The sequence below is a fragment of the Glycine max genome, chromosome 11 (genome assembly GCF_000004515.6).
Source record: "Glycine max cultivar Williams 82 chromosome 11, Glycine_max_v4.0, whole genome shotgun sequence".
Lineage (NCBI taxonomy): Eukaryota > Viridiplantae > Streptophyta > Magnoliopsida > Fabales > Fabaceae > Glycine > Glycine max.
In genome coordinates this window covers 25,065,997-25,138,085 of record NC_038247.2, presented here as the reverse complement: position 1 = coordinate 25,138,085, position 72,089 = coordinate 25,065,997, and the positions used below count along the sequence as shown (strand labels likewise).

Genomic DNA, 72,089 nt, shown 5'->3' with positions numbered 1-72,089 from the left:
GAAAGGCAACGATTGGTACCTCAAAGCCCTACACTGGGGCAATGAAAGACATCGTGCATAAACCTCAAGTGAACCTAGGGGAAGATTAGAAGATCACACCCAATAGGTTCCCTACTACAAGGTCATGACAAAATACAACGATTAGTACCTCAAAGCCTTACACAGGGGCAATGAGGGGCATCATGCATGAGCCTCAAGTGAACATAGGGGCAGATCAAAAGTTTTCACCCGTCAATGTTTTTAAACAAAAAAAGGGGGGGACAAACCATGGAATTTCAGTGGATTGATTAAACATCAAACGACTCAATTACCGTCACTCCAAAATGGTCAAGTGTTTACATCAAACAGAACATACACTCTGAGGGAGTTCCCGGAGAGATTTGCAAAAGATAGGATAAGGTTGCATGAATTATCACCTCTTTCAAAAGGACAACCAATCAATGTTTTCCAAAAAAAATCAAATCAAATTAAATCAAAATCACAAAATAGGGCAAGAATGTCATGAACATTGTACAACTTTCCACTACATTGCATTGTTGTATATGAAGTCCACATTTACCGCATTTCAAGACAAAGGTTGCATGCATTTGCATCCCTAAAAATCATGTTAACTACATAGATTTCCTACATCTACTGTACAATCTTTTTGAATTTGGGATGATCGGCTCTCTCAATGACTCAATCTCTTGCTTTCTCATAAGGGTTGACCCTTGGGTACTAATACCCTAGCCTTGAGAACTACACGTCCTCACCTTCAGAGGACTACACGTCCTCAGCCTCAGAGGGCTACACGTCCTCAGCCTCAGAGGGCTACACGCCCTCTCCTTCAGAGGACTAAACGTCCTTGCCTTGAGGACAACACGTCTTCATCTTTAGAGGGTTGCATGCCCTCACCTTCAGAGGGCTCCATGCCCTCGCCTTCAGAGGACTACACGTCCTTGCCTTTAGAGGACTGCACATCCTCCACTTAAGAAGACTACACGTCCTCGCCATTAGAGGACTACACATCCTCGCATTCTGAGGACTACACGTCCTCGCCTTCAGAGGGCTACACGCCCTCGCCTTCAGATGGCTGCACGCCCTCACCTTCATAGGGCTACACGACCTCAACTTCAGAGGACTACAAGTCCTCGCCTTGAGGACTACATGTCCTCACCTTCAGACGACTACATGTCCTCACACTCAGAGGGCTACAGGCCCTCGCCTTTAGAGGACTACACGCCCTCACCTTGAGGACTACACGTCCACACCTTCAGAGGGCTGCACGCTCTCACCTTCAGACGGCTTCACACCCTCGCCTTCAGAGGACTGCACATCCTCTCCTTCAGATGATTACACATCCTCGACTTCAGAGGGCTACACGTCCTTACCTTCAGTATGCTACACGCCCTCACCTTCAGAGGACTACACGTCCTCCCCCTTAGAGGGCTGCACGCCCTCACCTTAGAAGGACTACACGTCCTCGCCTTGAGGACTACACGTCCTCACCTTCAGAGGGCTACACGCCCTCACCATCAGAGGACTACACGTCCTCGCCTTTAGAGAACTACACGTCCTCGCCTTTAGAGGGCTACACGCCCTCGCCTTCAGAGGACTAGAAATCCTCGCCTTTAGAGGACTAGACGTCCTCGCTATCAGAGGGTTGCACGTCCTCGCCATCAAAGGGCTGCACGCCCTCACCTTCAGAGGCTACACATCCTTGCCTTCCAAGGGCTACATGCCCTCACCTTCAGAGGGCTGCACGCCCTCACCTTCAGAGGGCTTCACGCCTTCGCCATCAGAAGACTACACGTCCTCTCCTTCAGAGGACTGCACGTCCTCCCCTTTAGAGGGCTACACGCCCCCGCCTTCAGGGGTCTGCACGTCCTCACCTTCAGAGGGCTGCACGCCCTCGCCTTGAGAGGGCTGCACGCCCTCGCCTTAAGAGGGCTGCTAGTCCTTGCCTTTAGAGGGCTACACGTCCTCGCCATCAGAGGACTACACGTCCTCGTCATCAGAGGGTTGCACGCCCTAGCCATTAGAGGGCTGCACGCCCTCACCTTCAGAGGACTATACGTCCTCGCCTTGAGGACTGCACGTAATCACCTTTAGAGGGCTACACGCCCTCAACATGAGAGGACTACTTGTCCACGCCATCAGAGGGCTGCACGCCCTCACCTTCAGAGGACTACACGTCCTCGCCTTGAGGAGTACTCATCCTTACCTTCAGAGGGCTACACGCCCTCACCATCAGAGGACTGCACGTCCTCCACTTAAGAAGACTACACGTCCTCGCCATCAGAAGACTACACATCCTCGCATTCTGAGGACTACACGTCCTCACCTTTAGAGGGCTACACGCCCTCACCTTCAGATGGCTGCACGCCTTCACCTTCATAGGTCTACACGCCCTCAACTTCAGCGGACTACAAGTCCTCGCCTTGAGGACTACATGTCGTCACCTTCAGACGACTACATGTCCTCACACTCAGAAGGCTACACGCCCTCACCTTCAGAGGACTACACGCCCTCACCTTGAGGAATACACGTCCACACCTTCAGAGAGCTGCACGCTCTCACCTTCAGAGGGCTTCACGCCCTCGCCTTCAGAGGACTACATGTCCTCGCCTTCAGAGGACTGCACATCATCCCCTTCAGAGGACTACACGTCCTCGCCATCAGAGGACTACAGGTCCTCGCAATTAGAGGACTACACATCCTCGCCTTCAGAGGGCTACACGTCCTTGCCTTCCGAGACTACACGCCCTCACCATTAGAGGGCTGCACACCCTCACTATCAGAGGGCTTCACGCCCTCGCCATCAGAAGACTACACGTCCTCGCCTTCATGGGACTACACGTCCTTGCCTTCATAGAATTGCACGTCCTCCCCTTCAGAGCGATACACGCCCCCGCCTTCAGAGGACTACACGTCCTCACCTTTAAAGGGCTGCACGCCCTCGCATTGAAAGGGCTGCAAGTCCTTGCTTTTAGAGGACTACACGTCCTCGCCATCAGAGGACTACACGTCCTCGCCATCAAAGGGCTGCACGCACTCACCTTCAGAGGACTACTCTTCCTCGCCTTGAGGACTACACGTCCTCACCTTGAGAGGGCTACACGCCCTCACCATCAAAGGACAACACGTCCTCGCCTTCAGAGGGCTACACGCTCTCGCCTTCAGAGGACTACACGTCCTCGCCTTCAGAGGACTACACGTCCTCGCCTTTAGAGGACTAGACATCCTCGCCTTCAGAGGGCTACATGCCCTCGCCTTCAGAGGACTACACGTCCGCGCCTTCAGAGGACTTCACGTCCTCGCCTTCTGAGGACTACACGTCCTCGCCTTCAATGTACTATGCGTCCTCGTCTTCAGAGGACTACACGTCCTCGCCTTCAGAGGGCTACACGCCCTTGCCTTCAGAGGACTACACATCCTCGCCTTCAGAGGACTACACGTCCTCGCCTTCAGTGGGCTACACGTCCTTGCCTTCAGAGGGCTACACGTCCTCGCCTTCAGAGGGCTACACGCCCTCACCTTCAGAGGACTACACGTCCTCATCTTTAGAGGGCTGCACGCCATCGCCTTCAGAAGGTTGCACACCCTCGGCTTTAAAGGGCGACACGTCCTCAACTTCGGAGGGATGCACGCCCCCTCGCCTTTAAAGGGCTACGCGTCCTCACTTTCAGTGGGCTCCATATCCGCACCTTAAGGTCCTCTGCCCTTAATGCTTAATTGAGACTTTCGCTCCCGGTTAAGGGGCCTGTAGTTTCCTTTTATCAGCTCCTGGTGTCATACCCTAATTTCGTCCAGGGATTATTATTTGATGATTTACAACCTTTGATTGGCCCCTTCGAGATACTTGGCACCCTTTGTTGCACAATATGTGAAGTCTCGAGATGTGCCGAAAATCAAAAGGAAGCAGGCTTACGCAATCCGTGAAAATTCCGTAATGTGACGGAAATCGAAAGGAGGTGTTTTTCGCAATCCGTGAGTTTTCGTAACTTCTTCGAAAGCTAAAAAAGAGTAAATACGTAATCCGTAAGGATTCGTAACCTTGCGGAAGGAAAATAAGTATCCTTACGAAATTCGTAAAGTTTCGTAACATTACGGAAAAAGAATTACCAAAAAAAAGGTAAATGGGGGTGAATTTAGTAAAAAGGAGGGGTACAAATAGCAATCAGGCCCACTTGGGCCTTCCAGATTCTTCCTCCAAAAGGCTATTGCTTCTGGAGGAAGCAACCTTGCTCGCCTGGGCGAGATGAGCTCGCCTGGGCGAGCTGGGTGGCAAGCTCCTCCCCTATTTTGCTATAAATAGGGGGAGGAGTGAAGAGGGAAGGGGTTCAGCCTTCTTGGCACTTCTGATTCTCTCGAAATGGCTGAGGAAAATTGTTTCCGTGAAGAAAATCCAAGCCGAGGCGCTTCCGTAACGTTTGCGTAACGTTTCCGTGAGTAATTACGCGAAGATTTTCAGCCGTTCTTCGACATTCATCGTTCGTTCTTCGTTTTCTTCAGTCTTCAACTGGTAAGTACCGCAAACCGAGCTTTTCAATTCATTATATGTACTCGTGGTGGTCCACATTTTGTTTCATGTATTTTTATTCTCGTTTTCATTCGCTTTCTATACCCCCTTTTGACGTGCTTCAGTCATTTATTTAAGTCATTTCTCGCCTAATCAAAAAATAAAATAAATTTCCATCGATCGTTTGAATCATATCGTCCGTTAATTTCTGTTAAAATGAATTCCGACCATTCGGTCGTGCCGTAACCACGTTGGAAATAAAAAAAGAGGTAAAATAATAATATAATAATAATAAAAAATATCTTTTAGTAAAATGAAGTGAAAAAAATCAATCGGACATTTTCTCTTTGGGATTTTTCATTCTTAATTGAATTGACTAATAACTAAAGTGAAACTAAGGCTAAAATCAACTCGCCTAGTCAAGCTAGTCCACAAAAAAGGATCATTAAATGGGGTTTGAAAGTTTATCATTTCAATTTTTTCCTTACCAAGTAAATGGATCACTTTAAGGTCCAAACACCTTAAAATGATCACTTTTCAAGTAAAAAGAATCACTTGATTCACTCTTAAGAAAGAACTATGTAGGTCTGATTTCCTCTCCAAAGGAGGGTACGTAGGAGCAAAAGCCCCGCTTTTGTCGACCTCAAAAAATAAAAAGAAATAAAAGTTAAGGTAACACAATTTCCAGAATTCTAAAAAATAGGCTGTTGTCCTTTGAGACAAACGTGAGTGGTGCTAATACCTTCCTCAAGCGTAAATACAACTCCCGAACTTAGAATTTTCATTTTGATCGGTTTCCTTCGGTTTTTCCGACGTTTTTCACAAATAAACGTTGGTGGCGACTCCGCGCATCTTTCCTCATTTGGAAAGCGCTCCCGTGAGCCTCGCCTCGCTCGCCCACAAAAGGGCACGTTGCGACACCTGGGCCACCCCCTGATCCTGGAGGAGGGCCAACTATGCGAGCACAATGAGAGGAGGAGGGTATCACACAACTACTGTGCATACCGGGGCAAGATTTCACACGTGCCGCTGCAAAGAGACGAGTGCAGATCATGCGCGCCAACATGACCACTCTTACACAGATATGGATGACGTTGCTACTTAGCAACATTCCATCCAGCAACCACAATGTCGATCTCTCCCTGCATAAGTATTAGTTGGGATCGCCCCCACAAGACACACAGTGGACCCGGAGGAGCCCTACAGGGCCCTGGGGTTTCCAGCTCTGGTTACGGGCCTCTATCAGTCCTACAGGGTGCCTGTCCCCCCCAGCAAGGTCATGCCATCGTGACATAGGTAAGTAAGCGCTTCTCTCAACTGATTTCTGATGTCATCTATTGTTTGTAGGGATCGCACCCGCAAGACACCCAGTGGACCCGGATAAGTCCAACAGGGTCTTGGGGTTTCCAGTTCTGATTACAAGCCTCTGTCAGTTTTACGGAGTGCCTTTCACCCCCAGCAAGGTCATTAGGCCCCCAACTAACCGAGCTTTCAACAAGAAGTATTGCACCCCCAGGCAGGCGCAGGGCGAGACACCACAGCAGCCTGGGGATGGCCGACAGCGAGCAATAAACGCACCGTCGCCACCTCCAAAGCGCTTCAGCTCATCTACAAAGGCTGGAGCGTTACCTATGACCCGTGGCCGCCCAACAGGCGACCAAGTCCAAAGCCAAAGGTAAGCAAAAGTACTAGGTCCGTCACCGACAAGTCATCAAGCGTCCAGCTCAAGATATTAAAGAAGCGCTACTAGGAGGCAACCTAGAATTGACTGCGAAGAAGCTCCCCACGAAGAGGTCCAGGAAGGGCACCATTGAAGAGGATTCCAGTGTGGCCCCACAAGTTGACACAGGCTTTGACAAACACCGATTCCAGAGCGTGGAACATCAATAGCATTTCGAGGCCATCCAAGGATGGTCATTCCTTAGACAGAGATAGAGGCAGCTAAGGGATGATGAATTTTCGCACTTTCTTGGAGGAGGCGGAGCCATACAGCCGCGATCGCCAAACTTGTGGTTTATCTTTCATTACTGCTTTCAGTTATTCTATTATTCTGTTATTTCTCTTGTGATCTGATGTTATCTACTTCCAATTATTATGTCCATTATGATTGAACTGCACATGCAGTTATCTGTCGCATTGTGAGTAATTTACCGCTTTTGGCATATGATCGTACTTACTTTACGATGATTTTTCTGAAACGCAAAAAAAAAATGTGCATGTCTTGTGCACTTTCGTTCGCACACCTTTTTTGGAAAAAAGATGTGATCTCGGGCATCAACCGTGTCCAGGTTACAAGCTGTTAAAAAAAAAGGAAGAAAAAAAAAAAACAGAAACAAACAAGAACAAAAAATATATCTTTCGGCTGAAAAGCCAGCATGCTTTTGAAAAGAATTAACTTCCAGCTTTTCTTTGAAAGAGATTCACCGATCAAAACAAAGGGTTTTGTTGAAAAAATGTGTATACACCTGAAGGGTGAATGCTGTGAAAATTTTCCCGAACAGCCAAAATGGACTCGGATGAATGCATGAATTGATAAAAGAACATGTTTTGGAAACACTGGGTTGACTTAAATAGGAAAAATGAATCCTGAGCCCTAGTGTCACATGACCATAAAAACTTGATGCTTGAGTGTCCACATGGGTGCATGCATGACCAGTTTTGCATAAAATTTCCTAATCATCATTGTTGCATGTGTGTCATGGAAATAATGTGGGACATCCCCTTTATTCCTGAACCGCTGGCCAAACCAACACTCTGACATATATCATGTCCAGCCGTTCTACAAGCTTTGAGCCAAAATCCCAACTCACCATAAACCTTGACCCATGGTGAGAATGCCCATCCTTGCCCTCAAAAGAAGAGAAAGGAAAGAAAAAGAAAGTTTTCGATCAAAGATCGGAAGAAAGCAAAAGAAGAAAATTCTCAATCAAAGATTAGAAGAATTCAAAAAAAGAGAAAAATTCCCGATCAAAGATCGGAAGAAAACGAAATATACAGAAGGGTCTTTGGACCAGACAATATCTGAACAATACAGAATTGTCGCAAGTAAACAAGAAAAGAAAGGAAACCACAACTTGAAGTGGTCCTCTCCCCTTGATTGCCAACCAAAATCCTGTGTGCTAGCGGCTTTTTCGTTTCGCACTAAACAAAAATAGAAAAGGAAAAGGCCAAAACACTCAGAGCCAAATTCCTCACCAAAACACCATTCCCAAAAAAGTCCCATTGATTCATGATCACGCATGTAATCTTTGATTTGATAGGAAATGATTTGCAAAATCAAGTCATGACATATCTATGGTTCGGAATTAGGATGAAACACTTACCTGTGCGAGATTGATACACTTTGAGTGATTTTCTTCTATTTTGTTGGACCCGGTGTTTTTTTCTAAATGCTCGTTTAGAGATGAAACGCTAACATCCGAAATCTCATTTATGGTTGTGAGAAAATTTCATCAGCATACTCTCCTTCCCTAATAGACACATTGTTTTTCATCAAAAATTATATGTTGCTTTGATCAGTTAGGAGTTTTGTTTCTTTACTAAAGCATGTTCACATTTTAGTTAAAGAACACCGAGACTATTTTAGTCCCACACAGTTAGCAAGAACTACGTAGGTCTGAGTTCCTCATCACAAATTGAGGATACGTAGGAGCGAAAGCCCTGCTTTTGTCGACCACCCTACCTTTTGCTACCGTGACCCAAGAGTTCGATGGCATGCGGAGACACCCGACGGTAACCCACACAAACCCTTTGCTATCCAGTGACCCGATAGTCTAGTAGCATGCGGAGACACCTTGCGGTTATCCGCACCTCGTCATTCGGAGACCCCAAGTCGGATTGACAAGCAAAGACCAATGTGGTCATTTGCACCCTTTCTGGAGATGTCAGCATCTTTCGGTAGAGACTATTTTAGTCTCACACTTCTTTAGCCAGAACTACGTAGGTCTGTGTTCCTCGTCACAAATTGAGGATACGTAGGAGCAAGAGCCTCGCTTTTGTCGACCGCCCCACACTTTCTGTTATCCTGACCCGTGAAGTTAGGTGACGTGCGGAGATACACAAGTAATTCTCCGCACAGACAATTTCTTTCAATACTAACCCGTGAAGTTAAGGGGCAAGCGGAGATACCCAAGTGGTTATCCGTATAAACACTCTTCCGCAATGGCATAGGGAAGTGTCGTGGTTGTCCAACTTTGTCGCTTTCAAGACACTGAAGTTTGTTGACGCTTCTAATGCCTTTTCTTTTCTTTCTGAATGATAGGTTTCGCTGGTGGGGATATTGACCGGCCAAATGATGTTATGCTCGAACAAAATTAGTGTCTTATCTTTACTTCTCTTTTATCTCCAATAAAAGATAAGTAAAGAGGGGCAACTGTCATACCCTAATTTCGTCCGGGGACCATTGTTTGGTGGCATGCAACCTTTGCTTGACCGCTTCAAGGTACTTAACAGCCATCGCTAGGCAATCCATGAAGTTCCGCAGCATGCCGAAAGTCGAAAGGAAGCATTGTTGCGCAATCCGTAAAGTTTCACAACATTTCGGAAGTCAAGAAGAGCCTTGTTGCGTAATTCGTATAGCTTTGCAATATTCCGGAAAGGAAATGGGTGTCGTTACGTAATTCGTAAAGTTCCGTAACGTTTCGGGAAGAAACCGGTAAAAAAACACGAAATGGGAGTGTATTCAGCAAAATGGGGTGTGTGTAAATAAACAGGAGTGCATTTAGCAAAGGGGGGTGAACTTATCAAGATCCTCCACGTTTTGTTGGAAAATGGTTTCCGGAGCTTCCGAGGATTTCGTAATGCTTCCGTAAAATTCCTAAAACTTTGAGTAAGCCTATTTAACTTAATATTGGCGAAAGATAAGAGGAAAAAGAGGGAAATCAAGTCCTATATGCTTTCGTAAGGCTTCCGTAATGCTTCCGTAAAATTCCCGTAACCCTAAATAAGCATATTTCACTTAATATGGGTGAGAAGAAAGAGAAAAAATGATGAAAGTCAAGTCCTATATGCTTCCATAAGACTTCCGTAACTTTTCCGTAAATAACGAAAGAAGGGGGTGAACTTATCAAGATGGGTTGCAAATAGCAATTTTCAAATTTTCGAATCTAGGCTCTTCCAGAATATTTTCGAAGCAGGGTTGCTTAGGGAGGAAGCAACCCAACTCTCCTGGGCGAGTTAGGCGGCAACCTCCTCCCCCCTTTTCCTATAAATAGGTGAAGGGAGGCTATTCCAAATATCCCTAACCCCCTTCGCTATGCATTTCAGTTGTTTTGGGTGAAAAAAATTGTTTCCGTGAAGAAAATCCAAGCCGAGGTGCTTCCGTAACGCTTCCGAGACGTTTCCGTGAGCAAATCCGTGAAGGTTTTCCGTCATTCTTCACCGTTCTTCATCCGTTCTTCGTTCTTTCTTCGTTCTTCAACGGGTAAATTTTCGAATCTGAGACTTTCAATTCATTTCTTGTTTTTTAGCTTTCTTCTTCATTTCGTTCATTTTCTGTTTTCTTTTCTTCCGTTTTTAACGAGCTTTAACCAATCGTTTAAGCCGTTACCTCACCTAATAAATGATAAAATGAATTTCAACCGATCATTTACATTGTAATCTCGTTTAATCGCTGTTAAACCAAAATCTAACTGATCGTTCACGCTGTAACTACGGTTAAACCAAAAAATGGCAAAATAATAATAAAATAATAAAAATATCTTTGAATAAAATAATCAAAAAAATCAATCGGACATTTTTCTTTGAAAGTTTCCTTGGATTAATTGACTAATAACCAAAGTGAAACTAAGGCTAAAATCAACTCACAAACCAAGCTTTGTCCGCAAAAATCACAAAAAAACGTTTTAAGGTCCAACGCCTTAAACGGTCCTCTTTGCTTTTTTCGGTTAACATGGACCGTACAAAAGCATAAAATCAACACATAACTTTACTGCTTTTGCAAGAACTACGTAGGTCTGATTTCCTCATCGCAATTGAGGATACGTAGGAGCAAAATCCCCGCTTTTGTCGACCACCCCATGAGATCGTTAATGGTCCAACGCCTTGACGTTTCTCTCCTTTCAAAAAACAAAGAAATCGTTAATGGTCCAACACCTTAATGTTTCTCTCCTTTCAAAAGAATCAAAAGATCGATTAAATGGTCCAATGCCTTAAATGACCTTTTGTTCAGTCAAAATATATCTTGCAAAAAAAGATAAAAACAACTTAACCAACGTTCAGTTCTCAAAGAACTACGTAGGTCTGATTTCCTTATCACAATTGAGGAATACATAGGAGCAAGGGAAACACCCTTGTCGATCACAAAAAGATAAAAAAAATACAAAAGGCATAAAAAGTCATAAAAATAAAAGGGAAAATAAAACAAATTGAAGTCATATTTGCACACTTGATTAAAGGTTGTCGTCCCTTGTGACGGACGCGTGGGGTGCTAATACCTTCCCCGTGCGTAAATACAACTCCCGAACCTTTCACACTTAAAGTTCGTAGACCACACCTTTTCGGTTTTTTCAACGTTTTCCTCGAATAAACGTTGGTGGCGACTCTGCGCATTTTCCTCCCATGGAAGACGCACCTGTGAGCCCTCGCGTCGCCCTCCCGCCGAAGGGTAGGTTGCGACAATAGGTTTAGCAAGATGGCACACTTTATACCATGCCACAAGGTGGATGATGCTTCCCACATCTCAAAACTCTTTTTCAGGGAAGTTGTGAGACTCCATGGTTTGCCTAGGACCATTGTGTCAGATAGAGATGCTAAGTTCCTTAGCCACTTCTGGAAAACCTTATGGGCTAAGCTAGGAACTAAACTTCTTTTCTCTACCACTTGTTATCCACAAACTCATGGGGAAACAGAGGTAGTGAATAGGTCTTTATCCACCCTTTTAAGGGATCTTCTGAAAGGCAACCATAAGTCTTGGGATGAGTATCTTCCTCATGTAGAATTTGCTTACAATAGGGGGGTTCATAGAACCACCATGCAGACCCCTTTTGAGGTTGTCTATGGGTTTAATCCCCTAACACCGTTAGAACTCATTCCCCTCCAACTCTTTATACATAAAAAGGGGAATCTAGGTCATAGTTTGTAAAGAAGTTGCATGAGAGGGTTAAGAACCAAATAGAGAACCAAACAAAGGTGTATTCAACTAAAGGCAATAGAGGAAGAAAAGAGCTAGTTCTTAATGAGGGTGATTGGGTTTGGCTCCATCTTAGGAAGGATAGATTGATGCAATCCTACCCCGCAAGGGCATTGGATAGAAAACTCCAAGTAGATTGGGCCAGAGATGCAAGAGAAGGCCCTAGGGTTCTTATGAGCCTTAGGGTAGATTTCGGGCCCATGGGCTAAGTACGAGCCCACTTATCTTTGTAAATATTAGATTAAGGTTTCATTATTTTTGGGCCTTGTATTTAGGGCTCCATAATGTAGGTAGGGTACCCTAGAAATATAGGATTTTTCAGCCCTTATATTTTAGGGCACCTAGACTAGTTTTTGTATTAGGGGTAGTTTTGTAATTTCACATGCACTAAGTGGATATTTGATGTGTGTGGTTGGAAATAAATTTAATTGAATTGGTAGAAGCCCAATCCAATTAAATTTTAGAGGGGGAGGTGAGCATTTGCTTACTACACCCCATTGCCACATCATATAGTCACACTTTGTGCATGTCCTTCATGCTTTACATTCCTCATGACACCTAAGCACACTTAGTGGAGAATCTTGGAATTGATCATGGATTAGTGGGCTGAACCATAACTAAAATTCACTAATCATAATTAGTGAAATTTTGCTCCAAAGTTTGGCTCCACAAATTCAATTTCAAATTCAAGTGAAATTTCAATTGAAATTCAAATTTTCCTCCAATTTTGTGTGACACTTAGGGTATAGATAAAGGTCATGTGTGTGCATTTTTTTCAACTTTGATCATTTGAAAATTAAACTTCAGATTTCAGAGCTCTTTTAGAACACAAAATTTCTTGCTCTTCTCTTCCTTTCCCTTCATTCATCTCCTTCTTCCTCCAAGCTCTTATTCATGGCCTCCTATGGTGGTGAGTTTCTTCTAGACTCATCTTCTCCTTGAAGTGGCATCTCCTCTCTCTCTCTTCCTTCTCCATCCCGCTGCCATTCATCTTCCAAGAAGCAAAGGAATCCATTGATGAAGAAGATCCTAGTCCTACAAGCTCCAATGGAGCTTACATCACATTTGGCGCCACTTTTTATTGTTATATGAGCCCTAGATACTACTGATCATTGTAGAGGCACATACTACGTATCATGTTCCTTTCGAGCGTACTCCTCGGCTCGACATTAACCATGTTATCACCTACCGCACCTACTTGGGATTGTAATGACCAGACAACCCATTGCGGTTCGTGCGACACTTCTTTGGACATGATGCTAATGGGAGGACCACTAGTTCTACCTTCTGTCAAGATACGACCGTAAAATTCTACAAGGATGTAGGAGATTTTGCCAACGATGAGGATCTCACACCATTCGAGATCATGTTTTACTAAGGTGTTTGCTGTGAAGAGATATCCAGGGTAGAAATGGTTTCATCCGACAAGGAATGGGATTCCTCAGAAGACGAGAGTGACCCTTCTAAGGATATGACTCTGCCCTAGGTAGTTTGTGGGTCTTGGGTAGTAGCAACTCTGAGTGTAAGATTGTTTTCCCTTTTTGATGTATATTTGGGGTGGGAAGATTTCTATACTCAGTGTCGTAATATTTTGTTGTATTAATCCTTTTAGTGATACTGTGTAATATTTTAAAAGGCGGTGGATATTTTATTTTCTTGCTAATAGTTGTAATGACTTTGGTACATCTATGTTTAAATCTTAAGGGTCACTAAGGCTCAGTATGTATGATTACTTGTTCCTTTCAGTTTATCATCTCTTAATTTTGTGCAAGTTGATTCTTTATAGGTTATACTTAACATAGTGTAAAGGTGGAAGAAAATGGCAACAACTTTCGAAATGGTTTTTAAAAAGAGAATTTTTTTAAAAAAATACTATTTATTCATAAGCATTTTAATTATATGTACATGCTTTAAATATATATATATATATATATATATATATATATATATATATATATATATATATATATAGAGAGAGAGAGAGAGAGAGAGAGAGAGAAAGAGAGAGGGAGGGAGAGAGATTTTATCAACTTAGAAATAGAAACTAAATTTAATGATGTGTATTATGCAATATTTATTATTTAAACGATTTTAAATTTATATTTCAGAAAAAGAATTAAAGGTGATACACCTTTGGCTTAGGCTTAAGCAAGGGCCTCCAGTTAATCTTGTTTTGCTCATTGACTTGGCTTGCTTAAGCGCATAGCATGTCACTATTAAGCGACTGTAACTTCATCTTCTACTTTCAAGGTTTCTCTCACTCAAGCGTTGAGGAAGACTTGCTTGAGCGAGACATGTTAGAGACTCCTCTAAATTTTTTTGTCTAGGCTCCATTTAGTGCACAACAACCCATGCTTAAGTAAGAAAAACTTCATTTGTACTTCTGATTCAATTTCCTGTAAAAACTCCACAAAAATATCAAAAAGTTCTTAAAGTAAGAAACTAAAGTTTAGGTGATATAGGACATTAGTGGCCTTATAGATTGTCAAGGTGATAAACTCTAGGTGAGGTTAAGGTATGATCCAAGGAGATATAAATGATAATGAGATGGGATAATAGTTGTGAGATAAAGTGTTTAAGAAAAGAAAAGAAGAAACCACGAGGGTTAAGAAAATGATCTCTAGAATAGATAGTCAATCTAGAGTCCTTAGAGCACTCACTGAGACATTAAATTTTATTCCTTTAAGCTTAATGTTTTTACAAGTTAAGTATTTGGGCATGGAGTTGTTTGCATGTAAAAAGATTAATATAGTTTGTATCTCCCAATGTATGAGAATTAGTTTATGTTTTATGTACCTTGGTGATCATGTTTTGTAAGGCACATAAGTGTCAAAGGCTTTGTATAAGTTTTGTTCTTATGACGTATGTGTAAGTTTTAGTTTACATGCAGTTAATTATGGTATTCTTCTATTCTAAGTTTTCAAAATTTAGTAATATAAGCATGCAAAAGGTAAATTCTTTGGGCTCTAACATTGTTTTGTTAGCCAAATCAATAGAACAACTCAGATCTTATCTTAGGTCAAAATGTGATCCGGTTCACTATTTATGTGTGAGCAAATTTTGGCGATTTTAACCACCAGAAAAAAATAATAAAAGCAATGTCGCATCATCATTTAATGGCCAAAATAGACCAAAAAAAGGCTAAAACACTAGATGTGAAAAGAGATTGAGGATGTTTACCGGATGTTGAAAAGTTTAGGGACCAATAGCATAAATACAAAAAAGTTTACGGACGAAAACATACTTTATTACTCTTTAATTTTTTATTAAAATTTTGTTAAAATTTTATTGAAAAAATTATTACTAAGATATCCTTGACACTATTATGTCCTAAGTGAAGAATGTGTTACACCACCCTTCCTTTTATTTAGTATTAAAACATATACTCTCTTCTCTTGACAAATACAAATATATTATATCTTAATATCTCTTATTGTTTATATATTCAAATATATATTACTATTATGGTTTCATTACAATTATACAATTGGTCCCTTAATTATAATTAAAAGTTCAATTAGATTCCTCAATTATTAAAAAGTTCAATCAGGTCATGTAATTGTTTAAAAGCACTTCAATTGAATCCTTCAATTATCAAAAAGTTGAATCACATCCTCCATTTATTTAAGGCTAAAATGTTTTTCGTCCTCGTAAAAATAAAATGTGTAAATTTGTGGCCTAGAGTTGGGTTCGATTATATCCGAACCTATATGTATCATGTCTCACCACTAAAAATTAGACACGTCTTTCTTTTTCCTTATCTCTTTCTCTTCTACATGAAAAACAAAATCCCCAATCTCCAAGATGGTCCCTCTTCCATGGGTGATTTGTCGCCACCTTCACCAACCATGACTACCACAACTACAATGATCACACCCTCTCCCCCACTCCTACCCTATTTACTATTTTCGGAGTTCCCCAAGTACTCACTTGAAAACAGATGCCGTAGGTTTTTCCCCTTTTTGGTTCTTGACGTTGAAAATTGCTTCATTTCTATAATTTGCATAGCATTTTGTTGTTGTTGGGTATGGTAGAGAGGGTGGAGGTTGGTGGTCACGGAAGCAGTAATGTTATGGTAGCCGCCAGAATTGATATATTGTTGAAACCACCTGTCCCGACGAAAAGTCTGACACACCACTGCCACCAATGAACCCTGACGATGACACTCTAGGATTCAGTGAAGAAATAAGGAGCAAGCAAGCAAGAAAGAAAAAAAATAGTTAAAAGGTTGTCTTTGTAGAAACGCATCAAAGAAAGAAAAAAAAAAGAGACTATGTGTCGGTTGTGTGGTGTGGTGCTTCTTATGGGGCTGAAATGATTCTTATGAATTTTAAAAAAAAATGGTTTGATTTTTGTTTAAAGTTTGAGCCTTTATTTGTTTTTTTTATGTAATATGCATTTTGATACACGCACCACCGTTCTAGAGCAAAGGTGGACACCAACATTTATAATGTGACTGGGAGTTTGGTCTAAATTTGGGAAAAAAGGGTTTCTTGCATTTTTTTCTTTTAATTTGACGATTTTTAATACCTAAAAATTGTGTTTTGATATTTTTTAATTTTCTTTTGTAATTTGTGATGATTTTAAATCTCTTGAAATTATATTTTAAAATTTAAATTAAAAAAGTATGCCATGTAGAATCTGAACCTAACTTCGGACCAAAAAGTCATATTTAAATTTTATAGTTATGAAAAATGAACTTTGATAATTTTACAAAAATAAAAAAATAGTTATTATTTAAAAACACTACAATCATACCTTTTTATGTCAACTTCGTTAGTTTGATTGTAATATTTTTAAACAATTGAAAATCCTTTAAATTTAAATGTTATTTTTTATGTCAAATTATAGTTTCTCAATTTAATAAGAAAAGGTTCTTTCTAAATCCACCTAAAGTTAAAAACCATCACAAATTATGCATCAAAATTGTGACACCTCATACATATATGTACTAATAATATAAGGAATAATAAATTATAATTAATTAAAAGTTCTTAAAACACATTTAAATAAAAGTCTTTCAAAAGGGTAAAAGGCTTACATTTACTTTTCTAACATCATAAAATGACTTGTCCAATAAATACTAAAATCATCTCGGCTTAAAAATAAGACCGTTCAAGACTTCATGCAATTAATATAGAAACTTATGTCTCAATGTCACATCCTATCAGAGCATTGTGTCCCAACATCTTTTAGCACAAAGTTCCTTAAAGCAATTCACCTAGTCATCTACTCCATCGAACACAAGTTCGAGATCATCACAGGATCCAAGCACAAAAAACACACAAGGAGTGAGTCATCACATTCCTAACTGGTAGAGAAACAAGACAACTAGATATATATATTATATAAATGAGATACAACTTACTTAAACATAACTCACGTAATTCCATCACTGTCATTTCAAATTTTTTTTTCAATCATCAATCACATTACACATGAATCACACACTTTGATCAAGACATAATAACACTCATCAATTTCATAATAAACAATTAGCAAGCGTTATGCAACAGTTATGCTAAGACTCAAGCCTATATGCAATGTGGTACCATGTTAGTGAAAAATCACCCTGGGACGCTTAGGAGTACATAACAAGACATATCACACAATGAGTATGTCAGGTCACTCCCACTAAGTAAAATCATAAGGTGACCAATCGGGGTCACTGTTTTGCGAGAATGCTCCAACCATATGGGATCAACATAGGCTTAAAGGAGCACTCAAACCGAGTGTCTTTACCCCCAAGGCCTAGACTCTAAAGAATCCATTAAGGCCTTATCTTCCTGATTCAGGTCCAACCCCTAAAACATTTTTTTGCAAGCAGACACTGTTCATGAATTATACAATACCCATGACCTCACACTCTTGTTTCACACACGTTTAACACATTGCGCTACAATTTAACATTGGTTCCTAACTAGGAACCTACACTTTCTCTTTAACACTACTCATAAACATTTTTCTCAATATAAACACTAGTCGGGTTATTATATACTTCACAGCTCACAACACAATTATGGTCACATCAAGTGTTTTAAACACACACACACTTATTCACAATCAAATATCATGCCCACAATTTAACATATCATAATGTCATAATCCATCATCACATGTTTACATGTATCTCACAAATTAACATATGTTCAACTTTGTACTTATACTCGATTTCAACAATAATTTTATAAGCAAACACTGCTCATGAATTATACAATACTCACAACCTCACACTTGTGTTTCAAACACGTTTAACACATTGTGCTACAATTTAACATTGGTTCCTAACTAGGAAACCTACATTTTTCTTTTAACATTGCGCATCAACATTTTCCTCTAGATAAACACTGGTCGGGTTATTGTATAATTCACAGCTCACAACACAAGTAATGTCACATCAAGTGTTAACCACACACTTATTCACAACCAAAACTCATGTTCACAACTTCACATCTGATTATATCACAATTAACCATCTTATGTTTATGTGTATCTCGCAATTTAACACATTCAACTTTGCACTTATACTCAATCTCCATAACAATATTATAATCTCAAAGTAATATATTATTCTACAATTCATCATATATTCAATTTATCACTTATATGCAATCTCAATCATAATTTCATAATCCCAATATAACTATTTATTACGCTAATCTTATTCAAAACACAAACAAATTATACAAAATTATTTCTCAATCCACGAGGAGTAAAACCCCTCAAACAATTTCACATAATTATACAAGAATTTTAATACAATAAACATCCCAAAAGAAAGCTCAATTTGATCCTTTAAGAACCCCTACACATGTTCATTCTGACCCCAATTGCGATAAACTCATCTCTTACGTCTAAGCGTGCTCACGTGTGTATTCTGACAAGGACAGCGGCAACTCTAATAGTTTCTTGAGATTCCTCAAGCTTTTTCTCTTATTGTTCGGATAAGATTTCCAAGCGTTAGAGGGAAGAGAAGGGATTGAAGCTTCCATTCCATTGTCTACATGCGATGAGTATTTCTCCCTCCATAAGCATTATTTTGCAAATCCCAACGATGACGATGTGTGAAAATGAATCACAAACATGTCTAAATATTTTACAACAATCCAACGGTTAATGAGTCCAGGATCTTAGTTTTATTGAGACAGTTTTGGGTTTCGACAGGAAAAGAAAAAGTTACGATGCAAAGGGATATTTCTCTCATTTCCAACACGTTTTCATAATTTCCAACGATGAGAATGTTTGTAAATGAGTTTCAAACATGGGGTTCAAATTTTACAACGGTCAACCGATGAATGAGACCAAGATCGTCATTTTTCTGAGGCAGTTTAGTGGTATACGAAAAAAAAAAAGGATGTTGGGAGGAGAAAAAGGAAAAACGAAATTGAGAGGTAAAGGAGACGTATGAAGTATTGTCAGTTTAAAAACTGATCTAAGATGCCTCTATTTATAATACTCACAGTCTATTATTTACTCTATTTTTTTGTTTATTATTTTATGGATAAATAAAATATCATTTTTATTTTCCTTCAAATCATTATTTTAATAAAATTATTTTTCCTTATTTATTTAATTACAAAAACCTTATCTTTTTTTTCTAAAACTCTATTTATTTTAAATGAAAAACATTTTTAATTTAATTCACGAAAAATGAGATTTTACAATTCCACCCTCAAAAGAAGTTTCGTCCCGAAACTTTGCCGAAAGACCGAGTAAAGATATTACGCATCTGGTTCCCAACACCAAGTTGTGTCCAATTGAAGCTACTTTCAATGACTTCAACCAAAAGACTCCTCTGCACTTAGTGACTAAATCTAACGATCCTCATTTCATCAGTGATAGTATTTCATAAGTTAAGTTTTATCGCAAAAGTGACATTTCAACGATAATAGAATGTGAATGACATACTATTTGAAGTAGGGTAATATCATAAGAGACACTGATGACAATTTGAAACGAACAGACAGACACAAGGAAACGCGACTAACCACATGGTTGGCTCTTTTTCGAACATCGGACGATTCAAGAAAAAGAGTTTCTAGACTCTCACGCTCTACCAATTCTAGTTCACAAATGACAATCGAGAATACATAATTTAACTACCCTCAGATTTAACCCTCTTCCCTCAACATGATCTTCCTGACTTTGGTATACTAGACTCATAACTCTCACGCTCTACCAATTTTAGTTTCCGACTTGATACTAACTGGTGTTAACTAGATAAGTAAAACAAATTACTGCTCACTTTTGTAAACTTAGCACTTGAAGTTGAGGTTTCGACTATTGTTTACGATGTCTAACTCTATAACTAGGACACTAATCATATCAAGGGTTTCCTACTCAAGCTCCAACTAAGCTAGTTCTAACAATTAAAACTAAACTATCAACAAGATTCTTGAGGATTTTATCCATCTCTTATATCTCGGATTCAACTCCAAAAATCCTTACAATGTGTCATACTAACGATAATGTCTCCAAAACATTATGGTGAACACCATGCTTTCCTATTCTAAATCAAACATAGGATAAATCTTTTCATGAGTCTTAAATTATCAAGAAAACACTGACCACTAACTGTCCTCCTACAAACACTCCTCTAAACTTAAAACTTACTTCAAATATTTTACTACTCTTACAAGGACCTACGCAGCTAAGACAACACGCAACGGTTTACATTGATCGACTTCTCTATGAAAGTATTCTTGCAATTAATTTGATAAAGTACACTTCAACTAAACCAACTTGAACACTGAAAAAAAATGTGCAAAACTACAATTTATACCATCAGTTAATGTTTTACATGATCATACCCATCAAGTGGCTTCGTCAATGCAATTTAAAGATGCCAGGTTTGAATAAAATGTGTTCAAATCAATTTCGAATACAACCACATCAATAGTGAGGGGTTTCGCAGTGAAAGTCTCAGACAAGACATCGGTTAAAATTTCAGGCAACATTGAAAATAAATGGAAAAAATGATACAATCGAGCTTTCATAACTTTTCACATCGATTACAATGATATCATATCATCTACCGATTACACAAATTACAGGCTGTTATAAACAAAATTGAACGACCCCTTATAAACTCCAAGATATATACAAATCCCCAGAAACCAAAATTTGTACTTGTGTCATTTCGGCAGGAGAAACAGAACTACAGATGTAAGACATCGTGGTTGCCACCTTTGGAGTCAACTTCCAAGGATATTTGCCATGATGCCAATTCAGGCTATAAAACTTGAATTATTAATTGCAGGGTCAAAGATCAACCTTTCATGACCTCTCCAAATCGCATTGGAAGATGCATTATGATAAATCTGCAAAGAACAAATATCACATTTCCTATGGCTCCAAGTTTGTTCTATCTATTAATGTTAAGCTAAACATCATCCCAGATTCAAAAATGCGAACGGGTGGTACTAAGATTAAGTACCAGCAAAAAATAATCATTTTTGGTCCAAATGGGAGACATGCACTCATTGATTGCTGCCAATGTTCCTTATCTCAACAGTTGGCACTAAGCATACAATTGAAACCCCTATGTAGGTATCCATACACCAGATGATTTTCAAGAAAACACCGGCCTCTTCTTGACATGTCGGAGAGAACCAAGTTTCTAGTTATAAATAAACGGACTTAACATCGTTAGCCCCAAAGCTTGTAGAACATTGTGGACACTTGCGATGCCTACTCCCGGCAACTTTCTGGATACATGAGTAGCAGAACAAGTGGTAGCATTTTGTAATTACCACCTGACAAAAAAAAAATGTATAAGCTTTTCACCCCAAAAAGAAAAGTCATTTTTTCGTTCTATTCAAATTAAAAATTTGTAAACAGACTAGCAAGTGACTAAAACATGTGCACACCCCTTAGATACTTCTCCATAAGCACTTATAGAAGAAAATAAAAAAGAAATAAGCTTCTCTCAAAGCTAATTTTAACTTCTATATAAGCTAATTGAAAAGCTTGTTTCATTTAGTTTCTCCAAAAGCTGATTTTGACTTGTGCATAAGCAAATTTTGGTTTATGGGAGAATTTTTTTTCATTTTACCTTCTTATTTTCTTCTCCTATGAGTGTGTTTAGATAAGTTTATCAAAACATAACCTATATCTAACAGTGACCAGAGCAAGCATCAATAAATTTGAATTTAAATATAATGATTTGGCAAAAAATAAACCAACCATGCATTAAAAAAATATTTGTTGATAATTGTTTTTTAATTGAGCTTATAAATCATTTTTAATTCTCTCCCTAGCTTTCCTCCAAGTTCTAGAGACGGTGACGGTGATGGTGATGGTGATGGCAACGGCAACAATCATGGTGATAGTATTGGTGTCTATGATGGCAGTAGCAGTCATATAGCAGTGGTGGTGGCGGCATTCATGGTTGTCTATGATGGGTTAACGATAATCTTAAAGAAGAGTGATGTGTTAATTGAGATAAATCTTGAGATATTTGAATTTTTGGTGATTTTTTTAGAAATTTAATGGTCACATGAGGTTTTAATGAATTCCAAAGTATTTTAATCTAGGCTTGATTGAGATTAGTCATTCTCTTTTCTCACATAAGACACTCATAGTATATCCCCCTATGCCCCTATATATAATGTGTAACAAATCATAACCATTAGATTTCAAGAAAACAAATCCTACAAAAACCTTATAAGCTTAAGAATTGTTCCCCACTTATATATGCTATTTTGGTTATGTCACTAGTTGATGTGGGACTAAACCACCATCCTTGAGGCTACAATTAAGGCAGCCTCTAAAGAGGTCGCAACTAAGGCAGGCTTCGGGGAAGGGGGCGGGGGGGGAGGAGCACAATTAGTCTAGGATAGGCCCACAATTATAGTAAGGATCCACATGGTTGTGGTTGTTATGATACTACATTTGAAAATGCAGTGTCACGAGTAAATCTATTTCAGAAACAGCTGTTTATTTATTTTTTCCTTGAAAAGCAGTTACTTCATTACGGAAAAAACTTTTATGTGTGAACACCAAACCTATACCTTTTTTGTAGACAAGTTTCCAAGCCTATAGTTCAGCAACATCACTTTTCTTTTACAGCTATATTTGGAAAGGATATTACATATTAGCACTCTTTATTATTTAGCAATACCAGAGCATGGCCAAACACCTTTGGAGGCTAATTGTTTCAGCATTTTTTTAAAGGAAAAATCACTTCTAAAATTTTGAGCATGTTTAGACCCATTATGTGGAGCTAGCCCCCTCTCCAGAATCAGCTTGACCATAACCACAAGGTGCCTCCAATGGTTTTCAGACCCATGCACCGCAGGTGAAGTCCATCCACATGGAGCTAACTTTGACGACAGATCCACACCTCAAGGCTAATACCCTCAGCATCCAATTGCATATTTACTAACATTTTTTGTGAAACACATAATACCATGCAGTACATTTAACAAATACCTCTTTTGCCCTGTCTTGGCAGATACTGCACTTGATAATGTCCCTGTACTCTTCAAGTTCCTCTTGAAGCTTTTCAGTTACTGAAGAGCCCTCATTCTGCTCTTTAAGGCGCGTAAACTTTCTCCTAGCGACCTCCAGATCCTCTTCCACTCTTTTCTTGGCAAACCTAGATATAAAAAGACAAAAAGGTTCACAACTTCTGTGTACCAAATCATTCGAAGAAAAATTTTGTACACATTATTACAGACTAAATACCTTTCTTTCTCAAGTTCTACTTGTAACTCCATGCACGTCACTCGATTACTACCAATTTTAGATTGCATTTCCACCACTGTATCCCTAACCTGTTGAGATTGTCTTCTAACATCGGACAGCCTTCTTTGTGTATTTTCCAAAGTGACGGAACTTTGAAGCTTATCCTCTGCAAGTTTTTGAAGCTGATCCAAACAAAACTTCAACTGCATACCAAGTATGGATAAGTAAAATTCCAAAGTCATATCTGAACTGCAACTGAAATCAAGACCCAGCTACCTGGTCTTCAATTCTTGTAGCTTTCACATCATATACATTCAATGATATGTTTGCTTGCTGAATCTCATGTTCAATGACCCGCTTCTCCATGAGCAATGAGTCCTGCTTCTGTCTCGCCCGTACACCCTCCAAAACAAGCTGCACCAAAAAGACAAATAAAATCTAACAGAATATAAGAGAAGATATTTTGAGAAAGAAAAACTTTCCAAGAGGGAAATGAAAAATATTATTGGCCACAGAATTATGTGTTACAGCTTGATATTTATAAAGTTAGATAGTTAGTTATGACAGCTGTCAGTAACTAACTCGCTAGGATTAACTGAATTAACTAGAGTAAACTACCTGAGGGTGCAGTTGAATACTGCTACTCTAATACCCCCCCCCCCCCCCCTCAAACTCAAGGTGGTTGGAGACTGAGTTTGCCTCTTAGAAAAACAAATCTGTCTTGAGAGAGTGGCTTGGGGAGTGCATCTGCCCATTGGTCAAGAGCAGGAACATGATGGACAACGAGTTGCTTGGTCAGAACTTTCTCACGAACAAAGAAGACATCAATTTCCATATGCTTTGTTCTTGCATGAAGGACTGGATTGTGAGCAATAGTAACTGCATTTTGATTATCACAGAAGACAATGGGAGCGCTCAAGGGAACCTTCAATTCAGTCAACAGAGTCTGGATCCAAGAGATTTCTGCAGTAGTTTGGGCTAAACTTCGATATTCTGCTTCTGTACCGGATCTTGCAACAACTTGCTGCTTGCGGGACCACCATGATATGAGATTAGGACCAAAGCAGATAGCTGCACCAGAAGTAGGTCGTCTGTCATCAATATCAGATTCGCAGTCTGCATCGCAGAGGGCTCTAAGAGAGTAGGATTGCCACAAAACAGCAAGCCTAAGATGAATTAAGATTTTTTTCACTGCAATCCAGTGAGAATCTAAAATCCAGCAGGCCTATAGATTTATTAGGATCGGATTTAGGACGAAGACTAAGGTGGGAAAGGTAAACTTGTTTCCCACCATAGGAAACAAAAACATGGTGTAATATAGGGCATTAGATGCAATCAACAGTTAAAATAAGTGGGGATTACGGTGGGCATGCTTACAATGAAAATGCTTACAATGAAATAAACTAGAAAAAAACAGAATGTGTCGTTCTCCTCTTCCCTTCCTTTTTTCCATTGTTTTTGCCAGCACCGTCGACACCATTCATGATCAAGTGCGGCCTCCCACCGCGAGGCTCTTCATCTTCTAGGAAACACTACTGATCTATCACTTGTCATCCACGAAGCCATGTCCCACTTGCAGTTCGATATTTTTCACCGGAAAATCTTCCACCACCGCCCGAAATCACTAAAAGCTCAAACCTTTCGGCAAATGGCTCAAGCCCCACACCCCAACAACAACAAGAACAATAATCAAGATCCTCGTCAATCCTTGTGATGGCACCAGCGTGTCGAAGACTGCCACCTCCCTCTCCGACATTGCTACACGTTGAGCGTTAGATCTATAAACACAATTCACGCTTCAGATCTGAAAACAGACTCGCACCTCAGATCCATGGCCTCGCACACAACATATCTGGAATCAATGATCTCATTTTCACCTTCTCCTTTGCCACGCGCCCATCTACCACTGCCTCACATTCCACATGCCTACTAAGTCGATTTGTCGTCGGCACGTCAAAATCCAACCTTGCAAATGTTTCAGTCGTCGCCTATTGCCGGCTCCAAAACGGCTAGAGATACAGTTTTATGCATTCGAAAGAAAGAGAAAGAAACGTGAGAGAGAAAGAACAAAAAAATGATGTTTTTTTAATTTAATTTAGTGTAGGCACTTCTACCGTGATCATCTACCGCTGCCTCACATTCCACATGCCTACTAAGTCGATTTGTCGTCGGCACGTCAGAATCCAACCTTGCAAATGTTTCAGTCGTCGCCTATTGCCGGCTTCAAAATGGCTAGAGATACAGTTTTATGCATTCGAAAGAAAGAGAAAGAACAAAAAAATGATGTTTTTTTAATTTAATTTAGTGTAGGCACTTCTACCGTGATCCTCACTTTTCTTAACCGTTGATTGTTTGTATCTAACAGACCATATTACATCACATTTTCCTTTCCTACAGTGGGAAATAAATTTATCTTTCCCACCCTAGTCTTCGTCCTGATTTAGAGGAAACTGAATATCTTCTCATTATCAATATTTATTGTAATGATCACTATATAATAGAGCATCTGCTGTGTGCTTTGATACACAGTTTCAGTCAAATATCCCTCTTTATTGTCTCTTATTATACATGGTATCTAGAGCCAGGTTGAGAGAATAACGAAAACAGTTTATCCCCGCTGGAGCTTTATATTCACCACACCTTTTCCAGTGAACTTCTTTCCTTTATTTTATGCATTCTAGTGGGCCCTTCAACTTGCAGCTCCTTTTCCGGCCACCACCGGCCGCCGTCACTTTTCAGTCGACACAATTGGCACTGAAAGTCAGCAAAACGACCACTATCGCGGCCTCGACCACCACCGAGGTTAAAAACAACGCCATGACTAGAGCCACCATGATAGTAAGAAAAACTGAGATTCCATTTGCTGAAAGGACTTGTTTGGCACCGTGTAACCATCGAGGACTTGTGCACTTGTGTGTAGTTAATTGAAGAAGAATTAGAGTTTGTTTGAACTTGTTCAAACGAGCTTCATAAGCTAAGACAAGAGATTCAACCTGCGCGATAGGAATAGGTTCGAATTTGCTCTCTATTATCTCGATAATCAAGTGATAATCGGACGAGAGACCTTCAAGAATCGAGTCAATATGCTCCTAAAGCATGATTGAACTTCCGACCGAGGCAAGAGAGTCGGAAACCGCTTTGATCTGCGACAAAAATTCTCGCACCGATTTTCCTCCAAGCATCGTAGCTCACAACTAAGTGCACAATTGGCACATTGTGCCTTGAGTTTGCTTGTGGAAGTAATGGTGAATCCACTCCCATACTTCATAGGAGTGAGCAAATCCTAAAACTCGAGACAATCGACGTTGAAATCGTCAATTGAAGCCAAGTAAGAAGTACCTAATCTTGTTGTAACCACACCTCATACGCAGGATTCTCAACTCCAACTGCACGATCTTCTTCGGAGAGAAATCACGGTAGAATTTGAGGATTTGCAACAAATCATTGAAGACAATGAGACTTGATAACAGGTTCAACTTGTTGGCGCCATGGAAGAAAAGTCGAATCATCAAGTTTATGAGCAATCAAATGAGGAAAAGAAGTGAGGAATGCGTAGTTTAGTGCCGCCATTGATGATCTTACCGAGCTCTGATACCATAACAGATTTCTAACAGAATCCAAGAGAAGATATTTTGAGAAAAAAAAACTTTAGGAGAGAAATGGGATATATTATTGGCCACTGAATACTGTATTACAGCTTGATATTAATAGACTTGGATAGTTAGTTATGAAAGCTGTCAACAGCTGTCAGTAACTAACTCACTAGAGTTAACTGAATTAACTAGAGTAAACTACCCGAGAGTGCAGTTGAATACTGCTACTCTCTTTACAATACTCTAATAAAATCCAAGAAAAATGACAAATATCATTATATAAACATATAACTGATCTTCAAGAATAATAAATGCTCAGTGTATAACAATTTTTGGCAAACAAGATCCAAAGTCCCTTTGAATGAAAGAATTTTGTAATATGTTTTGATGATTAACAAACTATATTGAAAATACTATTTATCATTAGAGAAATATTAGAAACACTCTTTTGCGCACACTCTCTTATAGGTAAAAATTTACTGAAAATGACAATTTTGTAGGTCCGACTTCATATTCATTGATTCTATCTCCTAATTTTGTAGTTTTCAATAAACTTACCAATTAGAGAGTGTGCTTGAAGGAGTGTATTAGAGAGTGTGTTGCTATCACTCCTCTTATCATTATACAGGTTAGCAGCAAAAATGAAAATGTCTATATGGATGGAATCATGAAAATCATCAAAACGATTTTTAAGTATTATTCAGAAGCATCTCTTAAATATATTAAAATCTTATAAGTTCAAATACTGAAAGTGCAAAAGCTGAAGTTACTCGGAATCTTTTGAAGTGAGAGAAGGATCCTAAACAATAAGACGTTAGAAATCAATAAAAATTGAGTTATCATGTTTCAAATTTTTGACAAGTCACATTTAAACCCTCTCTCCCTTTCTTGTGACACATTTTGCTGCCTTCACTTTGTTTTGCAAGTAACAATTTTAATTCAAGTTGATATGTACCAATCTCAAACCTAGTATTTTATGTTAACTCAAATTAATACTATTTATTTGATTTTACAGTCATATCTATACAACCACAACAACAAAGCCTTATCACTCTAGGTTAGGTTGGCTACATTAATCACACAACGCCATTCAGTACAGTTAAAAACCAAAGTTTCAAAAATATTATTAAGTCTAAGATAAAATGGATGTCTACAAACATTAGCGGAGGGGGAATTAATTCATGGAATGCTCTCTAACAACAACCAGTAATAACAGCTGAATACCAAAAGTTAAAATTATAATAGTTGGAATAAAGAAAGGCAAAGCAAATGACAGATGCAGAACAACCAGAATAGAACAATATCAACAGATTAGCTCCATGTTTTGCCAAACCAAACCAATGCTCATCAGAGAATGTATGTTTTGTGAAATACAGAGAGTCTTGTTTTATATGTAGATGGCAAAGACCATAGAAATAAATCATCATAACTTTAAAAGTAAAACTATAAAGGTGCAACCAATTTCAAGACAAATTACCTTAATATTGTAATCATCTCTTTCAGTAATCTGCTGCAACAGATGTTGATTTTGAGTTTGCATGTCGTCATATGCCTGTCCAATACTCTGCAGGAAAATTATCCCAATGACAACAGATCAAAATTAAAATTGTAAAACAATTACTAACAGAATAATCAGTAAAAAAATGGCATTATGCAGCAAAGAATTCCACCCCATTCAGATAAGAAATCCAACCTCTATTTCAGACATGTAGTTCTCATTTTGTTTATTCTTAGATTTCAAGACATCAGACAGATCACACATTTGCCTGAAATAGAAAACAATATGGAAAAATAGTGTTAACCATCACTAAAATAATACAGCATGGTTAAGGGCATACAGTTGCACACAGATGAAGGACTAAAACATGGTCTCATAAGATCCTTTCAGCTGCTTTCACATAAAACATGGATCAACTTGCACCTTACTGACATAAAGGATAAGGAAATTCATCAAATAACACAAAAAAGATAATTATCAAGTTTCAAATTCCAAGAACACAAACATAAGTAGGTACACATCATGTCAAACTGTATTTTTCGCATGTTAAAATATCAGGAGTTTAAGAATGTGGATTTGGGCCTAACTCAACCCCAAAAGCTAGCTCATAGGGTGAGGATTGTCCCCCACTTATATACCCTATCCTAAAAGGATTTCAGAAATGAAAAGAGAGAAATGCTCAAACTTCAGAAATGGACTTTTTGATATTAACTAACTCCTACTGAATTCTGTTACATCTCTAGTATTTATACAAGAGCTAAGCAAATGTTGTAACTAACAGTGGAAACTACTAACTAACCTAAAGTTAGTAGAGGTTATCTATCATAACTAACATAGCTAACTATAGTTATAACAGAACAGGAGTAATTCAACTCATATATTCTAATTATCTTGGCACTATCTCTAGCCGATATGGGACTTGGATTTTTCCCAATACACCCCCTCACGCCCGACACTTTTGGGCTTAGTGTGTGGCCTGTTTAATGGATCTAAGATAGGCTCAGATACAACCTTAAAAGGTGAATTTGGACATGACTCAACCTCAAAAGCTAGCTCATAGGATGAGAGTTGCCCCCCACTTATATACTTTATCTTGACACTATCTCTAGCCAATGTGGGACTTGGATTTTTCCAATAAGGAGAATTAACAAAAGCACTATTTGATAGAATACAATGACAAAGTAATTTGGCTTCAACAATTGGAAGCTCAGAGAAAGTACAGAGAAGCTCATGTAGAAAAGGATTAAGAAAAAAGCAAGTATTGTTTATCAAACAAAAACTCAATAAAATAAATAATATAGAAATAAAAAAAGACCTATTATAACTTTTGTCAACTGCCTTTATTCTTGATAAACAAAATCAAGCAACCAAAACGAAAGAAGAACAAAAGAACATCTCATCATTCATGAAACCAATGCAATCAGAGGCAAATAGGCAAAATAGAATAGATAATGCATCTTATGGTAAGCATGTGTAAGATGCATATTACATTAGACAAAACTCTCAATTAGTAGCATCAATTTGGTGGTTAACCTTTTAGAATCTTCTAATTTCTGTCGCATGTCTGCTATCTCAGCTTCAGCAGTAGCCAGCTTTTGTTGAGATCTTGCCTCTGCTTCATTGGCTGTCTTAACTCGATGTTCTAAGTTGTGCTCATCAAGAGATGATTTCAAACTTTGAACCCGAGCCCATGCTCTGTATTCTGCTTCCCGTGCATCCATGACAACCCTGCAGACACAGATCTCTATTAGTATTCCACATTTTCTGTTAGATGGATTGGGCAACCTAGCATGGCAAACAAGGACTAGATGAGACACACAACTTCACCATGTTATTAGTTCAACCAAAATGTCAACCACAGCCAAAGCTTACATTTCTTTTATATTATTTTTCAAAGTTTTGTTATCTAACAAGTTGTTAGAAGAATTCCATTTGAAAGAAGTTGTAGTTTAGAAAATTATGTATCAATTGGGTGCCAGACTATTCACAACTAATGAAGTTACAGACATACACGCATATTACAAATAAAATATAAAAACTAAAATATCCTCAACTCTTAACAATCTTGCTAAAGATGGGGCACGAATCATGTGTGCCAAACTTATTGCAGACACGATTAACTCTGCTCCCATTATGTGGCTTAGAAAAAGTAGTAGTAGCAGGGAAGGATGTAGGTTAGGGACTAAGGGGGCAATTACCCCACAATAATTTTTTTTTTCTTATATGTATTTGATAAAAAAAGATTTTGCTCCCATAAAAAACAGGTGTTTCCCTAGAGAGAATATTTTTTTAGAAGAATGTAGAAAGTTATAGCGAAGAGATAATAAATTGGTATTAATTTAACCTTTTTATTTTTACTATTTTGCTCCTATAATACTAAACACATGCATGAAGTTCGTGAGAAACACACCTTCACTCGATTGTAATTTGTGAAAGCTTATATAAGTAAATTCGATTTTTTATCATAAAATTATATATTTGGTAGAAATATATAATATTTTTCTTCTGTAAAGATATAATATATTGTTTTTGTTAAATATATGTGTAGTTTATGTAAGGTTGCTTAGTGATTCAGCTTTATTCAGAGAGACAGCAGTGTTATGTCATTGTCATGAGCTGTCTCTCTCCTACTTTTTGTATCCTATATATACATGTATTAGAAATCAATAAAGCAAGTTCAGTGAGTCAAAATTACACTCAACTTCAACTTGGCATCAGAGCTGAGTTCTCCTGGGTCGTTCGCTGCCTCCGTCCGCCGTCGCTGCCGCCGGCCACCATTTTTTCCGATGAAGCCAGGGTTAGGTGCGCCTTGAAGAGCGCGACTCACCCCTGGAAGTCGCGCCGCCACACACTGCCACAATCTCGCGCTAATTTCGGCGCGTGTAGTCCACGCGCCGCCATCCGGTCACCGGACTTGTTCCAGCAGCCTCGTCCTCTTCTCCTGGACACGTTTCAGACCTCGTCTTTGCTTTTTGGCAAGTTGCATGTGCCAGCCCTTGCTTTCCCTCCACTTCTTTGTTAGGTTTTACCTTTTTTGATCAGAAATGGCTTCCGCTGGTCCTGTTTTTTCTTTCTCTGGAACTCCAACCATCACAACTACAAAACTCAACTGAAAAAATTATGTCTTGGTCAACTTCAGTGGAGCTGTGGTTTCTTGGTCAAGGATATCATGACTACTTGGAGAAAAGTGTTGATGTGTTTCCAAACGACATGAGACGTGAATGGGAAAAGCTTGACTTTCAGCTCTGTGTTGTGCTATGGCAATCAATTGAGCCAGATGTTCTGAAAATTCTTAGATCATTCAAAACATGTTGCTCTTTTTGGAAGAAGGCCCAAGAGATTTTTGCCAACGATATTCAAAGTCTATTTGATGCAACCATGAAAGTTACAGCTCTCAAGCAAACTAGTCATGACATGATTGCACATATAGGAAAAGCTCGAGCAGCAGTGGAAGAGCTAAAAAGGTTTCTTGTGGCAAATTCATTGGAGGAAGTGAATAGGAAGCTGGACAAGTTTTATATGGTTCTTATCTTGAGGAGCCTACACTCAGATTTTGATCATGTGCGTGATCAAATTCTTGTTGGAGACCAAGTTCCGTCAATGGACTCTCTCATCACTAGACTTCTTTGTGTGCCTCATGCATTGAAAGATGAAAATGTAGCTGACATTGTGGAAACATCAGCCATGATTGCACCTCGTGGAAGAGGAGGCCGTAACAATAGAGGAGGCCGCAGTGGAAGAGGTGGACGTCCTCAATGCATCTATTGCAAGAGGATGGGCCACACTCAAGAAAATTGTTATTCTTTGCATGGTTTCCCTGACAAAGTAACACAAGTGTCTAAGTCAGACAAATCAGAGTCTAGATTCTCTGATGAGAAGTACCAATAGTATTTGAAGCTCAAATCTAAGAAGTCCAGCAACAAAGCAAGCTCTTCCTCCGTACCATGTTTTTCAACAGCATGTATTTCTCAATCTATTGAAGGTGCCTCTGATCATATTTCTGGTAACAAGTCTTCCTTTTCATCCATTTCTTATCCAAAAATTCCTCACCTTGTTACTGTAGCTAATGATTCCAAAGTTGCATCTCAAGGAAGTGGTCAAGTCTCTTTATCTCCCTCAGTTGACTCGTTCATTAAATTACTCAGTAACCTTTACTGCTAATTCTTTTGTTATTTAGGAACATGACACAAGTCAACTAATTGGAGAAGGACGTGAATCACGAGGAATTTACTACTTAGAGTCCAATTGCCCTGTGTCTTGTTTTGCAACTTCAAAACCCAAACTTTTGCATGATCGTCTGGGTCACCCAAGTCTACCAAAACTGAAAATGATGGTTCCTTGTCTTAAGAATCTTCGAGTCTTAGAATGAAAGTCTTGTCAACTAGGAAAACATGTTAGGTCATCATTTCCTCAAACTGTACAAAGATGTAACTCGGCTTTCTCTACCATTCACTCTGATATTTGGGGACCAAGTCGTGTTACATCTTTTGGTTTACGATATTTTGTAACCTTTATTGATGAATTCTCTAGATGTACTTGGGTTTATTTAATGAAAGATAGATCTGAACTTTTGCCTATGTTCATGTCATTCTTTAATGAGATTGAAAATCAATTTGGAAAAACAAAAGATTTTCAGGAGTGATAATGCTAAAGAGTATTTTTCTCATGATTTGTCTTCCTTTTTATCTTCAAAAGGTATTCTACGTCAGTCCACATGTCCTCATACACCACAACAAAATGGTATAGCAGAAAGGAAGAATCGTCATCTCCTTGAAACTACATGTTCCCTAATGTTAAACTCCAATGTTCCTACACACCATTGGAGAGATGCAGTGCTTACTGCTTGATTTTTAATTAACAGGCTGCCTTCTTCTTCCCTTGAAAACCAAATCTCTCATTCTATTATTTTTCCTCATGATCCATTATTTCATGTTTCTCCTAAAGTGTTTGGTTGTACTTGTTTTGTCCATGATCTTTCTCCTGGTTTAGACAAACTTTCTGCTAGGGCCATCAAATGTGTCTTTTTGGGTTATTCTCGTCTTCAAAAGGGTTACAAGTGCTACTCCAACCACAAGATGATATTATATGTCTATGGATGTAACCTTTGAAGACACACCCTTTTTCTCACCTTCCATAGACCATTCTTCTTCTCTCCAGGACGTACTTCCAATTCCTTCTCCTAGTCCTCTAGGTAACTCAGACCAAAATGTTGGTGAAGCCCCATCTTCTTCACCAAATTCAACTGAAGTTGCTCCTCCACCTCTTATTACTTATCAACACGGGACATAGCAAGTTGGTTCTACAGTGCCTAAAGTCTCTCCTCGTGATCCTCATCCTTCTTCAACCAATCCTCAAACCATGGATCCTTCTTCTTCTTCTTCTCATCACTCTGATTCAGACTGGCCCATTGCCATCAGAAAAGGTACTCGGTCTACTCGTAATCTTCATCCTATTTATAACTTCTTGAGCTATCATCGTTTGTCTCCTTCATATTCATCCTATTTATAGAGATTGATTGTCATTTCATTCGGGAAAAATTATTGTCCAAGGAGATTGTCACTGAGTTCATTAATTCTAATGAGCAGCCAGCAGATATTTTCACCAAGTTTGGTGCATATGATTTGTACGCTCCAGCTTGAGGGAGAGTGTTAAATATATGTGTAGTTTATGTATGGTTGCTTAGTGATTCATCTTTATTCAGAGAGACAGCAGTGTTATGTCATTGTCATGAGCTGTCTCTCTCCTACTTTTTGTATCCTATATATACATGTATTTGAAATCAATAAAGCAAGTTCAGTGAGTCAAAATTACACTCAACTTCAACTGTTTTCTTTGGACATTGATAATAAAATATTATTTTCTTGCCCCCACTAAACAAATTTTCAGGATCTGTCCCTGGCTGGTAGTTTTCAGGTTACGAAGTGACTTGTGGCACTACATGCTTGTTGAATTTTTCCCCAAATAAAAATGAGAATCAGCTTGTGGTAATACTAGTCCTTCGACTAGTCTTGAGCAAACATCGCAATGCCGGCATCACCACCCACACCACAAAGACACATGGAGAGCTCTAATAACAATTGATAAGAACCTTGGGAGGACCACACCACAAAAGCTAGCCATTTAGTTGAAGAGTTAATGGCTTATAGGTCTCATGCTAGAATCTCATACTTCCAATGTGGGAATCAAGTCCAACACCTTATCGGATCCTAAGACTGGCAGTTTTAGCCATCCCCAACCTCAGCCTATGTTCGCCAGAGTTTTCAGTCAACTCTGACCTCTGGCCATTTTCTGGCAAACCTGTCACTTCTTGTCAATGGCTAGATTTATATCTATATTCTGCCCGAGGCTTGATTCAACCAGAGCCCATGCAATTGAGGGGATTAACTAGAGATGTTTCTGTCTTGGTGATGTTTGATAGATGTGCAAGCCATAACTCATTGCTCAAGGGCTTGTTCAAAAACTAAGGTTGAAGGTGACACCTACTACCCCCTTCGGAGTTCAGCTAGGTGGTGGATTTCACAAGAAATCATAGGGATACTGTAAGGATTTGAAACTAAATTTGACTACTAACTACGAATTCTCCGCAAACTTCTAAATTTTTGGACTTAGGGATGGACATAGTGATCGTGGTTGCATGGTCGAAGACATTGTAGGAGGCAAAAGTGAATCGGAACAATATCTGTGTCCTGTATGCAGCAGCGAAAAACCTTTGAGATACTGGTGACCCCTGCTTAACTCAAACAGTGCTTTCTTCTAAATACTTGATGAAGAAGGTATGGGAACAGGATGTATTATTTGCCTCTGCTCCGGTTATTCTCTCATCTCTGACAGAAAGGCAGTCAATGAAGAAAGGCAGTCAATGGGAGCTGAGATCACTTTAGAACAAGAAATTCAGTTTCAACAGTAGTTATATAAGTATCAATTGGTTTTTTACTGCAACTCATCGGATGCAAAACTGCTTGGCATCTTTGGGATAAATTTCATATGCATTTCTACTCCATTGTTCATGCGAAGAAGAGACAACTCCACAACGATTTGCGTAACATTTTTTCAACAACTGTTCCATTTCTGACTATTTGTTTTGTATTCAAACTATAATTGATTCGCTCTCATCGATCGGAGATATCATCCTTGATGGATTACCAGACAAGTTTGAATCGCTCATTGCTTTTGTCACTAGAAAGTTTGAGTCTATGTCCATTGATGAGGTTGTGCCTCTCCTTGCGCATGAGACTCGCATTGCTCGCAAGAAAACTCTTGCCTCATTTGTTGCTTCAATCAATCTCACTGAAGGAGCTAAACCTAATTTTAGCCCCAATTTCAGTCTCAGTTCTGCACAAGAAGCTTCCAGTTCCTCGACCTCTTCTAATCCGCAAGCATATGTTGCTCCCAGTAATTCTAGCTCTTCGTCGAGTTCAGGTTCAAGCTACAGCAATTACAACAGAGGCAATCGTTATGTCAACACCGGCACCAGCCGTGGTGGCAGTGGCGGCCTGAATTTCTCTCGTGGTGGTCACCTTGGTGGACGCGGCGAAGATCGTTATGCTAACATTCAGTGTCAAATCTGTCACAAGTATAGTCATGAAGCAACATACTGTTATCAAAGGCACAATGATGATTATGTTCCTACTCAGCCTATGGAATATCCTGACCAGAACCAATCCCAGAACTCAGCCAATCCCAATGAGTATCAAAGTCAGTCAGAATTCTAACAATTATCTGAAACATCAGAATCAGCATCCTCCATAGGCTAATCTGACTAGTGTCGCTTTGACCCCCTCTCCAAATTGGTATCCAGATTCTGGGGCTTCCCATCATGTCACAAATGTTTCTCAGAATACTCATCAGACTACTCCTTTTGAAGGACCAGATCAAATAACAATTGGTAATGTCCAAGGGTTGAATATCAACTCTTCAGGTTGTCTCTCCCTTTAATCCTAAATTTCCTCTTGTCCTTAATAATCTCTTGTTTGTTCCTTCAATTACCAAAAACTTAATCAGTGTCAGTCAATTCAGTAGGGATAATTCTGTCTTTTTAGAGTTTCATTCTGACCTATGTTTGGTCAAATCTCGGGTATCTAAAGAGGTGCTTCTTAAAGGGATGGTAGGCTGTGATTGCCGTTATTAATTCCCTGACTTGCTTCAGTCAACTAGACAGCAATTCAACCGCCTCTTTCACCGTCAATACCATTTCCTCTGCTAGCTCAGAACCTATGCCAAGCGCTTCATCAGATTCTGCAACTTGTGTAGATAGAATCTGTCCTAGTGTGTCTCATGTAAATACTGCCTCTAGTAGTGCTATTTCTTTTGCCACTTGGAATTCCAGATTAGGTCATCCTAATGTTACAAAAATTGTGTCCAAATTGTGTAATATACCCTTTATCAATAAAACAGGTTCTGAATTCTGTTCTCATTGCTGCATTGGCAAGTCTCATCGTCTTCCCTCTTCCCCTTCCCTTACTGAGTACTCTACTCCCTTTGAACTCATTTATACAGATTTGTGGGGCCCATCCCCTTTCTTATCCAGCACTGGTTACAGATATTATGTAACCTCTGTTGATGCTCACACTCGATTTACTTGGCTTTATTTGTTGAAAAGTAAATCTGAAACTCTTGATCTGTTTAAACAGTTTCATACTCTAGTTAAAACTCAATTCAATTTACCTGTTAAAGCTGTACAATCTGACTGGGGGAGAGTATAGGCCATTTACCAATTATCTTGCAGAACTTGGTGTGCAACATAGGTTGATCTGTCCACATACCCATCATCAGAATGGAGTGGTGGAAAGGAAGTGCAGAGACACATAGTTACTTCTGTTGCTTCTTGGTGTGCAACATAGGAGCAGACTGCTTTAACCATGATGTCTCAAGCTTCCATGTCTCTTGAGTATTGGTATAATGCTGTTACTTCTGCTGTGTATCTCATTAATCGCCTTCCATCATCATCTATTCATAAAGAGGTACCTTATCAGAAGTTATTCAAAAGACTTCAGATTAAAAGTTCTTAAAAGTGTTTGGCTGTGCTCGCTATCCTCCTCTAAGGCCCTAACCAGCACAAACTTCAGCCAAGGTCTCAAGAATGCCTTTTTCTGGGGTATTCCCTTTCTCACAAAGGTTACAAGTGCATGGCTGCAGATGGAAGAATGTATATCTCCAAGGATGTGCAATTTGATGAATTCAGTTTTTCTTTTCTTCGGCTGTTTGGTGACCCAGCCTTAGACTCTCCAGCTGCTGCACCTGCTTCTCCTCAGCAATCCTTGACTGTCTTGTCTGTTCCTTCTACAGCAGCAACTTCTGCCACACCAGTAGATCATACATCTGCTTCTCAATCTGGTTCTCAGGTAGTTGTTCACCAGTCACCACCAAATCCATCCTCAGTGGATGTTGGTCCTGCTTCTGATCTCCCAGATTCACATGAATCCTTAAACCAAGAGTCTTTATCCACTGTCGCTACTTCCTGTCAGACCAGAAAACACTCCTCCAATGTGCACTAGGGCCAAGGCTGGTATTGTTAAGCCCAGATTGCAGCCTAAAATTCTCTTAGCTCATACTGAACCTAAGTCTACAAAGTCTACTCTTTCTAATCCGACATGACTAGCAGCCATGAAAGCTGAATATGAGGCATTGATGAATAATGGAACTTGGTGTCTCACTGATCTGCCCCCTAACAGATCACTTGTGGGTTGCAAATGGGTCTTTCAGGTTAAAGAAAATCCTGATGGGTACTATCAGCAAATACAAAGCCAGACTTGTGGCCAAAGGCTTACACCAACAGTTTGGTTATGATTACAATGAGACCTTTTCTCCTGTAATCAAACCTGTCACAGTCAGAATTCTTCTCTCTCTTGCTGTTACTCACAAGTGATTGAAGTTTAGCATTGGCCACAGCTGAGGTTACATGGATTAAGTCCCTTCTGTCAGAACTGCAAATTCCTCGTCACTCTCCAGTCATTTTGTGACAATTTGAGCACTGTTGCTCTTGCTCAATATCCGGTTATGCACTCCCGTACTAAGCATATGGAACTGGATCTCTTCTTTGTCAGAGAAAAGGTTATGGACAAGTAGCTTCAAGTGATTCATGCCCCTGCCATTAATCAGAAAGCTGACATTCTGACCAAGGCTCTAACTCCTTCCAACTTTGCTACTTACAGATCCAAGCTCAGAGTGGCTGAGAAGTTTACTTCCAACCTCCTGAGCCCTCGATTTAGTCTGTTATTTTCATATGCTACTGTGTATAGGCTTAACTATGGTTTTCTGTACTTTCATAGTTAGTTAACTAACTGACTAGAGTCAGTTGACAGTTTCAACTGTAACTGTCTATATAAGGTGAGGTGTAACTGATTCTCATTTGGGTTGAATATCACAATCTTTCACCTCATTTCTGTTAGTGTTTTTCTCTCTTCTGAGATTCGTTTAAAAACCTACGTCGATTTCCGGGGCTTAACAGCTACTTACAAGCATTTCATGAAGAACTATGGTAAGATACTAAGATCGCAAAGCCACTCATAATTTTTCCTAAGGAATTTTGAAGCTGGGCACGCCTTTAGACACTACAATACTGTTAACTGTTTTACTACAGCTCCCATTCCAGCCATGCTAGAATTTTCACATCCATTATCCATAGAATGTAGCATCGCGCAGAGGTATTAGACCTCAATGTGTGATCATTTGCCTTCCTCACACCATCCCTGAGCTTGAAGGGTAGATGTTAGTGAATATGTATTGTCTGTATGGCTTAGAATATAAAAGGGTGTAATCACCCCTAGCTGTCATTGACAGCTGTCAGATGTAGTGACAGTTATAGTCCACTAGATTGGTGCAACTGTAACTGGGATCAGTCATCCCAATCTCTGTCTATAAAATGCATATTGTATCAGCTCAAATCAATACATAGAACTTTCATTTTCTATCTATAATTTGATTCACAAAATTCTCTCTGCCATAAGTTCTAACATATGTATTTAAAGTTTCACAATAATGGCCATCCCACTATCCCACTATAGCAGTTCCAAGGTCATCAAGTCAACACTGCTATTCAGGATAGATAAAAACTATGCTGCTAACATTTCTTCTCATGTCCAATAAAAATAATTTTTAACTTATTTCCACAATTCATTAGTTCCTAAGCATTTGTTGAAGGTTCCTTGCAATGTCAAAACCTAGTTAGAAAAAATATGAAAAGCAGAACGATACAGAATATCAACTGAATTCAAGATGATGATTGAAACTCGAACCTTGAATCAATGGACTCACGTCTAAACATTACCAATATCAACTTCAAGTCCCGCTCACTCTCCCTCAAATCTTGAACCTGAATCAAAAGCAAAGGAATGATTTTAACATGAACTGATGAAAGGAAATGGCGGAATAGAAAATCAACTCTATCTGCCTACATAATATGACTTTGAATGCATCATTAATTTCATAATGTATTCTTCTCAAGTCAGAACTGACAATTTAAGATATATATATCTTGCATAATCTATGTTGCATGGATACGGGTACGGTACCAGTCCCGGGAACAGATACGGGTACGGGATACTGGATTTTCCATGAATCTAGGGTACGGGTACGTTAATACAAATTCTTAAAAAAATAATAAAATATGTATATATTAACAATAGAATTTAATAGAAGTGTGACTACATTTTATAAATGATAAAAAAACACAAATAAGCATAATTTATAATATAAAACAAGATTAAATTCTTCAACATGACAAAAAAAGTATCTAATAATAAAAAACTGTAATAAGTAAATGTTCAAATAAAACTTATGAAACCTAAACATAACTATGATATCACACATGAACAGTTTCAATCTCATCATTTTTTTGTCCATAGTCAGTGAAAAAAATTGACTCCAAATCTGGTTCATCAAGAGAAAGAGTAGCAACTTCAAGAATTCCAGTCCCTTCAAGTGGATCCCATTCATCTCCACCAATATTCCACATTTGGCTCTCACCCTCTTTATAACTCTTACTCTTTCTTTATGAAAGGTTAATATTTTTAATTATTGAACTTGGGTACGGGCCCGATACGTACCTAAAAAGTACCCAATTTTTTTTAAAAAAAAATATTGGTACGTATCCGGTACTTATTTACAAGTAACCGTACCCAATACGTGTGGCATGATTTTAGGAGTACCCATGCTTCAGAGTGCATAATAATTCAAATTAATAATCCCTACATATTATCCAAGTAAATTGAAATGTCAATAATGCAAAGAATATCAAATAATGTTTTATGATACAACACATTGAATGACACAAGCTCAAATAAACCACACAAATGCAGCACAGCTGAAGTTTTTGAGTCAAATGCAACATACCACACCAAGCAGTCTCTTTATCTCAGCAAGTTGACCAGCAGACCTAACAGAAAATACATCACATTCTTTTACCTGTTATTTAAAAACAAACTTTTCAGGGCTTGTGAATTTATGCTACCAAATGTGCAGTTCATGTAAACAAATACACCAACCTTTCTGTCAAGAATACTAGAAACAGACTTCACATCTGCACGCAGTGAATGGATATCTGAAGCCGATTCTTTATATTTTCTTAGTTGGATTTGCATAGACCCCATTTCATCAGGAAATGAAGAAACCAGAGATTTAAATTCAGCAATAATTTGCTTCCTTCCTAAAGCCAAATCAAAAGGAATCACGAATAATAAAACCAAACAGTGAAGAGATAGCATGCTTTACAGAAAATGGTGGAGAAGGAATCCAAACCAGGCCCTCTTGCTTCCTCTTTCAGCTTATTTTCAATCACATATCTTTCCTCTATCTTTTTCTGTATCTCAAAGCGTAGATCAGCCACCCTAAAATCTGAAACTGCCACAGATCTTTGAAAAACATCTGCTAAATCATTTTTAATGTACCACTCCCTCTCCCTCCATGCAAGATTATCCTTCTCAACCTATGAATAAAAAAAAAATTGATTTGGAAGGAGGGGTTCATCATCAGAAATATATCCTAGCAAAAGAGACAACAATCAAAAGGTATAAATGAAACTACCGACCAGTTACAACCTGTAGTTTCTCATATAAGGCCTGATACTCCAGGACTTCTGCTTTCGACTTTTCTATCTGATCTCTAACCAATTGGAAAGCATGGGAAGAAGTAATACACTTCAAATTCTTCAAAGTGTTCTGATCCAATCATTAACATCAAACATTATAAAAGCAAAAAGAAAATACACATACATGCATTGTAGGAAAAAAATACTAGTTAAAATACTGGTGTACATAGTATTAAGGGAAAAAAATACCTGTAGATCACACAACTGCTGTAATATTCTTATTCTTTCCTCGTGAAGACTTTTCAGTTCCATTAATCGAGCTGAACCTTGGTCCTGAGAAACTCAACAATTAAGGTACAATATCCTATGAATCTTAAAACAAAATCAAAGAATCCAACAACAATACCAATAGCTCCTTCAAAGTAGATTCCATATCTTGCAAATCCTTTTGCTTGTCTTTGATCTTATCACTAGGAATGTGTGTACTTCCAACATTTAAGAGTGGGAGAACCCCTTTTGCAGCATCTCTCTCTGCCTTAAGAGTTGCAAGCTTGTGATTGCTTTCTTCTAACTCTTTGACAGTGCTTGCCAGTTCCCCTAAGTAAATCAATGAGTAAGACAAATATATTGCACATTACATGCCAACCATCAAAGAATAAAATAGATAACTAGTAGAAGCAGATATTTCTTTTCTCTTTTCCTATGTCCTTTTGAGACAGAGCAATGGAATATAAATGTTAAAAGTGAAAATTCTGTCTAAAACAACAAAATTATATACATCTCCATCAATTGCAACCAAATAAGGCAAAAATATGTATAAAAGAGTCTTGAAAGATGAAGAGAACAAACAGAAAAGTAAATCAACCTAACTATATAAGAACTGGACAGTTGAGAAAATACCAAAAGCAATATATTACACTACTAGTAAACCCATGGTAGTAAATATTGTATGAGTTGCGATACGAATCGTACTATACATTACGAGTCTCATGGTAGGCGATTCAAGCTGAAGGTTGAATCATTTTTGGGTATGAATCACAAGCAAATCGCTTGTATCACTCCAGAATGGCATGATTTGTGAATTGATTCTGAATTGCACAAGTCTGGAGCAGCCGCTGGCAAAGTGGGTCACGTATCAAAACTGGGTAAGGTTATGCGGGACCAGACTCTTTAAAACCCTAAAAAGACAGATCTTTTTAAAGAAAATAGCGAAAATGAGAAGAAATGAGCCAGTCTTTTCCCTCCCATTAGACCCACTGTGGCCCAATTGCAGTTTCCATGTTTTTAGCATCTCTCATTCTCCGTTCACTCTTTTATGGTTTCCTTCACATTTACAGTTCTGCTCTTCTTTATACCATCACTGTTAAGTTGTAACCAAATAGTAATTTGAATCATGCGGAATACATTCCCTCACCAGGTTATCCAACCTATTAGCAAAAGTCGGGTGTAATCCTCATCCAACAAAGCCAGACACAACCTGCTACATGGTCCATGGGCTAGGCAGTTAACCACAATATACCTCATATTTTGACAACCTTTCATGATTCCAAGATGATGATTCTAGGAAGACCAGGAAGAGCTTACAAAAAGAGGGGTTTGCAACTGAAAAGGGGGCTCAGCTTTCACCTAGGATACCCACACATGACTGAAGTTCTGTTTAGACCTATGTCAGGCTAGAGGAACTTGAGTGAGACAAAACTTCCAGAGAGCAATTCAATTTTACTAACACCGTCACATTCAATTCTATTAAACTATTTATGATAAATTTTTATTTACTTACAAATTCCTTGAAAATAAAATAAACATTTCATTTCATAAGAAATGAAATTTTTTTTTCAATTTCTGTCCTGAAATTCTACGGACAACTAGGAACGGCCGACTGGGGTCATGCTAAGATCTAGGTCAGGCTTGAGGAACTTAAGTGAAAGACAACTCTACCATTTCTCCAAAAAGCAAATCAATTCTATTAACACGGTCATATTTTATTTATTAACATTTTACCATGATTTGATTTACTTCCAAATTCCTTGAAAAGAAAAAAAATTCATTTCTTAAGGTGATGAAATATTTTTTTTTCAATTTGTCCTAAACTTCTATTTTTTTTTATAGAGATCTCTTTCAGATTATTTGTCTTCCTTAAACTAGGTTAATATACCCAACCCCTGTAATTGAGAAAAAAAAAAAACAATTCAAGTATTACCCAATCAGCATTCCAATCAGAAAAAATAAAAATTTTAAACTCTAAGAACATATTTGATTGCAGGTCCATTCCAAGCTCAAATGCAGAAGAATGCGAATAGAGAATTCCTAATTTCCTATGTTAATCAAGGAGAAGAAACAGATCTAAAATTACAATAAATGAATAAAATTTTAAATTCTGCAATTCTTTCAAACAAAAGGAGTGGCACTGGTTTCATTTTTGTGTAGTTCCTTAACTTACAATCACTCATTTATATTTATTTGTCCATCACATCCTAATTCCACGTAATGAAGATAGACACACTAAATTAAATAAAATGAGAAATCACTCCATATGGAACCAAACACTAGAATTGCAATGACTGTCTGATTCCCATTTTAATTTAGGGAGGAAAAAATAAGACATCAAATGTGCTATCAAAAATATGAATAGTTTAACCAGCAGAAAGAAAAGATAAGAATTTCAGTTAGCAAGCTACATATCCAATATGTTATAACCTCACTGAGAATTGACAAAGTCCAGCCCATTTGAATAACAAAAATCATCCAATTTAACCAGGTAATAGCAGTGCAAACACAAAATTACAGGTATTCTGCTATTTGATCATAATTCATATGGCTTGGCATATACCAAGGGAGTCTACCTCAATTGGTTGAGCAGGGTACATGAGTTGTTTTAAACCCCTTGGTATACCTGTCTTCGATTTCTATGGATCAAAACAAATGTGGCTTGCCTTATCTTTCTCAAAGTAGGGTCTAGTGTTGTTGGAATTTCAATGGATTTAGGGTCATCCTTATATCTTTATGCATATACAATACATCTTTTACATGATAAACATAATTGATCATTCAACTATTAAAATGTTGAAATGTTAACAGTCAAAATCAGATTATTCATCACGTATCCAAAGTTAAAAAGCATAAAGCAGAGTCATAGAAGCTTCTCCCTGTTAGTGACTGTTAGAATATAAGTTCGGGTTGTTGCGTACTAATATGTGAATAGAAAACTTTAGTTGTGGTTTCTGCTAATAGGGCTTCAGTTATAGGCCAACTGCAGCACTTCTATTTTCAGTTTTAAGTATCTTATTGTAATATCCCATTCATTGAATTCAGTATTGAACTCATTACTCAACTTTCTCTTTCTCTCAAATCAATTATTTTAACAGTGACAACATCAGACAAATAGGCTCACATCCATTAAACTAAAGAATGAAGGCAACAGCATTAGAGCTTCAAGAGAATGGAAGAGCATCAATTGGAACAAATTAATAAAGACCGGCAAGACCATCATCTTTCTATAGGGTCTATTGGAAAACACCCAATAGTTGTAGTCGTGGACGTAGGCACATACATTGTGTGCTGAACCACATTAAACACTTTGTCTTTTCTCTCTTCCCTTTATTCCTTTTTGTTATTGCTCTTCCCCAATAATTGGTATCAGAGCTTTCGGTTACTCCACGGGATTTTCTTAGTATAAAGGAATTAGTGGGAGTCTTCTCAGTTTAGAGGAGCCAGTGGGAGCAATGGCATTAGAAGAGGGGAAAGTCAAGATCGAGAAGTTCGATGGCAGAGATTTCAACTTTTGGAAGATGCAGATAGAGGATTATCTATATCAGAAGAAGTTGTATCAGCCCCTATCAGGGATTAAGCCAGACGACATGAAGCAAGAAGAATGGAACTTGCTAGATCGACAGGCTCTTGGCGTGATCAGATTGACATTAGCCAAGAACATCGCGTTCAACATCGTAAACGAGAAGACTACTGCAGGCTTAATGAAGGCATTATCAGATATGTACGAGAAGCCGTCGGCAGCCAACAAAGTATACTTGATGCGCCGGTTGTTCAACCTCAAGATGGGTCGTATCTCTATCACTTCATATTAATGAATTTAATACTATTCTTTCCCAGTTGGAATCAGTTCAGATTAAATTTGAGAATGAGGTGAAGGCATTGATTCTATTGTCATCACTACCGGATAGTTGAGTTGCAACTGTTACTGCAGTTAGTAATTCTACAAGGGAGAACATATTAAAGCTTAGTGACATCCGTGACTTGATCTTAAGCGAAGATGTTCGCAAGAGAGATTCAGGAGAATCTTCCAGTCATGTTTCCAATTTAGCATTGAATACTGAAGGCAGGGGAAGGACTACTCAGAGGGGTCAAAATGGTCGAGGCAGATCAAAGTCAAGAGGGAAAAGGTCAAAGAAAATTTCACAGTGACATTACTTGCTGGAATTGTGACAAGAGAGGTCACTTTAGCAATCAGTGCAAGGCACCAAAGAAGAACAAGTCGCACAAAAACAAGAAGCGCGATGATGATGAATCCACAAATACAGCAACTAATGAACTTGATGATGCATTAACTTGCAGTTTGGATAGTCCTGTTAACTCATGGATCATGGACTCAGGTGCGTCGTTTCACACCACTCCCTGTAAAGATTTGTTGTCTAACTATACTTCTGGAAGATTTGGGAAAGTTTACCTTGCAGATGGAAAATCTCTGGACATTGTCGGAAGAGGTGATATTGACATCAAGACCTCCAGTGGATCCCTATGGACATTGCACAATGTCAGACATATTCCTGCCTTAAAGAGAAATTTAATATCTATAAGGCAGTTGGATGATGAGGGGCATCACACCACTTTTGGAGATGGAGCTTGGAAGGTAACAAAAGGCAATCTCGTTATGGCTCGTGGAAAGAAGCGAGGATCTCTTTACATGATTGTAGATGAGGATATGGTAACAATTACTAAGGCTGTCAATAATTCAACCATGTGGCATCAAAGACTTGGACACATGAGTGAAAAGGGAATGAAGCTTATGACAGCAAAGGGTAAGCTACCAAGCTTGAAGCATGTTGATGTTGGTGTTTGTGAACATTGTATCCTTGAAAAGCAGAAAAAGGTCAACTTCTCAAGGGCAGGGAAGACTCCTAAAGTTGAAAAGCTAGAATTGATGCACACAGATGTTTGGGGGTCAGCCCCAATGAAATCTGTTGGAAACTCACGCTATTATGTCACCTTTATCGACGACTCTACCAGAAAGGTATGGGTTTATTTTCTTAAAAATAAATCTGATGTGTTTTTTGTGTTTAAAAGATGGAAAAGAGAAGTTGAAAATCAGACAGATCTAAAGGTTAAAAATCTGAAATCTGACAATGACGGGGAGTATGATAATCAGGAGTTTAAAGACTTCTGTTCAGAACATGGGATCAGAATGATCAAGACAATACCAAAAACACCTGAGCAAAACAGTGTTGCAGAAAGGATGAATAGAACCTTGAACGAGAGAGCAAGGTGTATGTGGATCCAATCTGGCTTGCCTAAAGCATTTTGGACAGAAGCAATAAACACAGCAGCATATCTCATCAATAGAGGACTATTAGTTCCTTTGAATTATCAGTTGCCCGAAGAAGTATGGTCTGGAAAGGAGGTAAAACTTTCACATTTAAGAAGTTTTTGTTGTGTTTCATATATACTGATAAACTCTAATAGTAAAGATAAATTGGATCCAAAGGCGAGGAAGTGTTATTTTATTGGTTATGGATCTGACATGTATTGCTACAGGTTTTGGGATGACCAAACCAAGAAAGTTATCAGAAGCAAGAATGTTACTTTTAATGAGAATTTATTTTATAAAGACGAATTCTCTGCAGAATCTACATGTGCAGGTAAACTGTCAAAAACTTTTGAGAAAGCAACACTTGAAGAAATTTCAAAAAGTGATGTAGCCAACAGAAACCAGAGTACAGGCATAGAGGTTGAGTCAGAACCAGAACCATCAACTCCTCCAAGAAAATCTAGTAGAATTTCAGTACCACCAGATAGGTATTCCTCTTTATTGCATTATTTGTTGTTAACTGATGCTGGTGAGCCAGAATGTTTCAGTGAGGCTACGCAGGGGAATGACTCTATTGAGTGGGAGCTAGCAATGAAAGATGAGATGACATCCCTTCAGAAGAATAAGACGTTGTCCTTAACTAAATTGCCAGAAGGAAAGAAAGCGTTACAGAATAGGTGGGTCTATAGGCTAAAGGAAGAATCTGACGATAGAAGAAGGTACAAGGCGAGACTTGTGGTGAAAGGGTTTCAGCAGAAACAAGGAATTGATTTCACAGAGATTTTCTCTCCAATTGTAAAGATGACTACCATCAAAGTTATTCAGAGTATTGTAGTTGCAGAGAATCCAGCAGATATGTTGACTAAAGCTGTTACAACTGACAAGCTGAGGTTTTGCATTGTCTCAGTTGGCCTTCAAGGATAATTGAAGATGAAGGCGCTACACTAGGTAAAGAGTCGATGAACTTATTGCTTACAAGGAACTGCTAGAGTGTGGAACTTAGACCCCAAGTGAGAGAATTGTTAAAGTTTTGTGGTCTTAGTCCCACATCGCTTGGATTGTTAGAGTTTTGTAGTCTTAGTCCCACATCGCTTGGTTTGTAAAAACTTGTGTCTCATTAGTGTTATATATAGAGACACCTTGTAAGCGCTTTTATGTACACAAGAAATAAAAGTTCTCCTAGTTGTAGCCGTGGACATAGGCACATACATTGTGTGCTGAACCACGTTAAACACTTTGCCTTTTCTCTCTTCCCTTTATTCCTTTTTGTTATTGCTCTACCCCAATAATATGTCCTCCAAAAACCAGAGAGCACAAAAGCCAAAATGAAGAACACAGAAATAGAGGCCAAAGACAACATATTCAGAACACAAGTATATGGACCAAAGACCAGAACACAAAGCAGAGGAACAGAGAATAGAGACCAAAGCAGTCGGCAACTCACCAAGGACCAAAGTCCATAAGTCCACAAACAATGGGGACAGAACAGGGAATGAGAAGGATGGAGAATGTGAAGATGCAGAGAAATGCACACAAGCATGGGAATAAGAGGCCACAAGAAATTAAAGGAAAATAGGTCAAGATAAGTGGGTTTGCTTTAGAGAAGTGGGTCGCAAAACCCAACCTGCTATGCAGGTAAAACACATAGATCCCATGATCCTGCAATCTTACTCGATATACCACTTGATCCCACCAAATACTGATTCCAGTTCTGATGCAGCACAGGAGGCTTTCCAAAATGCATAAGATATTGCGATTTTCCTATCGTACACGTGATTTAGAGAAGCACTGATTTCCATTATTAAAGACAGGAAGACAGACACATTATTGAGAGCTTAAAGCTTTTTTACATGTGTCATTTTTATTTTTTCTATTTCAAACAATAGCAGATCATTGACATTGATTTTTTCTTCCTTTCTGCCAATTAAATAATTGGAAATGTGGACTTTACAGGCATCGAAATTTCTCCATACTTTACAAGCATCGAAATTTCTATATGATTTTAACACAAAATTTCATGGTTGAAACAAGTAACGTCAAGATTTCATAGTTCACAGTAGGGATTAAATGACACAGTAGAGACAATTTACCTTTTAATCTTTCAAGGTCAGCTTTATTTTTGGCATTAAGATCTCTCTGAATTTGGAACTCACTTGCTAAAGACTTGTGCTTTGAATGAAGTTCACTGAATTCCAATCTCAAGTTTTTAACTATCACCTCAAGATCAGAGGACAATTTCTGCCTACACAAATCTATAAACAAGCAGTGTAACCAATAAAGCAGAGAGGCTGCTCAGAAAGAATAAGCCCAAAATTCAACAATCATATACAACAAGCACTCATATCTTACCACCTCCAGGAAGCTTTTTCAAAAATGCAGTATGCAATCCATCCATCAGAACCCAAAGGTTATTAACAGCTGTCACCATATTTTTTAAAATGCTTTTAGCTTTTTCAGTAGTAATTTCTCTATGCTCTTCCATCTGATTTGCAAAATTATATGTGGACGCACATTCAGTTGCATCAGTTTGCATTAGTCGGCTAAGAAACACATCCTGAACAGTAGATGGACTGCCATCTGGCAAATAGATCAAAGGATCCTCATTAGATATACATTTTTCCAAGGTTCAGACTTATAAAGCTTCTGGCATAATATAAAAAAAAAAAAAAAACAAGTAATTCAAAGAGAGATTTTGCGATCCCCAGAAACACAGGTAGCACCAACACTCATACACTGAAAATAATTCAAACTTCAAGGGAGTCTTGAAAAATAGACACATTATTGCACGTTTAAGAGACAAATAAATAAAATAACAGAAGTGTCCAAACATCTTTCCAGGCCATTAGTTCCAAGTAAGTATCCCAAACAGATTAAGAAAATATGGCCAATATGGGGCATATTAAAATTTAAAATAAGAAACAAATATCCAACACTTTCAATTACATATGTTGTTTAAAATAAGACAATATATGAATAGAAAACTTCAAAACTTTCTCTATATATCATCTCTTTAACTCAACTTAGTGCAATTTTTATTTACCTAATTCCAAAATAAGTAAACAAGAAGTGGTAACAGCCAATGGGATTCTCCCTTCAAAATAAAATATTTCCAGCAAGTTTATCACTTTATCTTCACAGCTTAATTTATAATATACAGACATGGCAACCAACAATAATGTAATGCCACGGATGAAATACAGTTACCAGTAAGCCTATTGATTACGAACACTATTGAATTTAAAGTTTGCCAAAAATACTGTCACTGTAAGAGAATAAATGGCAACAAAGTGATGGATGATGCAGCTTTCCTACTCTGGACATGGCTTAGAAGTTTGGAGAAGGATTTTGCAACTAATTATAATCATTGGTCTAGTAATCTTAGAACAGGGTTTGTTTATTAGCTGAGGTTAGCAACATAGACTAACAGTAGAAATTACACTCATCTTTGTATCCAGATATTGGTTCCTATCAAGACTACATTAAGTCTGATAATTGGAACCAAATGTATGGTCTTTCCTAAATTTGTAACCTTTGTACCTCTGGTACTCAGATTTATATATATATTTATCTTTACTGATCAAAAAAAAAAGGTTACCTATTATAAAATTCAGAATACTCGAGTAAATTGATCTATAGTCATTTTAGAATACACAGAAATTTTATAATTTCAACAACCCTAGAAAGTTGGAAATATTTCAATGGCAAACAATTATACTCAAGTAAATTGATCTACTATTGCATTTTAGAATATGGAAAAAGTTTATAATTTCAGCAACCCTACAAAGTTGTAAATATTCCAATGGCAAATAATTAATCTTAGATAGATTCTAATACTATCTTCAAATTTGGGTTTGGGCCTAACTCAACTCAACAAACCGGCTTATGAGGTGAGTTGTGCCCCCACTTATATTTACCACTTTGGCATCATCACTAATCGATGTGGAATCTCCAACACACACACCTCATATCAGGGACTAGACATCTTAAGCATGAAGTTTACAGGACTAGACATCTATGGGTGGTCTAATAAACCCCTAAACAATACAATTTTGGGTATAGGCTCTAACTCAATACTCAACCACAAAAGTTATTTCATGTAAGAGTTGCCCCCCCACTTGTACATTCTATTTTGGCCCTATCTCTAGTCAATGTAGGAGTAGGACTTGGATTTTTCCCAATACACTTCATGCTCAGTACTATTAGGCTTGGAGCATGAATAATATGATAGGTTGCCCAATACCAGAATTGGAACAACAAATGAATAATTCAAATATTTTCATGGACAAAAAAAACAAACAAAAATGAATATGAATTTATTCCATAAAAGGTCATGGTTTAGAGACCAAACATATATGATATATCTATACCATTTTTTTAATTTACAAATTTGTAATTTTACGTCAAGGTAAAAGAAATCAAATTGAAGAAAACTTAATTTTTTTTATATTGTTACATCTTTATCACATAATCTAAAATGAGATTACTTGTTCAACTTTTCACCAAATCTGAAAAGAAAGTTTTTTTTCTAGACTTTTATTATTTTTTTATCGTATATGAACACAAATATTACATTTAAATATTTTAAACAACAGAAATTATTAATTATCAATAATGTTAAAAGTGAACAAAGTTTTCTTTACACATTTTATGTTTCTATTTTATCACCAAATTTGAAAAGAAGTATTTTTTTTTCCAATTTTCTATCTTTATTCTTTTATCACAATCTTACAAAATTTGCAATCAATACAAGATTAAAAAATCATTTATTATTTTTCAGAATTTTATTTATTTTAATCGTGTTTAAATAATTTTAAAAACAAAATAAGCTCAAAAAGATATACAACAATTAAAACAATAACAGTAAAGAAGGTGCATGAACTGCGGCAGCACAGTACCACAATAAAGGACCTCCAAAATTAGACTTTGTAAAGTGTATGCGGTGTGAGTGTGTTTAGCATTCCTATTCTAAAAAATAAGAACTCAGTCCTCCAAAAAATATTGAATAGATATTTTCTTTCCTAATAAGCCCTTCTAAATTTATAGGATGATACTAAGTAGCAAGTACCATTCTAGAAACTTGAATATTGCTATAAAAAATGTGCATTCAAATTATATATTGAATATATACATGGAAGAAAAATAGTTAAGCTTTTATTTTATTTTCCTAACCTAATTAAGAGCAATTATTTCATTTACATCAAGTAGATCCTACACTAAATTGTACCCATTCTCACACACCAAAGTACAAATTGCTTTCAATGTCATTTTATTCTAATTTCTATTACCAATCCAGAAATCAGAATAGGATTCACATTCCAGTTTATTAATTCCTAATCTTAATCAATTGAATTACATTACATCTTGTCGGAGTACAAGTTGTAAATGTAATAGTATCTTGTATCTTTAATAGTTGTAAGGTGTCAGACTCTATTATGCTGAGATGGCATGGCAGTTTAGTGATTTGCCTAGTTAGGTTTCTAACTAATGGGTCTAGACATATATATATATATATATATATATATAGGAGTTCACTGTACTTGTAGCCAATTCAATTCATTTTAATAAAATTTAAGTTTCATCATTAGAATTTATCTCTCCCTCTTTAAACTTATACACATCTATGAATAGACTCATCCAAATTCATCCAAAGACGGTGCTAGAGCTCTAGTCCTAAAATGCTAAGAGAAAAGTTTTGGCTGAAATTTGAAGCAAAGAAAGTAATCCAAACAAACACAAGAGCTTTAAAAGCTCTTGCAAGAATGATAAATCACACGGCTTTCATTGATACATGAACAAAAGAAACTGTGAACACAACTAGAGATCATTAAGTGGTTGGTTTTTCTGGAAAGTTAGCATACAATTGATTACTCTGATTGATTTTTATGCTTAACCCAAAAGTAATGCATGCATGAGATGCATGTTGCCAATTTAAAAGAAAAACTCCAAAATTTTAGTTTACCTTTTTTAATGCCTTCTGATTTAATTCACATCAATGAAGCACGTAAAATATTACTTTTAGATCACACTTATGAAGGAGCAAACTTAAACCGCAAAAGAGAATTATATAATTAATGTTTGTAGCTACATCCAACACAAAGTAATGTTTTCTCTAAAATGGTTTGGTCTTTCATTAATCAGTTCATTTATGCCTCCTGACTTCAATTCACATCAATGTGGCAAGTAAAATATTACTTTTAGGTCACACTTATGAAGGAGCAAAATTATAAACCCCAAAAGCGAAGTATAAAATTAATGTTTACAGAAAGTAATGTTTTCTGCAAAATGATTTGGTCTTTCGTTAATCCGTTCATTTAAAATTTATAGAATATACATAGAACCAACTTGCTAGCAGTTAATGTTCATCAAATTATATAAACTGAAACCTTTGAACAAAGTTTTCAATCCTTTCCACCATAAAGAAAAATTATGGAACAGATGTTATTTGAACAAAAAATATATATTAGTGTCAATGCATGCAATAAAAAGAAGAATTAAATCAGTCTTGTAACAAGACAAAAAAAAAAAATCAATCGCAATATGCAAATGATCTCACCTTCCATGATTGATGCAAATCTAGAATTTATTTTTCTGCTTGACTCTCTCGTACGTTCAGAACACAACTCCAGATCATCAACCAGCTAAGCACAAGATGGACAATACCCAGATGTCATTGTGATACAAATCATTGAAAAATAATTAATCAAGTATATAACAGTAATAGTATAAGCAAAAATGAAATGGGAGCCAATTACCTGCTCCCAAGACTTCTTGACCACTGCTAAAGTGGAATCATATGACTTTTGACTCTCCTTCAGAAGAGAAAACCTATTCTCAAGACCTGCATACTCTAACTTCTGAGTTTCTAATTTTTGTGTAAGCTTTTGATTTTGATACTGAAGTACAACAATATCAAGCTGCAACATAAGAAGAGAAAGCATAAGTTCAAATATAAACAGTGACACTGCTTATTAGTTCAGTTTTTCCTATGTAGTGGATCAGTAATAAGTAAATCAGTAAATGAAATGCATATGCTGTACAAGATACATTACTGATATTGTTGTTATTTTAAAGTCCCATGATGTAAAATAGGGTAATAACGTTTATTCAGGATCATTGTATAAGCATTAGTTTTAGAAGAAATGGAACTAAATCAGCATTTTCCTACATACACATAAATTTATCTTTCTTAATTACTCAGCAGTGTGCATTGCTAATCAAGGAATCAAATGAATTTAGTAAAAGAATTTGCAGTTTAGACCAGTAAAAGTACTACCTCACAGAGTAAGAGTAACAGATCAATCTTCACTTCCCATACAACAATATCATTTTCATCCTCAACTCAAAGTTAGTAAGGGGATTGCTAGGAGCAAAGGGAAATGCAACCATAAAAAATAAATATTATATCCAAAGCAACCCAAAGCCATAAATATATATTGAAATTGATTAGAGCAACACAATAGCATATGTTATAACCATTGATTTGTGAGTGCATTATTGGATAAAACTCCAAGAATTTGCTTTTTTATTGCAAATCTAGTGAGTAGTGAGTGCAATAATGGTTATACTACTAATCAAAAAACAATCAAGCATAAAAGAAAGTTAAAAAAGCGTTGCATAGAGTTATAACCATTAATGCACTAACTAACAAACTAAAATATCATCCATTATAGGAATTACACAAAATAGTAGAAGAACCTATTGATATATGTCTAATACACGAATTACATAGGGCATTTGCTTAAAACCAGGTTCAGATCAACAGAAATGTCAGACAGCATTGCTCTGTGGTTAAATCAGAGGTTCAGACCAAATCAAATCAAGCTTTACTTTCGGTAGAAACATATGCATCTTACATAATTTTCAGTCAAAACATTAAACCAAGTTGAACTAGTTTTCTAAATAAAGTAGGCTAAAAACCGTATAGTTCATCACAAGGGACAAAAACTAACCCCCAGAAAAACAGGAAACCAGTCACATGCTTCGTATTAGAAATTAGATATTTGAAACATAAGCTTCAGATATTAAGGAAAAAGTTAACTAAATAAATCATGAAGAAAAAAAAACAAAAACAGGCACCTTTTTGTCTTCTGAAACGGGCAAGAAGGGTAGCTTCTTGGCAGTAGCAGCTGCAGGTGTAGGGGACAAGGAGCTAAAATGACGTCGTTTTCTGTCTGAATCATTCATACTCCCCATTGAAACCACACACACAAAACACAAACCCTAGAAAGCACCCACTTCACTCACATCACAAAATTTCAAATTCATTTGTGGAAAAACCATCATCCACAAGATGCCCCAAACCCAATCACAAACTCCAATTTCAAAACGAACCGAATTTAACTCATCCCTCAAAACCCTAATTCAAACCCAAAAGTAGAACACAAAACATGAAAAAACAAAAAAGGAAAAAAAATATCTTTTTCTATGTGTCTATCTATCTACTTCGAGAACTTATCGAGAGGAATAAAACCTAGGGTTTTCCAATCTCTGTGAGTGTTGCGCTTTCTCTCTCTCTCTCAGTTCTGTGCATAGTTGTTTTCTCTCTTTCTCTGTTAAGTGAAAACCGAAGAGGGAGAGAGAACTTCATTTGTATTTTTCTTCAACGAAATGGTTATAACGTAATATGGGAAAGGTTATGAGGATATTTTCGTAGTTTAAGACTCCACGCCGTTTGTAACGCATGATGTATCCGTTCCATGAGTTGGGATATATTATTCCAGAGGATTAATTATTTAATATTATTATTATAAAAAATTATAAATATTTACGATAATACTATTAATTATATAATATAAATGTATTTTAAAAAATAAGTTTCTAAATTGTGAAAAAAAAATAGCATATATTTATATTAATGACAAGAAACAGAAAAAAGATACATATATTAATTAAAATTTATAATTATAAATATTTGTACCAATGTTTATAATTATAAATATATTAAATAACTTTTAAAATCTTAAAAAGCAATAACATATATATGATAACACAAAACAGAAAGAACATAGATATGTTGATTAAGCTTTTAAATCTTAAAAATAACTACATCTAATATTTATATTCTATGTGTATTTATCTATATATTTTTTTATGTTAGCCAAATACCACAATTGACCAAAAAAAACTATATCTTAGTTTGGTGACAAGGGTTCTTTAATTGGATTTTTTTGTCATTTCACTTTTTTATCTAATCTAATATCTAATATATCTATATACATTCTTTAGGCTAGCAAAATTACACAATTAAGCTCAGTTGGTTTCCAAGCAAAGAAAGCGTGAAAAGTTAGAGGAGCAATGAAAAGCAAAGAAATTATAACTTTTCACCGTTCATTTGAGGTGAAATGAAAAAGTTTATCACTCATGGGACACATTCATAGGGGACAATTTTTTTAATTCAATCTATGCTACAAAGTTGAATATTTTTTTATGTTGTGCACAATTGAATATTGGGTTTGGTATATATAATGTATTACCAAAAAAAATATTAAAGCAAAAAAGAATGTATTATATATATAATCAAATATTAGGTAATATAATAAAATGTATTAAAAAATGAAGTTAAGTTGGTGTATCTCTATATATAATTAGAATTATTTTATTTCAATAAAGAAAAATTATTTTGGAAAAAAAATATTAAAGCAAAAAATCGTCCGGATATAATTGAATTTCACAAATACTTTGTTTATATTTTATTATTTTATTATTCACTGCATCACTTTTTTTTCTCTCATTTCGTCACTCTATTATCTCTCTAACTGACATTCACATTTTTTACTCTCTTTTATCTTTATTTTTATTTTTTTTTGTACACTTTTTTCTTTTTCTTTCTTGACAATTGAACATAATCATTGGCCTCACTCCTTTCCTCTTTTTCTCTCTCATATATTCCTCTTACTCATTTTTACCCTCTCACTTTTTTTTTTCTTTTCTATCTAAACTCGTGCATAGGGATGATAAAATGGATCATGCCCTCAAAAGCATCTATAACTAAGAGAGTAATTATTCAGGGTGTGTTTGGTTTGCATTTTCATTTTCTGTTTTCATTTCCTGTGAAAATTTATGATATATTGACTTCTTGTCTTTTTGTATTTTTAGATTTGCTTAAAATTACATTTATTGTTACCACAATTTCATTTTACCCGAAATAAGGTTTTTGTTCTCAACTGAAAACGAAAATTTATTGTTTTCATTTTCTGGTTGTTTCCTGTTTTCATTTTCACTGAAAATGTTTTCAGAAATCCAACCAAACACATTTTCATCACCGTTTTCTATTTTCAGTGAAAATGAAAACAGAAAACAACCAAACCAAACACCCCCTTACTTATTGTGGTTAAGGATGGGGATGGATATTTACCCGCAATTTTTATTGGGGATGGGTGCGGATATATATATATTATAAATTTTAATGTATTAAAATATGTTACTTAAATAAATTATTTTTATTATATATATTTTTCTATAAAAAATATATTTTCTTAATTTTATAACTAACAATAACAATCTAACATAGAATAGTGAATTATAATTCAACATACCTTATATTAAATTTATTTTATATTTTATTTAAGAATATTAAACTATGTATTATTTATTTTTATGTATAAATTTATGAATTTGTTGACAAGTTATTTTAAAATTGACTTCAAATTGTGAATGATATTTTATGTTGTTTGGTGGTTTAATTAGTTATGTAGATTTGCACCTATTTAATGACTTGACTTTGTAATGAATAATTATATTTGTAATGTTTATTTATGACTAAAGTTTCAATAAATATGTTATGTTTGTTTTATTTTAATACTACCTTCATTCCTATATATAAGAAATAAAATGCAATATTTTCTTGGTCCTAATCATAAGAAATATAAGATTACTCTATTGTTAAATTTTCTTTTTACCCCTAATTAATTATGAAGTTTATCAATGATATGCACTCACTTCACCATTAAAATGAATATATTTATTGAGCTATCAACATAATAATGTATACTCATTAGTCAAGAAAATTATGTTTGAAAAATAATTACCTCTTAAATCATTTAATGTTATCGGTAGTCTTGAAATAAAATTAAAATTTATGACAAATTAACCAATCTAACCACTTATATTAGTCTTTGGTTCTTATAATACATATATATATATATATATATATACATACATATATATATATATATATATATATATAAATAGAGGCAATATTATGTGTATATGTTTTTAATGTTATGTTTGGATTACTTAAGGTAGTGGGTGCGGGCATCGGTATATAGGTATGTAACGGGTACGCGGATGGAGATTAAAGTTGCTACCCATGTAATGACCCGCCTTGCTTAAGAAAATAAAAGTAATTTGCTGTCTCGACATACATTCACCAAACAACACGCCTTTACTTAAGTGAATATATATATATATATATATATATATATATATATATATATATATATATAGGAATAGTAACTCAGTACACATCATACACATAATGGAAATTAAATTAGTTCATACATATAATTAAATTTGTGATTTACATCCTTAGTTCAACAAAAGAATCATGGAACCAACTATGGAGGAGTTGATTAACAAAACACAACTCTCTCCCAAATTAATCTCAACGCCATCACGTTGGCTCGGCGACTCCTCAACAGAATCTCACTTACTGCACCCTACTGTTGTCATTCTGCTCCCATGAACAAGGTTCGTGATCATCAGAGGTATAACCACACGATACAAAATTGCAAGGGTAAGTTCATTATAAAAAGAATTAACACAAAGACCAAATAATCATGAGTAGAAGAAAAACATTAACAATTATCAAAAGAATACACAAACATTTACTAGTCCAGCACACACTCAACAAACAATCATCAACAGTCCATCGTTCCAATCAATCATGTTCAGTATGATGCATGCACCTGACCTCAACTCTCAGATGCAATGTGGTACATACCATTCCTAAGGAAATAGCCTAAGCATGTCCACACGACACCTCACTTAGGGAAACTATGCAATAAGTGTCGAGGTCACCCTATCGTGCACTGTAACTCCCCCTCCCCCCATGGTGATCAGCCTAGGCCACAAGGGAGTTCCCAAACCGAGTGACGCACCCCCTAGTACAAGTAGTCCTCCTCACGAGGAACTATAAGTACATATTGTCATAGTTTATACTATTTTCCATGTCATATGAGGCATGAAACATGGGCACCATCAAGTACAATGACCATGGATGAATTAAATATCCTAAGCATCCCCTCAGAAATTCTTAAATTCTCTAACCACTCTATTTTCCCCCACAAGGGACATCCGGCAATGTCAATGCACCCCCTTGAACATACACAACATACAACGTATGAACGTGGACACCATCAAGTACAATGACCATGGATGAATTAAAGATCCTAAGTCATCCCTTCAGAGATGCTTAGACTCTTTAACCACTCTGTTTCCCCCACAAGGGACATTCGACAAGGTCAATGCACCCCCCATGAACATACACAACATGCATTATCTCAATACATTTCCAACATCATCAACATTTCATTTCAATATCACTCAAATAAATATCATCTCATCTCAATGACATTATCAACAACAATTACATCATTTCATATTAACATACTCACCAATAATAACATCAATCCATGTTGACATAATCATCATTATCAACTTCATCTCAAATCAATATCATCATAAATATCAACATCACCACATATCAATCAAATTCATCAATAGCAACATCAACAATAAGTCACATTTCGCATATACATATATCTTTAATGCTTGAGATTCACACTCCTCAGGTCTTCAAACAACATGAATCTAATCAAGACAATAATGTTATTCATCAACAATAGATATATCGCATCCCATTCGTCAAAAATATTGTTTTATAAAAAAAATCTGCATGCAACAGGGACAAACATATATTCCCATAGTTAGGTTCCCTGACCCTAACTATGGTATCAAAAATGATAAATTTATAATAAACTCCCCTTACCTATCGTGAGCTCCCCGTCGGTTCCTCTTTGCATCACTTAGAGGTCTCTATCTTGTTCACGCTTGATGGTCCAACTCGAGTCTCTATTATGCCAAAACGAAGGAAATTACTATGGATTTCAAAAATAAAGTTAACAACAATACTTTGAGTCAAATACCCATGTCACTACAAAAGGAACATCATTTTGAAATTCTGATCACACCAATGTGACCGGGGTTCAGTGGAGGTCACAAAAATAACATCCATTTCATAAAAAGATAACTTTTGTAATATCTCTTTCTCTAGGGTTTTTCAAAGGAAGCATAAAAATGTCCAATGATGGTTCCAAAGTCAGAAAAGATGCAAAGATAAGCTTAAACTACCAAGGAACAAGCTTAGAATCACAGTTACCTCGAAGAAAACCGCGAAGGTCAGATTGGAGGCTTCGTTCTCTAACAAAACCTCGAGATAAGCTTGGAAGATTCCGCTCCAATTAAAGGGTTCCTCTCGATGTGGGATTTCAACAGAGAATTACGGCGGTTTGTGGCGGCCACCGATGGTTTTGGGTTGTGGAGAAGAAGCTTGGGATGTTGGGAAGGGTCTTGGGGAAAAGAAAGGGAAAGAAATGGTTGCTTTTCCACTACCACACGAAAACAAAGCTCGCAACACTCAAGTGTTTTTGCTCTCGGGAAAAGGAACATCTCTCACACTCCAGAAGTCATATCGCATATCACAATGGTCAGAATGTGGACAGTTGTCCTATGAACCTCCTGAACAAATTTCGAGATGATCCAACGGTTAACAAATGAAGGAGGGCAATTTTACCGAGAGAGCTTTAGGCAGCTTCCTTGAGAAGCTTCCTCGAGAGGCTTCTTTGAGAAGCTTTCCTTGAGAGGATTCTTTGAGAAGATTGAGTTTAACTACACTCACTTCTCTAATAACTAAGCTTACCCCATTGAAATAAAACATGGATAAAATAACACAATAAATAAAATCAAACATCAACTTATAATTAATAAAATTTTAGGGTATTACAACCCATGCAGGTATGAGATCAGATACAAGTATTTTTTTTTAAATGCGAGTACGGGACAAGTACAGTAGGACCCTAGCCATTGTCATCCATACTCATACTCTCACCCTTCTCTCTTTTTTCTTTTATTTCTTTTTATTATTTCATAAAAAAAATTATTCTCCCTCACTTTTTTTTCATTTTTTTAATTTTTATCTACAAATACTTTTTATATTCTATAATTCATATTGCATATATATTCTATAATTCATGTACTTATATTATATTAATACTTATGTATTTTAATGGGAATAAAACATGAGAGATAAATAAAATAATGGTTAAGGTAAAAGAGTCAAATTTGCTCATAGAATCCTTAGAGTATTCACTAATAAATTATGTCTCATTTTTTTAAGTTTTAAGTTTTATTTTTTGTTTTTATAATTTTATAGAATACATGTAGAGGTATTTTTTATTTTTTCTTGTATTTTATAAAACTTATACAATTTATTTTCTCTCTCTTTGGCTTCACTCCCTCCCTTCTTTTCTCTCTCTTTCGTTCCCCCTACCTTTTTTTCCCTCTCTCACTTTCTTTTCCTTTTGTCTCTCTCTCTCTTTCTCATGTCTTTTTTTATTCAATGAGCTTAATTCATTTCATTAATAATCAAATGATGAATACAATGAGGCATGCTATCAAAAGAATGTGGACTATCATGAAATCTTCACACCCTAACAAGGTTGTGAGCAATTAGATTAGCTTGTCTACGTATCAAACTCACACATGAGTTGTTTATCAAGGCAAGTGCATTGCTACAAGCTCCAATAACATCTCCTAATTCATTATCTGATATTGTTTGTGCATGCAAACGGTCAAATAGATGCTTGCAATCTATTTCACTGGAAGTGGCGTCTACCCTGACTTATCTTCCTTCACTGGAAGTGGCGTCATCCAAATCTCTGTAGCCTGTATCAAGTGATCGGCTCCTAGTCAGGATCACATCATCTGGTATCAGAGCTTCGGGTCTTGATACAGGTTCTGTTTTCATTTTCATTGATTGTCAATTTCGTTTATTTTTGTTTATTGTTCAAGTTCGATTTGTCGTTGCTACTCCGTTCGTATTTCGTTCGTCTTCTGGTTTTTTTTCGTTTTTCATTCTTTTTGGTCTTCTGTCATTGTTTTCTTTTTCGTATTGTATTCTGTTTGTGCCTGTCGTATTGTATTCTGTCTTCCGTTCATAACTTTTGTTTCAGCCTATTCGAATTCTGTTTGGGTAAAAATTGCCTAATTGCCGAATAGCTAAATTGTCAAATTTGCCTAATGATGATTGCCTATTGAACGAATTCTAATAGATGAACGTTTGATACAAAAAAAAGGAAAGAAAGAAAAAAAATAAACAAAAAATAGTTGTAAAAAAAAAGTTTGGAAGAGATTTGGGTGTTTGATCTTTGAACACAAAATTAAGGCAGTTAAAGGCATTTTTTGGAAAAATTGTGGGGCCAAATCCCCTTTGGAAATTTGCCCAAGGATTCTCCTCTGAATTCTGAGCATTTTGATATATAGTGGGCCTCAAACGGATAACCGTAGCAAAAGTTATGAGCATTTGAAGTTTACTTGTCATATCTGTTATCCTATCTGTTATCTTATTTGTTATCATATCTGTTATCGAAATCCAATCTAATCTGTTATCCAAATCAAATCTAATATATTATCCAAATCAAATCTAATCTTTTATCCAAATCAAATTTAATCTTTTATCCAAATCAAATCCAATCTGCTATCCAAATCAAGTCCAAGTTGTTATCCCAAATCAAATCTATTACTCAGTCTGTGATAATTATATTGTCTTTCCTTTTATTTTATATTAGCTTGTTTGTTTAATTTGGTCCATCCAAAAACTTAAGAGGGAACACGAGTGGTAAAAGGCAAGAGGGAATACATTACACAAAAGCCTATTGAGAGCATCAAACACGAGTGTACTACCATCTAAGAGTTAAACACGTGAGTAGAGTGTGGTGAGGTCCTAAAACCTTAATAATTTTTATTGCAAACTTTTTTTCTGTTGAATTATGGCTGGAGCAGGTGGTGGTGGTGGTGGTGATGAGTATTATCAATTGGACGGAGCTCAGCGTCTGTTACTGGACGCGATGAATGCACAGATGCAATGTTTGCTGGACCGTAACAATGAGGAGGTCTTTGGACTACTAGAATTATTGGAGAACCAAGCAAATCAGAATGCTAGACGAAATATAGGTGGGAATAGAGGTAACAATGGCGGTAATGACGAACCAAGGCAGAACCAGGTTGAGGGAGTAAAGCTCAATGTCCTTCCCTTCAAAGGCAGAAGTGATCTAGATGCCTACCTGGACTAGGAAATGAAGATTGAGCATGTATTTGCCTGCAATGACTACACTGAAGAGCAGAAAGTCAAGCTAGCAGCAGCTGAATTCTCTGACTATGCCCTTTGTTTGGTGGCATAAATACCAGAGAGAAATGCCGAGAGAGGAACGACGAGAGATAGATACATGGAATGAGATGAAAATGGTGATGACAAAAAGGTATGTGCCCACTAGCTATAACAGAACCATGCGACAGAAACTCCAAGGGCTGTCCCAAGGGAATTTAACTGTGGAAGAATATTATAAAGAGATGGAAATGACGTTAGTGAGGGCCAACATCGAAGAGGAATCCGAAGACACAATGGCTTGTTTCCTTAATGGTCTAAATCCTGAAATCAGAGATGTTGTTGAATTACAGGAGTATGTGGCGTCGGATGACTTGTTACATAGGGCACTCCGGGTTGAACAACAAATTAAAAGAAAAAGTGCAACAAGGAGGAACTCACCCAATACTTACAACTAGAACTGGGCCAACAGATCCAAGAAGGAGGGAGGTAATTTGTCCAGCCCTGTAGCCACATCCCCGCATGGAAAGTCAGCAGTGTCCAGTGTAGGTGGAAGCAAACATAACACCTCCACTTCCTCATCCAATACTGGAACCAGAAACATAAAATGCTTTAAGTGCTTAGGCAGAGGACATATTGCTTCTGAATGTCCAACCAGGAGGACCATGCTCATGAAGGCTGATGGAGAAATCACTAGTGAGTCTAAAATCAATGAAGAAGAAGTGGAAGATGAAGAGGTAAAAGTGACTCAACAGGTTGAGGTGTGTCTCACCATTGAGAGATATAATGATAGGGTGCTGTGTGATGTGGTCCCAATGGAAGCGACCCATGTGCTGTTAGGAAGACCGTGGCAGTATGATACCAAGGCAGTGCATGATGGCTTCACCAACAAAATCTCTTTCAAGCAAGATGACATGAAAATTGTTCTCAAACCATTATCTCCTAAAGAGGTTTATGAGGATCAGATAAAAATGAGAGAAAAGAAAAAGAGTGAGACACTTGAGAGGAAAAAGAGTGAAACACTTGAGAAGGAAAAGAGAGGAAAGAAAAAGAGTGAAACACTTGAGAGGGAAAAGAGAGAAAACAAAAAAAGTGAAACACTTGAGGGCAAACAACTTTGTTTAGCAACAAAAATGGAGGTAAGGAGGGTGCTTTGTGCGAGACAACCCCTCTATTTATTGTTTTCTCAACGTCAGATGTTGCATGCTAACCCAATTGATGAATTTAAATTGCCTTCTAGTATTCAGTCTCTTCTGCAGGATTTTGATGATGTGTTTCCAGCAAGTGTACTGGATGGTTTGCCACCATTGAGGGGAATTGAGCATCATATTGATCTCATTCCAGGAGTGTCCTTGCCCAATCGGCCAGCTTATAGGAGCAACCCACAAGAAACTAAGGAGATCGAAAGGCAAGTGTCCGAACTCCTAAGCAAAGGTTGGGTGAGAGATAGTATGAGTCTGTGCGTTGTACCTGTCATTCTAGTACCTAAGAAGGACGACTCATGGAGGATGTGTTCTGATTGTAGAGCCATAAACAACATCACCATCAACTATAGGCATCCAATCCCCAGGTTAGATGATTTTCTTGATGAACTGTATGGTGCATGTGTGTTTTCTAAAATTGATTTGAAAAGTGGCTATAATCAGATTAGGATCGGAGAGGGAAATGAATGGAAAACTGCCTTTAAAACAAAATACGGTTTGTATGAGTGGCTGGTTATGCCATTTGGTTTGACTAATGCACCTAGTACTTTCATGAGATTGATGAACCATGTTTTAAGGGAGTTTATCGGAAAATTTGTGGTGGTGTACTTTGATGATATTCTTATCTATAGCACTAGTCTTGATTTGCATGCTGAACATTTACAATCAGTTTTAAGTGTGCTTAGGAAAGAACGATTGTATGCCAACCTAGAAAGGTGTTCTTTTTGTACTGATCATGTGGTGTTTCTGGGTTTTGTTGTTAGTGTTGAGGGAGTACGGGTGGATGTGGAAAAGGTTAAGGCCATCCAAGAATGGCCAACACCTAAGACCATGAATGAGGTGAGGGGATTTCATGGTTTAGCAAGTTTCTATAGGAGATTTGTTAAGGATTTTAGTAAATTGGCTGCACCTCTAACTGAAGTTGCTAAGAAGAATGTGGGTTTCAAATGGGGTAAGAAACAAGAAGAGACCTTTGCTGCCCTCAAGCATAGGTTAACTAATGCACCCATTCTTGCTATGCCTAATTTTGCAAAATCATTTGAAATTGAGTGTGATGCGTCAAATGTAGGTATTGGGGCTGTTTTGTTGCAAGAGGGTCATCCAATTGCTTATTTTAGTGAAAAGTTAGGAGTCGTTGCCCTTAACTATTCAACTTATGATAAGGAATTGTATGCTTTGGTTAGAGCTTTACAAACTTGGCAGCATTACCTGTTACCCAAAGAGTTTGTCATCCATAGTGATCACGAGTCCTTAAAGTACTTAAAAGGACAAGGAAAGCTTAATAAGAGGCGTGCTAAGTGGGTAGAGTTTTTAGAGCAATTTCCATATGTCATCAAACATAAAAAGGGGAAAGGGAATGTAGTGGCTGATGCGCGTCTAGGAGACATGCTTTACTTGCTATGCTTGAAACTAAACTGTTTGGTCTCGAGTCTTTGAAAGACATGTATGTGCATGATGTGGACTTTGCTGAAATTTTTGCTACATGTGAAAAGTTTTCTGAAAATGGTTAATATAGGCATAATGGATTCATGTTTAAAGCAAATAAATTGTGTGTGCCTAAGTGTTCCATTAGAGAGTTGATTGTGAGTGAATCACACGAGGGGGGGGGGGGGTTGATGGGACACTTTGGGATTCAAAAGACCCTAGAACTTCTGCAAGAGCATTTCTTTTGGCCTCATATAAGGCGTGATGTGCATAAGTTTTGTGGTCATTGCATTGTGTGTAAACAAGCTAAATCTAAGGTTAAACCTCATGGATTGTATACTCCTTTGCCTGTTCCTGAATATCCTTGGACTGACATATCTATGGACTTTGTTTTGGGGCTGCCCAAAACCAAAAATAGAAAGGATTCTGTGTTTGTTATTGTTGACAGGTTTTCTAAGATGGCACACTTCATCCCTTGCAAGAAAGTGGATGACGCTTGTCATGTGGCTGATTTGTTTTTCAAAGAAATAGTGCGGCTTCATGGATTACCGAGGAGCATTGTCAGTGATAGGGATGCAAAATTCCTTAGTCACTTTTGGAGGACCTTGTGGGGTAAGATTGGTACTAAATTGTTGTTTTCTACTACTTGTCACCCACAAACTGATGGTCAAACTAAGGTAGTCAATAGGACTTTAGGCACACTACTTAGGACTGTTTTAAAGAAAAATCTTAAATCTTGGGAAGCATGTTTGCCTCATGTTGAGTTTGCTTATAATCGGGCTGTCCATAGCACAACTAATTGTTCACCATTTGAGATAGTGTATGGATTTAGTCCTTTGACTCCTCTTGATTTGTTGCCTATGCCTAACATTGCTATGTTTAAGCATAAGGACGCACAAGCTAAAGCTGAGAATGTGAAGAAGCTGCATGAGCAAGTGATGGCTCAAATTGAAAAGAAAAATGCGAGCTATGCAAGGCAAGCCAACAAAAGCAGAAAGAAAGTCATGCTTGAACCAGGTGATTGGGTTTGGGTACACCTGAGGAAGGAGAAGTTCCTAGAACACTGGAAGTCCAAGCTTCAACCTAGAGGAGACAGACCATTCCAAGTGTTGGAGAAGATCAACGACAATGCCTACAAGATTGACTTGCCTAGTGAGTATAATGTAAGTGCCACTTTCAATGTATCTGATCTATCTCTTTTTGATGCAGATGAAGGAGCCTTGGATTTGAGGACAAATCCTTTTCAAGAAGGAGGGAGTGATGAGGACACAACTAAGGGCAAGGACCATGAAGCACTTGAAAGGCCCATGACCAGAGGCAGACTTAAACAGGCCCAACACAGTGGTGAGGACACAACTAAGGGCAAGGACCATGAAGCACTTGAAGGGTCCATGACCAGAGGCAAACTTAAACAGGCCCAACATGTCATAGAGACAAGGCTGGTCATTTGTATAGCTGCCATTGATGATGATTGAAGGCCCAAGTGGAGAAAGATGAAGGACCAGAGGCAGAGGCACTACCAAGACTATTAATTGTTACTGAAGGCCCAAGTTAAATATGTTTTTTTAGTTATAATTTTTATTTATTGTAATTTTGGCCCAAACTGTTTAGAAGACCCATGTCTATTTTTATCTTTTTGTTCAGATACACTATAAGTATTGGTTTTTGTTTTCAATAAAGAAACTTTTGGCATTTTCATAAAATTTGGTGAGAGCTTCTCTCTGGGTTCCTTGTTGAACGAATCTCAGACTTATCAAGGTAATCCTTGTGGCGTCTACTCTGACTTATCTTCCTTCACTGGAAGTGGCGTCATCCAAATCTCCGTAGCCTGTATCAAGCGATCCGCTCCTAGTCAGGATCACATCATCTATCAAGGTAATCCTTGTGGCGTCTACCTTGACTTATCTTCCTTCACTGGAAGTGGCGTCATCCAAATCTCCATAGCCTATATCAAGCGATCCGCTCCTAGTCAGGATCACATCAATGTGCCCCCATCATCGACCTCCATTTGAAAAATCTCCCTAAGCCAATTAATTGCAATCACTATTTGCTTCCTCCCTTAGATTATTGTAGTAGCAATTGAATGTAGGCTTCGTCGTCCTTGCATATGTTGAGTAGTTATAAAAATACAATTTTAGTATTGTGAATAATACAAAATTAAGTGATATTTACTACAAAGAGAAAGAAGTTTAGCACTCACTCATATTAATAATTAGTTTTATGTCATTATTCTTGAATTTTCTTATGTAATTTTTTGCAATATATCGAATGTAGAACTCATACACAAAATTCTCTAGCGTCCATCCATTATCCTATCTTGAGTAGACACTTTTGATTGACTTGTGCACGTCTAAAATCAAATAAAGACCATTATGTAGTGTGACATGCCTTTTCAAATTTGTAAGGAAGAAAAGTCAAGCTTCAATTGTTTCACTCTTGACAACGACGAATACTATTGGAAATATTGTGTTGTTCTCATCTTGTGCAACTACCACAAGGAGGGTCCTCGTGTACTTTGTGTACAACAAAGTTCTATTGACTTGAACAACGAGCTTGCAATATTGAAACCCATTGATACATGATTTGAAACTCCAAAAAAGATGATAGAATTTCATGAAACCTTGTATTGTTTGACCTTGTTGTGGGGGCATTGGCAATGCTTCCTTCTCTGTAACCATACCAAGAAGAAATTTCGGCATAACTTGCAACAATCTTGGTAAATCATGGAATAGTTTTCCCCAGTTGTCATACATGTTTTCACGAGACCCTAATGCATTGACGTAAAACATCAAATTCCCTAATGCATTGACATAAAGTAAAAAAAGACCCTTACATACTGACATAAAATAAAAGACACCCTGAAGCATTGAAAGTGAATACGACTTCTATATATAGGGGTCATGGTTTAGGGTTTAGCATTGGATTCCCTAACACACTAACGTAAAGTAAAAGAGACCCTGATGCATTGATGTAAAACATCGAATTTCCTAACACACTGGAATAAAACATTTTTTAAATATTACAACTATTTTTATTATAAAATAAAAGCTAACATTTTAAGACATTAGCAATAATGAAAATCACAACATGGACACAACTCTCTACAAACACTTAGTAATACAACAACAAACAACACACATGAAGATTACAAATCGTGAAATAATAAAATAACAATCAATTAATTTAGGGGGGTTCTTCAAAACTTGACTCAAGCTTTATTGTGTGAATGTATGAGTATAAAGGTTTTGATAATGCCAAGATGTAAGCAACACAAGATTACTTCAAGTCAAAATTCAAGATCAAGAAAAAGACAAGACTTAGTTTATTTGTTAAAAGAATCTCATATTGGTTAAAGAAGGTTTGGCCTCAAAACTTGATTTCCAAATAATTTTATAAAAAGCCTTGAAATAGTTTTTAAGTACAAATAAATATTTTTTCCACTGGTAATTGATTACCAGAAACAAATTACTATAAAGGCTTTTCAAAAAGAAGTTTGAAATTTGAATTTTAAAATGTTGTAAAAGAAGTTGTAAAAGAATTTTACAAAGATAGTGAAAATCTCAAGTGAGTTACTTGAGGATTAGACGTAGGTACGAGAAGTGGCTGAACTAGTATAAATCAAGTTTGCATTTCTCTATTCCCTTATCTCAGTTATTTTATTGCAGTTTACTTTATCTTGCACATTTAAAAGAACATTATTAAATCGATTGCTTCTTCTTCTTCTGCATTCTGAGCCTATCATATATTTAAAAGTGGACTAAAATTTGTTTGTAGGAAAATTTTAAAACTTAATTCACCCCCCTCTTAAGTTATTGAGGCCATTTTTCCAACATATTGCTTCATCAAGGTATTCGTCCAAATCCTCCAAATTCTAAGAGCTTGTAGAAATTGGTGGTGGTTGTGCACATGTCTGTGTGGGTGCGTCCTTAGTGAGTAACATATAACTCAAAACATGTGAGGTTGGGGAGTTTCCCAAATATAGAAAAAATAGTTATTATGTCCTTATCATCTTGTAGTATACATGTCCCATACTGAACACAATCCCCAATAAATGATATAGGACATCAATAATGGATATCCATCACCACCTTACCATATGGTAGACTAATTTTGTTTTCAATAACTTGTTTCAAGTGACATGGTGTTGTGAAGTTGAACTATCTTTTGGTTCTCTACTTACCAACGTTGACCCATGTTGAGTTGTTATGATAGCATCATTGTAATACACAATTATAGTGACTGATGATAAAACCATGGTTTGGGTAACAATAAGGTTTGTGATTGAGGTGATGTATCAAACTGCCTTAGTGTAGATTTATAATATTTAATGACTTGTCACATGCACTTTAAAAACCTATGGTTAAGATCTCACCGAAAAAATCAGCGCCTTAGATAACACCGACTGGAACACACTAATAAAGAATGGTCAAGATCCCATCAACAAATCAATGCCTTAGATGACACCGATTAGTGTACACTAATAAAGAATAATTGACATTAGATCCACAAAGTTAAATGTTTGTGATCATATAGATATAAATTGTGTTATTGTTTATGCTTATATTCAAAGTATCCCCATGTCTTCGTTTGCATCCTTTCACCATGCTATTGTCAAAAGTTCTTCAACAAATCAAGCAAATTATAATGAGTTCATCCAGGAAGAGCAACTTGTTTCTCTCAATGAATAACTTCAACCAGTTGAACATAGAAGAGTTCGTCAATAGCTGACAAGAAACAAATAACTTCCTAGATGTGGAACTAGTGGACATAAACGACATTAAAAGTTTTAAAATATTGTGTACTATGAATGCCAGTTAGCCCTTGTTAACTGATTGAACACTAAAACATTGCATTTATTGACTAAGCCTTGCATTTTTCTGAGACATATTGACTAAACATTGCATTTTTTAGACAATTAACTAAACATTATTTTTGTCCGAAACGAATTGATTGAACATTGCTTTTTTGGAATACAGAAACCAACCTAACAAATATAAACACAATCTAAACCATTTAAATTATCGGTGTGATCTTAGTCATTGGTATAAGTCATAAGAGAACAAGAGATCATCTAATATAAATAACAATGGAGGTTAAATGCAACTCAACACCTTTGCCTGATATTCACCATATTTCTTAAAACATGAAGAATGTATTTACTATTGTGTATTGCGATGGTGAAATGATTTCATCATCTAAAGGGATAATGTTTGAATGTCTTAGTGGTCTTAAAGTCATCAAATAAGTGAGGACATGTCGCTTGATGCCTTAAGGAAAATAATTATTGACGCCATTGAAGGTGGTAGAATTATACTTGATCTTTTTATACCGTTAACTAATTTACATAGGTGATGGTTGTGTTGAATACGAGTGTATGAAGCTCAAACGCAACGATGATGTGAGAAAAATATTTTTCATCTTTTCAAAATTTAGTAGCAAAGGTTCAATTGAGTTGAATGCAACTTTTGAGCAATCTCCAAATGAAATATTTTCCCTATTGCACAAACAAAGAAAATTAAGAACTAGTGATGAGATCGTTGTTCTAATGCATGATGAATCTCTATAGTCATGTTTTTACTTTAGAAAAATTGTACCAGTTATTATTACTTTTTTAGAATAAACTTGTTATTCATTATTGAAATTCTATTGTTACTTTTTTTAAGATTTTCTACTTTAATCATGTTAGTCCTTGAGGATTATGATATTTATCTAAGCTTTCTTTATCTTTTTTCTTCTTCTTCAATTATGCAAAATAACACCACACACACACACATATACTTCCACAAATATCAACTCACATGCACTCTGCTCGCTATTATCTAGATAAAGTTTGTTTCATCTTTGTTTTTTCCTTTCTTTTTTGTATGTTTACATTCAAATTGTACCACTTTCTCTAAATATTTTATTTAAGGAATAACTATTTTTTTTAAATATACTATTAAAAAAAATGGATTACAATATTTTTTTAAAATAATTTAATTTAAATACACTTTCTTTAAAAAATATTTATTTTTTATAGAAAGATTGAGATAATTTTATACAAAATACTGAAATGAAAAGAAAATGAAAAAAAATGAATAAAAAAATACCCAATTAAAAATAACAAAAT

General features: G+C 36.9%; 1 protein-coding gene across 4 annotated transcripts; it reads right to left on the bottom strand.

Moving 5' to 3' along the window:
- Positions 1–20,606: 20,606 nt before the first annotated feature.
- Positions 20,607–55,564, bottom strand: LOC100790744 (E3 ubiquitin-protein ligase BRE1-like 1). 4 transcript variants are annotated; one of them, XR_416862.3, is made up of 20 exons: positions 55,049–55,560; positions 53,725–53,886; positions 53,526–53,610; positions 49,322–49,549; positions 49,063–49,224; positions 41,840–42,030; positions 41,683–41,766; positions 41,444–41,563; positions 41,145–41,331; positions 40,892–41,052; positions 40,740–40,811; positions 39,644–39,720; positions 29,943–30,137; positions 28,605–28,677; positions 28,389–28,475; positions 23,595–23,732; positions 23,319–23,521; positions 23,064–23,229; positions 21,067–21,385; positions 20,607–20,950 (listed from the first exon to the last, which is right to left on the bottom strand). XR_416862.3 is itself a non-coding variant. In XM_006591149.3 (19 exons), the coding sequence occupies exons 1-19, from the start codon at positions 55,163–55,165 to the stop codon at positions 21,254–21,256; spliced, it is 2,640 nt and encodes an 879-aa protein (XP_006591212.1). In that variant the 5' UTR covers positions 55,166–55,560; the 3' UTR covers positions 20,607–21,253. The 4 variants fall into 4 exon arrangements, 3 of the variants coding, with proteins under 3 accessions (XP_006591212.1, XP_014619590.1, XP_040862728.1); XM_006591149.3 differs by having other exon boundaries at positions 20,607–21,385; XM_014764104.3 differs by lacking the exon at positions 55,049–55,560 and adding an exon at positions 54,246–55,003 and having other exon boundaries at positions 20,607–21,385.
- Between the last annotated feature and the right edge of the window lie 16,525 nt (positions 55,565–72,089).

Coding starts and splice junctions, on each gene's coding strand:
- LOC100790744 (XM_006591149.3), bottom strand. CDS start 55,165: ATGGGGAGTATGAATGATTCAGACAGAAAACGACGTCATTTTAGCTCC. Junction 41,564..41,682: donor AGCAGTTGTGTGATCTACAG/GTATTTTTTTCC, acceptor TGATTGGATCAG/AACACTTTGAAGAATTTGAA. Junction 28,678..29,942: donor AAATTAGAAGATTCTAAAAG/GTTAACCACCAA, acceptor TTTCTATTTCAG/GCAAATGTGTGATCTGTCTG.